Source organism: Perca fluviatilis, chromosome 10 (genome assembly GCF_010015445.1).
Source record: "Perca fluviatilis chromosome 10, GENO_Pfluv_1.0, whole genome shotgun sequence".
NCBI classification, from domain to species: domain Eukaryota; kingdom Metazoa; phylum Chordata; class Actinopteri; order Perciformes; family Percidae; genus Perca; species Perca fluviatilis.
In genome coordinates, this window is record NC_053121.1 from 3,128,115 (window position 1) to 3,199,749 (window position 71,635).

Below are 71,635 nucleotides of genomic sequence, written 5' to 3' on the forward strand. Positions count from 1 at the left end.
TGGTCCCCTAATACTGTATCTGAAGTCTCTTTTATATAGACCTTAGTGGTCCCCTAATACTGTATCTGAAGTCTCTTTTATATAGACCTTAGTGGTCCCTTAATACTGTATCTGAAGTCTCTTTTATATAGACCTTAGTGGTCTCCTAATACTTTATCTGAAGTCTCTTTTATATAGACCTTAGTGGTCTCCTAATACTTTATCTGAAGTCTCTTTTATATAGACCTTAGTGGTCCCCTAATACTGTATCTGAAGTCTCTTTTATATAGACCTTAGTGGTCCCCTAATACTGTATCTGAAGTCTCTTTTATATAGACCTTAGTGGTCCCCTAATACTGTATCTGCAGTCTCTTTCCTGAAATTCAGAATTACAGCCACTAGAGCCAGTCCCACAATGAGCTTTCCTTAGGATGTGCCATTTCTGTGTCTGTAGCTATTGAGGAGGAGAGAGGGGGGCCTTGACCAACTGCCACTTTGCTCATTTGAAAGCCATGATGTCTCTCTCTCTCTCATGGGTGGGCCAAATTCTCTGGGCGGGCAAAGCAGAGAAAGGGGAGGTAACCTTGCTCCTTATGATGTCATAAAGGGAAGATTCCTGATTGGCCCATCTGAGCTTTCATTTTCTCAAAGGCAGAGCAGGATACCCAGGGCTCGGTTTACACCTATCGCCATTTCTAGCCACTGGGGGACCATATTAATGTTAAAAAACCTCATAAAGGGAGATTTTCATGCCATGGGACCTTTACATTTCTGTGAGTGATTTTTATGTATGTGAGATATATGTGTGTATGTTGTGTTATGGTTGTCTAAGCTACTGGATGCCTAAAATTTCCCTCGGGATGAATGAAGTATCTATCTACCTACCTATCTATCTCTATCTATCTATCTATCTATCTATCTATCTATCTATCTATCTATCTATCTATCTATCCATCTGTCTGTCTGTCTGTCTGTCTATCTATCTATCTGTCTGTCTGTCTATTTTTATGCACATGGTAATGGAATTGGGTCAATGCCCACCCCGGCCACAGCCTGTTCAACCTGCTGCTATCAGAAGTATCCATTGCCGTACAGTAGCAGCAGACTACAGCGCAGCTTCTTTCCTCAGACTGGGAGACTACTCATCTCCACCTCATCCTCCACACTCCACATGACATGGGACTTTCTGCTATGCTGGTTTTGTACATTACCACTACCTATTGCACTATCCTCATTCCCACTGTAACAAAGTATTTCTATTTGCACTATAATATTGGCTCACTCATATTATACTGATAGCACATAGCCTATATATTTCTTGTAAAAAAAAATTATTAAGTTTTTTCTTTTTTCATCCTTTAGTGCTACTTTTATATGGTTTGTTCTATTTTATTCCCTACTTTATTGTTTATATTTTAGTCTAATTCAAATATTTGTATATATGTGTAACCTTGTGTGTGTGTGTGTGTGTGTGTGTGTGTGTGTGTGTGTGTGTGTGTGTGTGTGTGTGTGAGAGAGAGAGAGAGTGTGTACAGTATGTGCACACAGCCACCAAGACTGTGAGGGAGCAGTATGTCAGAAATTAACCTGTGTGTGTGTGTGTGTGTGTGTGTGTGTGTGTGTGTGTGTGTGTGTGTGTGTGTGTGTGTGTGTGTGTGTGTGTGTGTGTGTGTGTGTGTGTGTGTGTGTGTGTGTTTAGGATTGACCCATCTCCCAGAACAAATAATCTTTGGCTGAATGGAACCTGGGTCCCTGCAGTCTGACATAGGTTATCATGTAGCCTGGTCCAAAATACCTGGACCTCATCACAGGACCCTCTAAATTTGATCTAAATGTTGTATGTCTCTACCAGAATTATATTCCTAACAATGTAGAGAGGGCTTTGAAACAACTTTCAGACTGTCACTTAGGCAGATAACATTTTTAGAAAATATAAATTGTCTAGTTAAACGCATAAAGAAAATGTGGAAAATAATTCAATAAATCAAAACTTCCACTCATGACCTCCATATTTCTACAATCCTGACAGCAAACCAACTCACAATTGGTTTTCTTGCAAGACACAACAAGCATCTGCTGTCTGCTGTGACATTTCTGGTTTAGATGTGGTTGGTGTTAACCAGTGGCGATTTTAGACCCTTCATCTCAGCCCCCCTACAAATTATAATAATTAAAAACATATTATTTAATCAATTATAGTGCTTCAAGTTAGAGTTTGTGAACTTGTCTGTTAGTGATAGAGGACAAACCATTACAGATTCAAAGAAACAGGTTTAATGTAGGTACTGTGTCGCTGTCGTCAATGCTATGCACCTGTAATCCAGTCAAGGAAAGTTTTTATTTTCTATTTATTTATTGTTTACACCTCATTATCATTTCATTTGATTCTGGTAGTCCGTAAAGGGACTTCCGTAGTCTTTTCATATGTTTAATATTTTGCATTTATTGTATACTGTTGTAATAATAAATACATACAGTCATTGCTATCCTGTGAAATTACTTATTTAGCAGGGGTAGTTAACACTTTTGCAAGGCACTGTATCTGTGTCACGTTCTCATTAGGGGCTGAGCCCCCCCCTAAAGGTTGGATCCTAGAATCGCCCCTGGTGTTAACACCAACAAGACACAGCAACATAAATACAGAAGGACCTCCTATCAACCTTTTACAAATGTATTAAATATAGCTTTAATGCCTGACTGGAATTTAAAATGGAAAAAAATGCATGCTTTTTCGAAACTAAATTCGGGATTAAACAGAAACCTTTATATATTTAGTTTAACTGTTTTCCTTTTTCACCCTAACGTCTGTGTGTACCACTAAAACCTGTCCGGCGGAAGTTGTGTACGCGGCCTTATCACAAAAGAAATGGCGAGCGGTATCGGCAGTGAGTACTATATTTCCAAACTCTTTTTCGATTTTGTTCGTGATTTATAGCAAAACTAACAGCAACGTAAACAAACTCCAAACATTGCGGTTAATTTACTTTGGTTGTACCCATAGAAGTGTTACATTAAAGGTTGCACTCTAGCCGTCTAGCGTCGTCGCTTGATCAAATGTACACCGTGTAGCTGTGTGTGTCCCGTGAATGTGTCCCCCGTAATCAGCTTCGCTAAGCTAACGCTACTGTTTAAATGTTACCAAACTCTTAGCTAGTGTATGTTAGTGTCTGCAGAACTATGGCTTATAACTATTTTGATACTATATTAATGCTAATATGCAACATATTAGTTTAAGCCCCAGCACTTGAGAGAAACACGCGAAGTGCTACAATAAGTCTCAGAAGCATCATCTAAAACGACAGAAGCTAACGTTAGTAAACAATCTAGCTAGCTAACAGTAGCTAGCTAGCTAGCTAACTCTGATAAACCATAAAACCTCCAGGTGCGCGGCTGCGGGTGGCCGTCATATTTAGAAGGTTTAGCTACATCATTAATATATCTCCGAGCGTATAGTTTATTTGAGTTGTATATGGACAGGACCGTGAGGAACGTTAAACAAATTAACGTTACTCTTGACAAAAAACAAAACAGACTCATCCTGATGACAGCTAGCTAGTTAACGTAGAATGTGAAATGAGAGACAGATTAATTTGTCTGCTCTGACAGAAGACACTAACTCATAAAGATGTCTGTTTATCCGAGTTATGTGTTGTGCGCACATTTGGACTAGTATGTTATCATATATTGTTTAATGGCAGAATGAAACCCAACTGAGTGTTTGAAGGGCTCTAGCAAAAACCTCTGTTTTAACAAAATGGGCCAAATGTATTTGTCCTGGGATTGAGGTTTGCCGTTATCATGTTTGTGCCCTGAAATAAGGCATATCAGTTAGCTAGTTACAAGCCAGAGGCTGCCAAGGGGTCAGCCCTATGTTCTAAGATTTTTTTTTTTACACTGAAAATTAGGCCCTATGTTCCCACATTTCTAGGACATTTTCAAAATGAGGTCTTGTGTTCCTACATTTCCCTTCAATTTAAAGGTCCCATGACATGAACATTTCACTTTATGAGTTTTTTTTTAACATTAATATGCGTTCCCCCAGCCTGCCTATGGTCCCCCAGTGGCTAGAAATGGTGATAGGTGTAAACCGAGCCCTGGGTATCCTGCTCTGCCTTTGAGAAAATGAAAGCTCAGATGGATCGATCTGGAACCTTGCTCCTTATGAGGTCATAAGGTCAAGGCCACACCCCACCCTCCACCTTGCCCCCTCTCTCCTCCTCAATAGCTACAGACACAGAAATGGCACATCCTAAGGAAAGCTCATTGTGGGACTGGCTCTAGTGGCTGTAATTCTGCACCAAGGCTGAATTTTGGGAAAGAGACTTCAGATACAGTATTAGGGGACCACTAAGGCCTATATAAAAGAGACTTCAGATACAGTATTAGGGGGACCACTAAGGTCTATATAAAAGAGACTTCAGATACAGTATTAGGGGGACCGCAAAGGCCTATATAAAAGAGACTTCAGATACAGTATTAGGGGAACACTAAGGCCTATATAAAAGAGACTTCAGATACAGTATTAGGGGACCACTAAGGCCTATATAAAAGAGACTTCAGATACAGTATTAAGGGACCACTAAGGTCTAAATAAAAGAGACTTCAGATACAGTATAGGGGACCACTAAGGTCTATATAAAAGAGACTTCAGATACAGTATTAGGGGACCACTTAAGGTCTATATAAAAGAGACTTCAGATACAGTATTAGAGGACGACCACTAAGGCCTATATAAAGAGACTTCAGATACAGTATTAGGGGACCACTAAGGCCTATATAAAAGAGACTTCAGATACAGTATTAGGGGACCACTAAGGCCTATATTAAAGAGACTTCAGATACAGTATTAGGGGGCCACTAAGGCCTATATAAAAGAGACTTCAGATACAGTTTAAGGGACCACTAAGGTCTATATAAAAGAGACTTCAGATATAGTATTAGGGGACCACTAAGGTCTATATAAAAGAGACTTCAGATATGGTATTAGGGGACCACAAAGGCCTATATAAAAGAGACTTCAGATACAGTATTAGGGAACCTACGTAAGTGTCTATATAAAAGAGACTTCAGATACAGTATTAGGGGACCACTAAGGTCTATATAAAAGAGACTTCAGATATGGTATTAGGGGACCACTAAGGCCTATATAAAAGAGACTTCAGATACAGTATTAGGGGACCACTAAGGCCTATATAAAAGAGACTTCAGATACAGTATTAGGGGACCACTAAGGTCTATATAAAAGAGACTTCAGATATGGTATTAGGGGACCACTAAGGCCTATATAAAAGAGACTTCAGATACGGTATTAGGGGACCACTAAGGTCTATATAAAAGCATTCAAAGAGCACCATGTCATGGGACCTTTTAAGCCCAATCCTCCCACAACATTTTTTTAGGGTTAGGGGGATACAATCTGATACAAATTTATGAAAAAGGAAATGTGGGAACATAGGGCTTAATTTTGGAAAGATAATCTTAAAAATGTGGGAACATAGGCAAGGTCCCGCTGCCAAGAATAACTGCGCATGTTATGATTTCACTGTATTTTGTACTTTTTTCACAGAACACAAGCTACTGAATGTGGGGCCAACAGAGCCCTGGTCAGTCAGGGAGAAACTGTGCCTGGCCTCCTCTGTTATGAGGAGTGGTGACCAAAACTGGTAAGAAGAAAACCTACTCTACAATTTACTCAACTGTTTTTGTTATTTCTAAAAGGGGGCAGACACAGTTCATAAGATTTCTGCATTCATACATTTCACACATAGAAAGTCACCAAAGAGTATACTATCTCCATTATACTAAATAAATATAAAATCAAAGTATATAAAAAATATGCTTTTTACTCAAGCTTTTTACTGCAAACAAATCAAATCAGTCCAGTCAAGTATCTTTGACCTCTCAACAAACCTTTAAACAATTGTGATCTTCATTAAATGGGCGCTATGCAGTTTTGGCCATTTCTTCGCTGTTTTCTCACTTTTTGCTAGCAGGTTTCTCTATAGAGCCCCCCCCCTACAGCTTCAGAATAGATGTAACTGCTGACTCCTCGCTTGGTCAGTCTGCCATTTCCTCTTTCTCTGTTCCTTGACAATGCTTTCCTAGCTTTCTGCTTCTTTTTTGCCGGCTCAGCCCAGACGATAGTGTGAAAAACTCCATCGCTACCTTGTTCTTATAGCTAGTCGGGTTCCTGTATGTATGTGTGCAGTGCCGTGAAGCAATTTCTTACATCGCGAGACCTGATTTCACGCGATACTTCCTGACGCTGAGGCCGCCGGCTCGTTGGCCGAAAGTTGCGAGGGTGGTTTTTCCGCTCACAGGCGCTAGGGGGATGCGAGACTATCACCATTCAACCCGAAAAAAGTCATACAACCATTCCAATGACTCCGAAGCTGTTCAGTTAAGGTAAATTAAGCTAAAAAAAACTGCATAGTTCCCCTTTAACAAGAAAAGAGCATCAACCCATCCATTCACACTTGATTTAGTTCATGTAATTGGCAAACTGAACGTTTTTCTCTTTACAATTTAACATATTAGCTCACATACATTATCTGGTTATATCCAACTTTTAGGGCATGGTGCAAAAATGCTACAGTAGTATGTCCTGTTAAATCTGTTGGTCTTAATTCTCACCACTAGAGGTCAGACTTGGGCTATGTATAGTGTCTGAATGGTGACAGATAGGATCTTATTCAGTGGTGGTACATGCCCTTGACAATCAATAAGCAGTTTGTATGAGAAGACCAGTATCAACCTGTTTTTTATTTTATCAGCTGAACCCTTTCAAAAAATAATTGAAATAAAATTTATTTTGACAGCTGTTGAGGCATAATACTACAACGCGGTTTATATTTTTAATGAACCGTTCCAATGCTGTTTCACAATACCCTGGACTTAACTTTTACACATCTGAATTTATTCCTAACTTGAATGCATTTCTCTCTGAATTTCTCTCTGTTTTCCAGGGTGTCTGTAAGTAGAGCCATCAAGCCTTTCTCCGAGCCGGGCCGTCCACCTGACTGGTTCTCACAGAAGGTGAGAAAGCTACAAACCTCCAAAACATTTTCTCCAGTTGTCTTTTGAGCAGGTAACTCTGCCGAGCTCTGCAAAATGGGCCTCAGGATAACCGATATTCTCTCCGTTTCTCAGCACTGTGCCTCCCAATACTCTGAGCTGCTGGAGGCCACGGAAGCACCAAAGTCAGTATTGTAACACAGACGTAGACACGCGCCTGTGTGCAGAATTATAAGAAAGTGTCGTCACTTTGTCTGACGCGGATAACATATTTGTGAGTTGACTTAAAGTGTGCCCTCCTCTGCTCCAGGCGTAAGCGCGGTGAGAAGGGCGAGGTGGTCGAAACCATCGAAGATGTCATCGTTCGTAGGCTAACCACTGAGAGGATAGAGGAACTGAAGAAACTGCTGCGAGACACACAGGAGCAGTACAGGTACATAGACCCTTAAAAAGAAGATCGCTTAAAAGACGCTTGACTGCGAGGCATGACCGCTAATCCCCCTGTGCTTTCTGTCCCGACAGGAAGTTGAAGAAGGAGGTGGATCTGATCCAGACGGGTCACATGGACTCCCAGCTGAAGGAGCTGTGGGCAGAGATCACACTGTAGGACTCCTATATGTACTATATGCTGTAGCAAAAATAATAACCCAAACTGCAATTTAATTTCAGTTGGATTTGAACAACTTTGGTGGTCCTGATCTCCTGAAATTTGATTTTACACCATCTTGTCAAAATGAGAACCTGTACAACATTTAGTTCATGACAAGATTTCCGCAAAGAAAATTACCCTAACTTCCCATCCTCCTTAGCTGTAGGTGCGCTTAATGCTGCTGTAGCCTGTGAATATGCTACACATGATACATTTTAGTCTTGTACAGACAGCGGTTGTCTAGTAAATCCTCAGGCCAAAGTCTAAAATCACTTCCTTATTTAATAATGTAGTGCACTATATTTACCCTGTGCCATTTTATTTGCGTGTACATGTGTATAAACAGTACCAGTCAAAAGTTTGGACACGCTTTCTTATTGACTTGAATGGGAAAGCGTGTCCAAACCTTTGACTGGTACTGTGTATAATAGTTACCTCCAAAACTCCACCATGGAACCAAAAAGTAGTGTCCATTGTACAGAAGCCACTTTCTAACAACAGCGTTGCATTTTATAGATGTAAAAATCACCGCGTGTGACTCATCACCTGTCAGTGATGACACACAAAGATCGATGACAGAAATCTTCATTTACTGCTCACTATAGAGTGAGAACTACCGAGTGTCTAATTACATGGAGGCTAGTGAATGAGAGAACAAGGGGGGAGATTTTGGACACAGCCTAAAGGCTGATTTATGCTTCTGCGTCGAATCGACGGCGAACCCCCGCAGGAACCCTCCTCTGAGCCCTCCGCTGTAGCTTGACGTGCACCTCCAAAAATGTGTAACTTTGCGTCCAGGCGACACAGAGCGCAAGGACTGTGATTGGTCAACTGGTCCTGTGTGTTGATAGTCGGTGTTTCAAGCAGCCTACTGTGGGGAGTAGCAACATGCTAGTTCACTGACGTCAGCTTTTTTAATTCAGACATATTTTGGTTACAATGACGGGGTTATCCGTTTGTAAAGTGTCTATATGTCCGTAACGTTTTGAAATTAGCACTTCGCCGGCAAGCAGTACTTTGTGGGCAGTTGTGCTAAAGTTTGCTTGCTAACATAACATAACATAAACTGTCTGGCAGACACCTCGCAAATAACCTCCGACTTGTCACCCCCTAGCGTTTTGGCGGTGAAATGCACCACGATGCAAAGCAACCCCGACGCAGAACTCCGAAAAGGTCACAACGCCGTAGGAGCGACGGCGTGGAGGTGACGCAGAAGCGTAAAACAGCCTTTTAGTCTCTGTCGGCCATTGAGCAACCACCCTGGAGCAGCTACATGCTCAGTAACACCCAGCAGTTCTCATTACAGCGAATGGGAGAGGGTTCACCCAGTTCGCTACTGCAATTCACACCTTTCAGCCACAATCCATCGCCTTTCCTTTTTGCCCTTGTACCACCACCCTATATACCATCTTCTCAGGTTGTTAAACTGTGTGATTTTCTAACCTCAGAAAGAAGAAGCAGGCTGAGGAGGAAGCGGAACAGAAGAGGAGAGCCACAGAAACAGCGTACCAAGGTAGGCTCCGCCTGCACACTGGGAAGGCCCCCCTGTTGAGCACTGTCATTTCTCTGCAGGAAATCTGAATATCTTGGATTGTGTGGGTGTTTAATGTGAAATTCATACTTCTCTCTATGATAGGTGTTTCCACTGTGTCATACCCCCACATGAGCTGGCATGCTGTGATAGAGATTTTGAAATGGCATCATAAATAACGCAATACATTTCACTAGATTTCTGTCAATACGTTCTTTTGCGAAATTCATCCACTTTTCAAGCTGCAAGAGCTTTACAAAGAGAATATCTGCTATTTTGCCAAGATAAATGTTTCATAAACATCATAGTAATTTCAGTGTTGTACACTTTTATGACATTGTTAAAAACAAAAAACCCACTAATGTACACATTGCTCATAGTCTCAATGAATAACGACATCCTATGTATAACATTTGTGAAATTGTACTTTACATTTATGTTCCAGTGAGGGCTTTCATGCAATTCAATTTTATTTATAGTATCAAAATCATAACACAGGTTATCTCGAGACACTTTACAGATAGAGTAGGTCTAGACCACACTCTATAATTTACAAAGCCCCAACAATTACAAAAAGTCCCTCAAGAGCAAGCAGTGCGACAGTGGCGAGGAAAAACTCCCTCTTGGGAAGAAACCTGGGACAGACCCCGGCTCTTGGTAGGCGGTGTCTGACGAGCCGGTTGGGGATGTGATGAACAGTGGCGATAATAGTCACATTAATAATGGAACAGTGACTTCAAATGGTAGTCGTAACAAATGAATGCAACAAATCTACAACTTCTAGAAAACTTTGCCCTGCCCTCTTCTTGGAATATTTTTTGTATTACATGTTACTTGTAAGGGACTTATTAAGACACTTCTTTCTCTGATGTTCTTGGGTTGACTTGTGCGCTTTCACTAGGTGTCTTTGTCCTAAATTCTGTGCTGTTTTTTTTCTGATTCCATGAACAAAAACAGATTGATGTATTCTCTCTGTTATTCGCCCCCTCTCATCTTCTCTGTCCATCACAGCTCGTCAGGCGATGAAAAACACACCTAAGCGTCTGCCCAGTGTAACTGTACGTTCTCCCATGGGCGCCAGCCCCCCCACCATGGACTCTCAGGCTGACTCTTCGGTCTCCACACAGTCCATGGATACAGGAGGCATTGCCTCCGATGACACCACCACCCACTCAGTTGTAAGAACACGCTCGTGTAGAACAGCGTTTGGTCTATATACTCATTTAGCAGTGATGAGATGCCACAAGAATACCAATGTGTTTAATAAGGGTTTTAAGGGGTTTACCTTTTTTATCATGAAATCATTTCACGGAACATATTAGTACTCACTGTTACTGTACTTCAGGCACTGCACAGAAGTATAATTCAGGCTTCACTGTAGTAGATTTGGTGGCTGTCACATAAACTGAAATTCAACACCAACATCTCTGGTCAAATTAAAGTCTTGGTGTGTCTGTTTACAATATCTTAAGATTGAAATCAACACTGTAGACTCCACAAAAGTGCCTTTTGTGTATCTCCAAGTAGTTTATTTAATCTCATTATGAGACATTGGAAAAAGATCACCTCACATGATGGTGTTTTTGGCAGTCTCAGCTCCTGGAAGGAACTAGGTGAGATGTTGCAGCTCAACTGTGCCAACCCCTCTCACTGACTGTTTGCTGCCTCTGCCAGGCCCAGGGGGTCGGAGTGTTTCTACCGGCGACGGATGCTCCAGGCCCAGGGCCCAAAGATGGGGGCCTGGCCGCTCTAGTAGATGATTCACCACAGAAGAGGCTCCTCACCCAGAAGGCCACGCCGCCGCCCTCACCTCTCCTATCAGAACTGCTGAAAAAAGGCAACCTCATCTCAGCCAGCACCCGTGTGGTGAGAGCCAGCTTAGCTTACATCATGACATTCAGACCTGTGAGAATACCAGCAATTGGAAATGATATAAAATCATATAAAGCAACAAGCAAGACCTGTAAATGCCTCAAAGATATACACTATAAACACAAATTGATGGAATGTTACTAGAAAATAAGCTTGAAAGGTCTGCGCTGTACAAAAGGTAATCATGGAATATTCATTTCAAATGAATGAAGATAACGATGATTGGCTATGCAGCTTTTTAAGACTTATTGTTTTAGCTCACAGTCTTATGGATATTGCCACATTCTCAGAGTTTATATTGTTACATGTGAGTGAATGCACCATTCACTGATTTGGTGACTTTTTAAAGGCACTGACACACATAGGCGGCGATTTATGTTTTCCTCCATGGGTGCTCACGGGCGCACGCCCTTTAAAAAAAAAATGTTTGCGTTTCAGAATCTTAGGAAATGGACAGCGGCCGACACAAACACACACGCCTATTAACTCGATAATAAAGCCGTAAAGTAGGCTATCTTTCAACTCAGGACAGCGCCACTTCTCACAAATACAGATAGGATTGGAGATGAAAAGTTGAACTGACACGTAAACGCGATCAGCTTCGTGGGAAATTAAGAATCAATGCCACCGACATAACCAATCACACTATGACATTAGTGCGATTATTTAATTTTAAATTAATGTTGCCTACTGGCAGTCTGGCACACGTGGGTGCTCAGTATTTTCCGTGGGTGCTTGAGCTCCAGAACACCCTCGGTATCGCCGCCTATGCAGACACACCAACCCGATTATCGGCTGTCGGACAGTCTGGCGAGGTCGGTGATCTGACTTTTTGGACCAACTCGGGGAGACTGATCAGTCCGACTGGCTTCTCTCCCGTCGGTCGGTCGTCGGGTTGGTGTGTCAGAGCCTTAAAGCAGCAATGATTCACAGACCGCAGATCTTACTGCAACATTCTAATATTCTCTATTCTAATGTCAATGAATATTATTTTGAACTGTATAATTTTATCAAAATCATAGCAGTACTAGATTAAAACTCACTTTTTGACTGATGTCAGGTTGGGGAGGGAGACTCTACTGGAAGCCTCACCAATGGCATACAGACAGCCACCGCAGCCACTGCCTTACCACCTGGTCATGAGGTCATCACAGGTAAAATCACTTTGCATAACTGTTGTCGCATGCACACAAATACACACACTTGTTGTTTCCTACTACGAGTGCCATACCCGACTCATAGGAAGGACCCGGCCTTTTGTAGCTCAGTGCGTTTAGTAAGTAAATAAGTAAATAATTACTTACAACTTTGCAGTTTTTAATTGTGTGTGTGTGTGTGTGTGTGTGTGTGTGTGTGTGTGTGTGTGTGTGTGTGTGTGTGTGTGTGTGTGTGTGTGTGTGTGTGTGTGTGTGTGTGTGTGTGTGTGTGTGTGTGTGTGTGTGTGTGTGTGTAGAGGGTGAAGCAGAAGCTGCGGTGAAGGTAGAGCTCGGCGAGGAGACGGGGTTGGTGGAGGACCTTGTAGCTGTGTCTTACATGGGAGACGAATTGGACCTGGAGACAGTAGGAGACATCATCGCCATCATAGAGGAGAAGGTACATACTTGGCTTATTTATCACAGGCTCCACGTCAGTTTGTATCCTTCACCATCAAAGAGGCAAACATGACCAGGATCAGAGTTGGTTGGCTATTTTATTTATGTTAATTGGGGAATATGTTAGACAGAAAAGCTATTACTGCAGCAGTATGTGGAGGAGTAAGGGCTCCTGCACACTGACAGCGTGGCGTGAGCGTGGCGTGAGCGTGTCAGCTGCGTGGCGTGTCCGTTTTTATTTCGCCTCCCATGTTAACAGGTTAGAGGTTGCACACTGCCTGCGTAACACGCACGTCTCAGGCCTATTTTTCACGCGACACGCAAGCGTGATGGAAGCGTTTCCAGGCAAAATAGAATACGAAAAGATGTTTATGTCATTTTGACACAAATGCATTTTAATAAATGATATTTTGATGTTTGAAAGTCGAAAATATCGATTTTCAAATATTGCCCGTCAATACAGAAGGAAATATTCTGGAGCCTATTTTGCCGTCAATACTGCCGACGTTGTCTTTGGTGTAATCAAATCAGTATATATTTATGTTTATGGGAAACAAACGTGTGTCCAGACAAGGCTAGGAGCAGCACATTAGCAGCTAGCAGCAGACACGTTTCTGGTGTGCAAAGACAGAAAACGCCACGCAGCCGCCACGCAACAGAAACGCCACGCTCACGCCACGCTCACGCCACGCTCACGCCACGCAGGCAGTGTGTAGGAGGCCTAATGGATTCATGACAACAGTGCAAGAGTGAAACACATTTAAGCACCAGACTTTGTAGTTTTAGACTGGATACCAAAGAGAGAAATTTGCTGTTTTTTTAATACTCATTTTCAGTAGTGGAAGAAGTATTCAGATCCTTAAGTAAAAGTACTAATACCACACTGTAAAAATACTCGAGTAAAAGTCCTGCATTGAAAATGTTACTTGAGTAAAAGTATGTAAGTATCATCAGGAAAATTTACTTAAAGTATAAAAAGTAAATGTACATTCAGAAAAATCCTCACATTTTAGAAACTGGAAACAAACAGTCCTTTGTTCAGTTGGCTAATCTTTCAGCTGTACTTGTAGGCCTTTATATTGTTGGGTAGTTTAATTTTTAATAAAACATCTTATTTGTGTTTTGTGTGCAAACATCCTAATTTGTAAAGTAACAAGTAAAAAGTAGTGCAGTCAAACGATTAAAATATTGAATCGCTATTAATCGCATTAATGTCAGAGTTAACTCGCAATTGATTGCAAATTTTTATCTATTCTAAATGTCCCTTGATTTCTTTTTGTCCCATTATTGTTTCTCATTTTAATGCTCTTATCAACATGGAAAAGTGGATCGGCTTGCTTTGCGCTTTTGTCGCCTGGCTTTGAGGAGGGGGCTGAGAATTGGCATCAGCTGTGTGCTCGGCCATCAGCTGTGTGCTCGGCCATCAGCTGTGTGCTCGGCCATCAGCTGTGTGCTCGGCCATCAGCTGTGTGCTCGGCCATCAGCTGTGTGCTCGGCCATCAGCTGTGTGCTCGGCCATCAGCTGTGTGCTCGGCCATCAGCTGTGTGCTCGGCCATCAGCTGTGTGCTCGGCCATCAGCTGTGTGCTTGGTCATCAGCTGTGTGCTCGGCCATCAGCTGTGTGCTTGGTCATCAAGTGGTATTTCAGACTGGAATGCTGTGATGACACACACATCACTTTGGTCTTGTCAATGGAAACATTTGGCAACTTTTTAAAAGTAAACTTTCCATTCAGAATCTTATTGGGGTCCATTTCGGCGTCTCACACTTGCCATCCACTCAAAACGTAACGTTAGCCTACTGCTCTTTGGTCGGCTCGCGAGCCCAAACAAGCGTGTGCGGCGTGCCTGTTGTTTAGTTTCTGGTCTAGCTAGATCCGGTGTGGTGTTGTAGTTTTTCTAACGTTACTAGTTGTTGCAACAGAATGTGAAACTACAAAGTTTGCTATGCCAAAAAGAACGTTAATCTTGCGATTTAAAAAAAATTGACGCCGTTAAAATGGGTTTGCGTTAAAGCCGTTAATAACGCGTTTAACTGACACCACTAGTAAAAATTACAACATTTCTCTCTAAAATGGAGTAGAAGTAGAAAGTGGCACGAAAAGAATAGACTCAAGTAAAGTACAAGTACCTCAAATTTGTACTTAGTTTCATTCCACCACTGCTCATTTGTTTAATGATTACTCCCTTTTTGGAGGCCTTGAGGTGTTTGTTTTCCTTTTGTTCATGATGTAGAGAAGTATGAAATTTACTCAATCAATATTTCAGATGTCTTATCATGTACTCTGATTTGTTTTGTGCACACAAAAAAGCAAATGTTTGACTTGTGGCCAATTCCCAGTGCATCATTATGTAACATGGACAACATTTCCTGAATCAATAAGATCATATTGGCTGTGTACTGTATTAGTTCACCAACTTCTCTGTCTTCTTGTCCCTGTCCTTCCCTCCTTCTTCCCAGGTCGATGACTCAGTGGAGGCCTTGGATGCAGCAGCGGTGGAAGCAGCGCTCTCTCTGTGTGAAGAGGCCGTGTCAGAAGGACACACCCTCCCCGGCCCCTGGGACACCCAGGAGCTGAAGGCTTCAGACCCAGCACCCACGCTCCAGGACTCGGATCCCACACAGGAGCCTCGGGATGTGGCCGCAATGTCTGCCTTGGTTCCTCCCGGCATGGAGACCCAGAATCAACCGGAAATTAAAAGAGAACAACGGCTCAAGGGAAACTGTGAGGGGCCAGAGGCGACCGGAAGTGATGTCACCTCCGACGACGGTGCACCGGGAAGTGAGGTTACGGAGGAGGGGGGGGCGGTGGGGAAGGAGGCCACTGACGCGACGGTCAAGAGTGAAGGAGAGGAATGGAGCCAGCCGGAGCCCAACCCGCCCTGCCTAGGTGGGTGGTGTATGTATAGGGTGACACACTCCAACACACAAATACAAATATCATGCTTATATATTTCTAATCCCCTTCTCATTTCTGTACCACAGACTCTGAGGACAGCTCTGTGTCCGGGAAAGAGTCCAAGGTAACAGACTTCTGCACACGTACACACATGCATAACCTCTGTAAAAACAGTCATTTCACTTAATGTGTGTGTTCTTGAATCCAGGAGGTGAAGGAGGAGGAGGCAGGGAGTGAGGGCGACCCAGAAGAAGGGATGGAGCTGAAAGAGGAGTGTGGGGAGGGGGAGGGTCCCTATCTGTCAGAGGTGGAGCGGGCAGCTAGCGAGAGCGAGGACGGTTACGGCCCGCCCTCCCAGCGCTACACAGCCGATTCGCTTGCCAGCAGCCCGGCCTCTTCTTCCCAGCTGTAGGTGTCCACGTGTGTTCATGGTTGCAGACAGCACTGTGACGATTGTGTCATAATAACCATTTTTATCTACTGGGTGATATGTTGTGATATGATATGCATGTGTGAATCCAGGGCCATGTCCTAAGCTAACCCCTGTCCTTACTAGGGCTGTAAATCACACCTTTTATCACCACACAATATTCTATTGATTCTTTAGCCAACAATACAATAGTTACTGATATCACAAGGTCTTCCAGGATTCGATTTTGAGTCAATTCAGAGGCCTGTGAGGCAATACATACAAAAGCAACTAAAATATGATTTGACAATTTCACAACTCAGCTCTTCCAGACATTTAAATTAAAAACAAACTATATTTTTTTTTAAGATTATTTTTTAGGCCTTTATTTTGACAGGACAGCTGAAGACCTGAAAGGGGAGAGAGCGGGGGAATGACATGCAGCAAAGAGCCGCAGGGCGGAGTTGAACCCGCGGTCGCTGCATCGAGGAGTAAACTTCTATATATGGATCTACCAACTGAGCTACCGGGCACCCGCAAACTACTCTTTTTCATAAAATAAATAAATAAATATAAAGTGGGAATTTCTAAATCAAGGTGCATCTTAAAGATTAATAATTTTACTTTGAATCGATAATATTGGATCGTTAATGATTGAATAATGCGATATAGCGATCCGGATCGCTATATCGTTACACCCTTAGTCCTTACCGCAACAAAATATTTTAAGAGAAATGCTCCTTTAAAACTAGTTGAAGCTTCGCTGGCATTTGTCATGAGTATTCATGTCATGGCCTCTGAATCAGATTAGGGCTCCATTTCTCTGAGCTAAGCACTTTTTGGCTGCTGACATAAAAATCCCAACAATGTGTGCTTTTTTATTTTTTTTAATCTCTACTTGCCTCTCTGCCACTTGTGATTTCTCTTCTGCGTCTTGTTTTCCATTCCCTGTGCACTTCACAATCCTCTTTTCATTCTCGCTCTGTCTTCACTTCCTCTCGGTGTGCATCAGATCTACGTGTGGGGAGGACCAGGAGGCAGTGCAGGCCCAGAAGATCTGGAAGAAAGCCATTATGCTGGTGTGGAGAGCCGCAGCCAATCACAGGTGGAGCTTCTTGGGAGTGCCTCAACCTCAACAACCAATCAGTCTTTGTTGCCCCAAAATACTTTAGCAATATCTCGCAGTCAAAGTTTTTAAGAGCCTCAATTTTTAAGGTTATCACACAATTGTCCTGATTGTAATGAGCTGTGAGACTTTTTTTCTATTAATGTTACACTCCAACATTATAGTATTTAATCAGTCTGTTTTGTTCATTTGTTCAATGAATGTGTTAATATATTTATTAATATTAATATATTATTAATATAAGTGTAAAAGCCCACTGTGTGTAAATAGAATTGTAGAATGTGAACTCCCCATAAGAGTTAAAGGAAAGTCGATGTTTTACAGTTTCATCAATTCATGTTTCTCTCAGGTATGCCAGTGTCTTCCTGCAGCCTGTGTCAGATGACATCGCGCCTGGTTACCACAGCATCGTACACAGGTAAGAACACACACACACACGCACTCACTTGCTTTTTTGCACAATAAATAAGAAAAAAACAATAAGCACTTTCATCCACTTATGCTGCTATGCACTTTACGTAATGTGCAATGCTAATAAATTATTTTACTAAATGATGTCACTATTTTACTATTTACTCTAGTTTTTAATCTTTTCACCATTTTCACATTCTCTGATCTGATGTTCTTAGTTTAATGTTTGTTTTTATGTTTGCACCATAGAGTAGCACTTTTAATTCCGTTTAATGTACTTAACAGTGACAATAAAGTCAATTCAGAATTTTTTTAGTCAAATTACATCTTACGTGCACACCCACATTACATGCACAACATATATTTTCACAGAATCTGAAGTGCATTTAGTGAATTCATGCTGCACCAAAATTCTCCTTTGCAGCAAATAGGAATGAATCTTTGTTAACCAGTGTAATAACAGTAATAGTAAATAACGGTGATTGTTTGTGGTAAACGCACAGTTCAATAAACGCATCTCTGTCTCTCCCTTGTTACTCCCACCATCCTTCCTGCTCCAGACCCATGGACCTGTCGGCCATTAAGAAGAACATTGAGTCCGGCGTGATTCGTACAACGGCCGAGTTCCAGCGCGACATCATGCTGATGTTCCAGAACGCCGTCATGTACAACTCGTCGGACCACGACGTGTACCACATGGCGCTGGAGATGCAGCGCGATGTCCTGGAGCACGTCCAGCAGTTCCTGGCCACTCAGCTCATCATGCAGACCTCGGAGAGCGCCATCTCGGCCAAGAGCCTCCGCGGCAGGGAGGGAAACCGTAAGCCAGGAGAGCCGGCTGAGAAGGTGGGTCGGGGCGACTTGTTGGGGGTCAAATTAGAATCCCCTTTTAAAGGTGTGAAACAAAGCACTGTATAAAACTCCCACTCCAAAGATGTCACTGTTAATGTTCGAAACTCAACTCTTGAGTGTCAGAAATATCAACAGTGAGCCAGGAAGAAATGTTGGGATGTGGAGGAGCTACTTTATCAAAATCATGGAGTCAGTCTTTGAAGCCCTTACGCATCCACGGTCCACTCACTCAGGTGTTTTCACTGACTTTGTGGAAGTAAAGCTCTTTTCCAGAGTGTTTATTTAACACTTTGTATAGTATATGGAGTGATCTCAGAAAGCAGTAGCTCCGCTCTTCACACTTTAACCAGAGAAGAGGTCTAATCAGAATAACTGAAAACACCTGTGTGCAAGGCTTTAAAGGTGCCCTATGAGTTCCTGCATGGTTTCAGAGCAATTTCATTTTTGTATCAAATCATAGGCATCTGTCCTTGATCCGCTAGCTGCCTGCCCCCGGAATACACTGTGAAAATGCCCGGTCTCGGGACCGGGTAAACAGCCTGTGCCCCTAGTGTTTGCGTGATGTTTACGACCCCTGTGTTGTCTCCCGAGACCGGGCTTTTTCACGGTGTGTTCAGGGGGCAGGCAGCTAGCGGATCAAGGAGAGACACCTGCGATTTGAGACAAAAATGAAATTGCTCTGAAACAATGCAGGAACTCATAGTGCAACTTTAATTAATGTGATTATTTACAGGTGGGGAAAGCTCAGGGAACAGATCAAAGTGGATGACTTAACTTTTCCCATTGATATAGTTACAAAGGTTCTTGTATAGGAATAGTAAGGTTATGTCAAACTTTTGAACATGTTATTGTTTGCGTACCTTTAGAATTTAATGACATCTATTGTCCTACTACTGTAGGCTGACGTCATGTAAAATATGTATGTATGAAGATTCATAAATATACAGTATGTAAAGGAAAACATCGTCCAGTAACAACATTCCTGTTACCTAGCAGAATGTTGCTGTCCCTTGAACAGGTCAGTGATGGTTTGTGGAAAGAAATGAATGAATGGATATGTCACACAGTCTGCCAGTAGAGAACCGTGTTGCCATAGTTGTGGACTCAAGTCCCAGATTTGTTGAATTGACCGTACGGTCAGAGGGGGTTCTCATAATTTTACCAAAACATGTCTCAGCAGATACCTGACTAATGTTCTACATGTCATGATGACCAAAATGTATGTCCTTTTGAACTATTTCTAATAGATTAAAAGGACCATCATAAATGCAGGGCCTTTGGATTGACTTGGCTTTTGGGTTTCTTTCTGTATCACTATTTATAACAGATTGTATACTTGATCCTAAGACAGTTTTGATCACCATTGATAAAGAATGTGTGTTATTTCCTCCCATTAATATGAGACAATTTAGCTAATGTGAATAAATCTAACTTGACCATTTTTCCCTCTGTTCTGCAAAGAAGCTGACATTTTGACTGGACATTACATTAAACAATATACCTTTGTACATCACGTCTGTTGAATGAATGCTACTTTCATATATAAATTTAAAGAACCTCTATGCAACTTTTTGGAACTAAGTCTGTTCATTACTATAACAGAATTGTGCTTCACTAACTAGTTATTGTGTAGCCTGGCGTCACTCAGTGTAATGTAAGTGACTTTGCAGAGCCAGGGATGCAAGCTGACACTTGGCACTGATTACATGTAATATATTTGCATTCACATCAGCATCATACAAACTACACGGCACACTCGAGACATGTGGTCAACTCGGTGCCAGTTGTCTGTCTCGTCTCGGCTCGCTACGATGTGCTTCAGTGGAATCATTCCTGGTCTTGACTTCCCTGCTGATTCATGTCCTTCCTGTCGGCTGCTCCTCTCCTCACTAACTTCTGTCTGTCTGCATCTGCCTGTCACTGACTCAACTGTGTGTGTGTGTGTGTGTGTGTGTGCTCTTAACTGTGTGACTCGGGGTGGGAGGGTCTTGAGTCTGTGTCTATTAGGCAGTCCCTCCAGAAAAACGCGATTATGCGATCCCATAATTCAACACATAATCAGCAAAAGTCCGCATATTTATGTGGGGGCCGCATTTGTTCAAATACGCCGCACTTTCGCTGCATAAATTGCTGATTTCCGCGCAAAATATGCGGGGCTTGCATGATTTCATAATCCCCGCATTTTCGTTGCAAAAAAAAGTCACAGATATCTTAGCAGAAAGTTGAAAAATGTTGCGTTTACTTCACACAAGAGCAGCCATTTTCCCCTGTTGCCATGGGAACATTAGGAAGTGACGTAATTACGCGACGTGAACATCATTGAAAAGCAGGGTGTTGGGGGGGATCACTTTTTTTTTCTCTTTTTCATCAAACCGCAGTTTTTGCAAGTTCCCGCAATTTCATCACATAAAATTGCATAAATATCATATAGCATATTCTATTGCATTTTTTAAGAAAACGTGCCGCATAATCAAGGATTTTTGCCTGCAACAATCACAAAAAAACTCTGCATTTTTCTGGAAGGACTGATTAGGGTGATTAGACTGATTAGGGATTAGGGTTCCTGTTGGTCATGGCATTTTCAGAGTATCATAGGATGTAGAAATTTCAGTTCCAGGGCACCCGGGTGGCTCACTTGGTAGAGCCTGCGCCCATATATAGAGGTTTACTCCTCGATGCAGCAGCCGCAGGTTCAACTTCGACCTGTGGTCCCTTTGCTGCATGTCATTCCCCCTCTCTTTCCCTTCATATCTTCAGCTGTCCTAAACAAATAAAGGCCTAAAATGACCAGAAAATTATCCAAAAAGAAATGTCAGTTCCAGACACAGAATATCTGGGAATTTGCAACATTTTCTCCCGAAGTAAGAGGGAATTTTTAAAATGGAGAGTGTATTTGACAAAAGGCAAATGTAATAAAATGTTTTAATCTTTGGGGCGACCTCTAGCTCACCTGGTAGAGCATCCCCTCTCTTTTCTGCTCTTCTGATGAAAAGCCTTAAAAATCATTAAATGTTTAAATCTTTGTTTAGCGGTTTCTCTACAGCAAGCTGATGTTGAAACGAGACCGTCACATACTTAGAACGGTTACATAGCTGAACAATATAAAAAAAATCTGTAGTTCATGGAAGTGCTACGTGTGTGTGAATGGAATGGAATGGACACTCTTTCCTCGCCGTGTCGTCTTTGACGCAGACTTGTATGAAACTTGCTTTCTCACGCACATGTGTGTCTTTTCTCTCTCTCTTTCTCACTCCAATGTTTGTCCTCCTACAGGACAGTGTCCCAATGGCCTCTCCTGCTTTCCTTCTCTCTCTCTTTGTAAGTATTCAGGTTCTCCCTCAGATTTCACCAGAACCACCAGGCCATGCTCCGCACACGCTTGTCTCAACGCAAAACACACACACTGACATACACAACGGGACACACTCTGGACACATCTGTCTACACCTCTCATCTCTTTTCTTTCTCTTCACTTCTATTTTACTGGCATTAAAGGAAGCAAAACCGTTCTCTGAATATTGACAGAAGCCAACTCGCAAGCTTTTTTAGTACGACTAGACTGATAATCAGCCAAGCCGATTCATCGGCCAATATTAGCTTATTGCAGATATAAGTTGCTATCGCTGTATGTGTCAGCCGATTAAAACACTTTAAAAAAGTGTCACCGTTACATAGTTGTGTCCACCAGGAAGTACAGACAAGGGCATTTTTCTGATGTTTCGCTCACTGTGCATCATGGTCACAATTTAAAAAAAAGAAAAAAAAAGGGATCTTTTTCGGAGTGTTTTAGTGTTAATGTTAAAAGTTTTTATTTTTTTACATGGATGGTTCCCTGTACAACGTTTTTTATAAGTAAAATAAATGATTAGTTGACTTCTTTCATTGAATTTGGGTGTTTTATTCTATTTTGTAGCATTTGAGGAAAAAAATCATAACGTTGAAAAAAACAAACGTCAAAAGGTGCAGAAAAAATCAAAGACCTCTTAAAAAGTGACAAACGTTGAAAAAAAGTCACAAAAATATCGTAATATGTATATATTATGTATACATAATATGTATCTGAAGTCTCTTTTATATAGACCTTAGTGGTCCCCTAATACTGTATCTGAAGTCTCTTTATATAGACCTTAGTGGTCCCCTAATACTGTATCTGAAGTCTCTTTTATATAGACCTTAGTGGTCCTCTAATACTGTATCTGAAGTCTCTTTATATAGACCTTAGTGGTCCCCTAATACTGTATCTGAAGTCTCTTTTATATAGACCTTAGTGGTCCTCTAATACTGTATCTGAAGTCTCTTTTATATAGACCTTAGTGGTCCCCTAATACTGTATCTGAAGTCTCTTTTATATAGACCTTAGTGGTCCCCTAATACTGTATCTGAAGTCTCTTTATATAGACCTTAGTGGTCCCCTAATACTGTATCTGAAGTCTCTTTTATATAGACCTTAGTGGTCCCCTAATACTGTATCTGAAGTCTCTTTTATATAGACCTTAGTGGTCCCCTAATACTGTATCTGAAGTCTCTTTATATAGACCTTAGTGGTCCCCTAATACTGTATCTGAAGTCTCTTTTATATAGACCTTAGTGGTCCTCTAATACTGTATCTGAAGTCTCTTTTATATAGACCTTAGTGGTCCCCTAATACTGTATCTGAAGTCTCTTTTATAAGAGACCCTTAGTGGTCCCCTAATACTGTATCTGAAGTCTCTTTATATAGGCCTTAGTGGTCCCCTAATACTGTATCTGAAGTCTCTTTTATATAGACCTTAGTGGTCCCCTAATACTGTATCTGAAGTCTCTTTTATATAGACCTTAGTGGTCCCCTAATACTGTATCTGAAGTCTCTTTTATATAGGCCTTAGTGGTCCCCTAATACTGTATCTGAAGTCTCTTTTATATAGACCTTAGTGGTCCCCTAATACTGTATCTGAAGTCTCTTTTATATAGACCTTAGTGGTCCCCTAATACTGTATCTGAAGTCTCTTTCCTGAAATCCAGCCTGGGTGCAGAACTACAGCCACTAGAGCCAGTCCCACAATGAGCTTTCCTTAGGATGTGCCATTTCTGTGTCTGTAGCTATTGAGGAGGAGAGGGGGGGCAAGGTGGAGGGTGGGGGTTGACCAGCTGCCACTTTGCTCGTTTGAAAGCCATGATGGCTCTCTTTTCTCAAATTCTTTGGGCGGGCAAAGCAGAGAAAGGGGAGGTAATAAGAGAGAGAAGAGAGCTTTCATTTTCTCAAAGGCAGAGCAGGATACCCAGGGCTCGGTTTACACCTATCACCATTTCTAGCCACTGGGGGACCATAGGCAGGCTGGGGGAACACATATTAATGTAAAAAAAAAGTCAAAGTGAAATTTTCATGCCATGGGACCTTTTAAACTGCCGAATATCTATATCACTATTGGCCTCAAATAGCAACAGTCGGAAAAATGCAATTCCACCACATAGTAACCCTCACGAGGTGAGGCACAGAGTAGAGTGCAGATACTTTGGGAGTTAAAGCGCAGCACAGGTATATGCCAAATTCTTCTCTCATTGGTTGAACTGCAACTGAATCAAAGTTGAAATCCTTTTAATTTGGCCAAGTAAAGCGCCACCGCCCTCTGACTCTAATCTTCTTCATCAGTGCGCCGTGGGTGTGGTTTGATCATATTTTGCCAGACAGACCGACAGTTGCCTGGCAACAGAAGCGCCAACCCCACAACTTTCAACTTCAAATGTTGCACATGATGCGCCGTCTTTAACCTGAGACATGTCAGACTTTGTTTCTCACCGTTTCTTTGTTTTTCTTCTACGTGGCAAGGTCTCACTCCGACCAATAAAACGTTAGTATTAAATACTCAGTAGTGCTGACGAAAACCACTGGCCAACAATTAAAGGGCCTCTTTGTCTCTCACTCTTTCTATCTGACAGTTACACACACACACACACACACACACACACACACACACACACACACACACACTCACACACTAACACCTCTCTGAACACACTGTCTGTGTCCCCCTCATAAACTTTTTAAGTTTTCTTTCAGTTTTGACCCAATATCCTCACCATAAGCACACACACACACACACACACACACACACACACACACACACCCCCCCGGCTCCAGTAACCTTTCATCACCCAAGCTTTCGTCGACGTTCGGTTCATGACCCCGTGACGGTATCTTGTGTTTTTCTGTTTACGTGCGATTGTCCGTGTCTTGGCATGTTCTAATTTATTTTCTCCTTCTTTTGAAATCTTCCTCTTTTTTTTTTTTTTTTTTTTTTTTTTTGATCATCACCGGTCTGTTTTCTGTTCTTCATTTGGGGAGGAAGCCTTCCGAGGTGGACTGTGCAGTGTTTGTTGTTGTTGTTGCGGAGCTCAGTGGTGTGAGGGCCTCCCTCCACTCTGCCCAGCTGACCTTTTGAACCTTTACATCCTCGTGTGACATGTTGTTTTGTTTTTGGCTGTCTCTCTCTTTCTTTTTCCTCCCCGTCTCTCCTCGTCTGTCTCTCTGCTGCAGGACGGAGGCACCAGGGGGCGCCGTAGTGCCATGGAGGCCGATCTCAAAATGAAGAAATAGACTGAGGTATCAGAGAACGACATTTAGAGAGACAGAGTCACTCAGAGAAGGTGGAGATGGATGCTTTGGTTGTTTTCTGAAGAGGACTATGCTGTGTGTGTGTGTGTGTGTGTGTGCGTGTGCGTGTGCGTGTCCGCGCGCTTGTGTATGTCTGTCTTTGTATCTGAGAGAGCTTCACAGAGCTGTTTCTTCTTCAGTTCATACGATTGGTTTATGTGGGATTTCACTCCACTTTCCCCAAGTTATCTGGTTTATTTCTCCAGCAAAGGGTTCATCGTTTCCCTCTGCTGAGATGGAACAGCCAAGGACGTTGAGAGAAAAAACACACAAAAAATCCATTTTCACCAGCAAAAGTTTGTTTGGGATCAAATGGTGAACGAGCTCTACTCGCCATTTGATCACGTTGAATCGTGGATGCATTAATACTAGCTGACTGTGCCCGACCCGTGTGGGCTGAAATGACACAAGACGGCAACAACAACCAGGAGAAGTCCTAATGTACAGTTCCACAAATTCTAAGCTACTAGTACTGCATGCTGGTCTGACACCAGACGGCACCAAGACATTTATCAGTTGGATCACTGCTAAAACGTTACAGTGAGATGTATCACAAATCTTTACAGCTGGATTTTCTGCCTTTTTCAGTAATGGAACATTCTAAATTAAAATGCTCATATTATGCTCATTTTCAGGTTCATAATTGTATTTAGAGGTTATACCAGAATAGGTTTACATGGTGTAATTAAAAAAAAACACCATATATTTATTGTACTGCATATTGCTGCAGCTCCTCTTTTCACCCTGTGTGTTGAGCAGAGTATGAGGGCGTGCCATGCTAGCAGCTAGGCGAGCATTATAACGTGTGTTCCAAAGTGACCACGTTTGTCTCTGAAGTAAAGGCTGGACTACAACAGAGCTGTTTGGAGCAGTTGGTGAACAGTGTTTTCTGTTGGAGATGGGAAGTCCCTTTGGGGGGGACTTTGGGCTTTTTCACTTTGTAAACCTATAACGTGCACAAAAAAGATATATAACACTATAAAGGAAAGGGAAAAAGCCAAACAGCATAATATGAGCACTTTAAAACAATCCAATGACGTCACTTCTTTGTGTAGTCAGGAATCTAAATGCTCCAATCAGTTGGCCATTACTAACACCAGTGTTTGTTTTGGCCCATTAACTGCAAATGACATACTTAACATTTATGCTGACCTTTTTTCAAAGCAGATGTTTTGAAGTTTCACTATCTACCGTCCTGCAGACCTGATCAAATTGAGGAGACAACGTAATTCTTCTTTTTAAATCAACCTAATAACTTTCAAAACAGAAATTAAACTCACTCCATCTTGAGATGTGGAGTCGGTCATAGTAAGCAATTTGTTGCCGAATTTGTTAAAGTCGTTGCAAGTTTCAGTCTCTCTGCATTCAAGTTCATCTGAACATTGACACAGTATCCACATTTATTTTAAATTTTTATTTTACATATTTTTTTCAAAGTCCACAGTACAAGCTAATATATAACTATCAAGAAATTGCCATTTGCTAGCAGACTTTACAATCTCAGATGTTGGAGTGCCCTTAAAAGCACCAACAGAGTTTCCAAAACGGTAGAACAGTTTGTGCTTGGACCTGCTCCGCCATGTAATGACAATATAACTTTGACAACAAACAGTGCATCAACAAATTGTTCACTTGATGAATTATCTTAACCTCAAATTAATGTCGCAGCTTTTTTTATGCTGTAGTGTAATGAATGGAAACCAATAGCTGCCTTTTTGAAGGTAGACAATTTGGAAAACTAAACAATGTATTCTTTGTAAAATAGTTGGCTGTAATGTCAAATGTAGGCGTTTTGATGTGTGTTGATGGGCTGATACGTAGGGTGTGGAGTTTGTTGTTGCTGAAGTAGTATTGGTGCATCCCTATTCGTCACTTAGGGTGTAGCCAGTGTGCTATGTGGATAGCAAAAGAAATATGTTTGTGTAGTGTGTGTGTGTTAGATGGGAGTACAAAAACAGGTTTTGTACCCGTGAGCTGGATCATGTGGAGTTTTGTGTATGTATCATGTGTTATGTTGTACATTTGTTAAATAAAAAGATTATTTGATCTAAACCTAAGTCATATCAGAGAGTTTGATGCGCTGATCACTACATGGTCATTCATCTCATCATTTAAGGAGATTTTACTTAGAGGGATTTCTTTTGCGACATGATTTCTTGTGTAATCATTTTCCCTGACTTTAAAGGAACACGCCGCCCTATAATAGTTAGCAGAGGTTATGAATATGTATGCATGTGTGCTGGGAAAACAGCTGTTTACAGGATACACAACTATCTACAGCAGTGTTTCCCAAATGGGGGTATGCGTACCCCTGGGGGTACTTTGGAGTACTGCAGGGAAGTCTTGTGAGATTATTTAAAAAAAAGTTAATTCAAATGCTTATACACTAATAAATTGAGTTGATTATAAAAATTTGAAATGTACAATTTAGTTTCAGTTACAATAGGGTTGTTTAGTAAATCAGACACTGATGGAGCAGCATTGTATTATGCCTCTTCAGGCTTTTTTTTCCTACCTGGTCAGGGCGTACTTGAATGAAAAATTCAAAAGGGGTCCATTATTGAAAAAAGTTAGAGAAACTATATATAAAGAGTCAAGCACAGGACAAAGAAATAGTGTAAAAAAATAATGTATTTAACAATTGCATAAATAACAGTACAGCACACTTCAGGAGGTAGACCTGCCCAATCCTGGAAGGAATTTTTTTTGGTTTACAGTGAACACTTTAACATTCAACCAGTCTGTGCAAACCACTGACGTCATGTCAGCCACAGAGTGTAGAAAACAAGCAGTTAGGTCCCTGCGTTAGACATTCATACATGAATAAAGAACAATCAGCATTTTGTAGTTCCTTCCAGACCAAAAAATGTGCACGTAGCCTGACATTTCACACACACAGAGGTGAACAGTGAAACGGGGAGTTAACATTCTTAACCGCCCCCCCACCCCCCTCTAGTTGAAATCATGAACGACAGGGCTGGCTGAGGAGTAGAGCTTCCTCTTCACCAGCCGGTACTCTGGTCTCAACTTCAACACTTTGTTGCTATCGAAGATGTGCTTGATCGGCGGCCAGCCGTCGTCCTTGTCTGCCTTGAAGATCACGGACAGTTCAAATGTCGGGGTGACCCTTTGGTCTAGGAAGATGCTGCCCACGGACTTCAGGCCATCTTTGCCATCCACGTGGATGGTGATGGAGGCGCCCCGGAGCCCGCAGGGTTCATCGGCAGAGGAGCGCACCACGTCTTGGCCGACCTTGGCCAACATCTGGCGAGGCAGCAGCAGCATCTGGCAGTGGAGGGTGGAAGCTTTGGCCTCTGTCAGACAGCGCTCTATGCGCCGGGTCACATCCTGCTGCAGCAGCTGCTCTACGTGCTCCAAACCAGCGTCCATGTTGGAAACTGTAGAAAGAGACCAGGGAGGGAGGGTTGTTAAATTGTGTTGCATGTCACAGTCTGTCAGTACATTACTAGTACAAGTTTAAGGTCTATGCTGATATTGAATTTTAGCCATTTGACAGCCACCGACAGTCAAATGCAATTCCAGTGCATCGTATAGGATGCCATAATTTGACCCCGCACTGCACTAAAATACATAAATCATCAGAATAAATGCTTTAAATCAGCAGCTGAGGAGAAGAAGTGGAAACAGCACAGTGCTATCAGCTGATCCAAGATTACATCAGAAACATCCCCATCAGGAAGACCAGTTTATTTATGGGACTTCCTCCTAATGATATAGATATAGTTCCTATGTTACGTTCATGGTTCATTCAACGTTGGCGCATTAATATAAAATATATATAATTTTTTTTAATTTTGGGGGCTTTACCCCCTTCAATGGACAGGACAGGTAGTGGAGAAAGTGGGAAGACGTGCAAGAAATTGTAACAGGTCGGACTCGAACCCTGGACCTCTGCGTCGAGGTATAAACCCCCATGTATATATATGTGCGCCTGCTCTACCAACCGAGCCAACCCGGCCACAATATAGAAAAGCTTTATGACTCTGCCAATTAGAACGGAGACTGTTCTAACAACTTGTTGCCGTTTCATTAACAAAACTACGTTCAACTTTCAGAACTTTCTTTGTCTTTCCATTGCTGTGGACCCTCTTGGGAGTCTGACATCAAGTTTGAATTGAATTAAACTTACAAGAAGGCGAGTAGCTATCGCTCTCGTCGCAGCTCTCGACGCTGCCCCGCCGGGCGGAGCTCGTCTTTCGGCCCGGGGAGGTGAGCAGCTGGAGGAAATACTTCCCCATCATCTCTCCGACGACGCTGTGTTCGTCCGAGCACACGGCCGCTCCGGGTCCGGGTCCTAAGAGCAGAGCCGCGCTATAGACCATCCTGACTCTTGTTTGTCAAGCTCCGGTATCTCCTCCAAGCGTTCGGTCTGTGTCTTCTCCATGTATGTGACTAGAGTCGGGCTGAGCAAGTCTGAGCGACGAGCGCGAGCTTTTATACCGGAGGTGCACTCGGTTGCATCAGCTGAGCTCCCTCACGTCACGTGTGTTCTGAACTGACCGGTTCAATCGAGAAGTTTCCACTGTGGCTCACGCAACATGTCCGGGCGTTGCACCGAGGTGGGAAGACGGATAACAGACAGTTAGTGAATGTAAAATAAGACTAGTGAGATATCTAATATGACTCTAATAACTTTATACTTGTAGCTATTATTTACCCACCTAACGTTAGGCTATCTGAACTGACCGAAACCAATTCCTATTTTTCTATTGGCTGCCAACAACAAACTGAGTCGTTTTTAAAATCTGTATTTTTTATTTTACCTAAGTATGTTTTGCTTTAAAGCACAAACGTTGCTGAGTAAAAAAAATGTTTTGGCATCATTTTTAAAAAGGTTTTGTCACTTTTTTAATTTTAATATGCTGTTTTTTTTTTAAAGGTTTTAGTTGCTTTTAACAAATCGCAAAAGACTGAATAAATAAAATAAGTATAATAAGTCAAATAAATAAGATTTTAAGTACAGTATATAATAAGAAAGAGTCTCCCCTCCCCTGTTAAAAAGTAACTAGGTAGGTCTAACTTTTACTCCGAGTAACTTTGAAATGAGCTACTTTTTAATTTTACTTAATAGTAGATTTTTATACCGGTAATTCTACTTGTACCTACGTTGTGTAATGTTTTGAGTTGATTCCTAGCAAAAAACCCTTTGTTCTTTCACAAATATGTGCTCATTCATGTGTAATTACTGTGTAATATTATTTATGTAATAACTACTTTACATATTTAATGAAAAAAAGAATCCAAAACGTATAACTAGCTGATAAAATATGATTACATTCATGATTTCCAATTGAAAAAGCTATGTAATTTAGCGTTAGGATAATTAGGTCTATGGGAAAAATAGACTTGGTTTTCAATCGGTACACTCTCAGTTAATTGGAGAGTGGTGTCCTAGAGGTTAAAGAAGCGAGCTTGGGACTGGGAGTTCGCTGGTTCAATCTCCAAGCGCTCCGGTGGTTGTACTGGGCAGCTTCCAGGTATGAACGTGGAACTGTGTCAATGTTGTTGCAAATGAGAATTTTTTCTCAATCAACTTGCCTGGATAACTAAAGGATGATAAATACATAAAATGTATTCCAATGAATTGCTAGCATAAGTTAGTGAGGGCAAAAATATTACTTATAGGCCAGTAATGCATATTGTCTCTACTGTATGTGCTTTATAAAAGCACATTGAAAGAGAATCAGAAAAAAAAAAAAAAAAACGTTATGTATTCTGTTGTTAATATAATATCCATTATGGCCACACAAAAGAAATAATAATAAGTTAATCCTTGTGTTGTCCTTCCGGGTAAAAAAAATTAACTATTTTTTTTGACACTTCAACGTTTTTGGAGCATTTTTTTGACATTTTCGGCGCTTTTTTTCCACTACCACCAGTATACATTAACAACAACTTATTACCACTAGTTTTACGCTCATTTTTGGAATTTATGGTCAATAAACCTCATATAGCCTATATGAAATTATATCTAAATTTTGAGTTACAGAAGCAGAAAGTATGAATTATTTTGACTTATTATTTAAGATCAAAGGAACGTATGTTGATGGATAATCACAGACTGTCAAAGTGAAGTCAGAATAATTCTATAAAATATATATAATATATAATAATAATAATAAATAAAACACCAAAAATTCAATAAAAGTAGTAAACTGATCCTTAATTTGACTTGTGAAGAGCGTTTCATGGAACCGTCCGTGTTACTTCTGGGCAATGTGGTTGAAAGAAAACCTTTGAAAATGGGTCACATTTGCCCCGAAGACAACAGGAGGGTTAAAATAGTATGAATTATTAAGAATAAAGCTATTTAAGATATTTAAATAAAGCTAATTAAATATATGTCAAGTAAGACACGAGCGAATCCAGACACAGTAACCTACGGATGGTTCTACGTGCTGACTTCCCTCCAGGGGGAGGGATGATTCATGTGCTTGTTTTGAATTCCTCCGAGAGGGTGTTGTCCAGTCTCGAGGCATTCATGGAAAACAATGTGATCTCTTTAAATGTTAAAGGAACACGCCGACTTATTGGGAATTTACCTTATTCACCGTAACCTCCAGAGTTAGACAAGTCCATACATACCCTTCTCACCGTAAATAAACCGGGAACTATATTCTCATATATTACTTGGGCGGAGTGATATGCTCGCAGCAAGCCTGTCTGAGAATATAGTTCCCGGTTTGTTTACGGATAGAAGACAGCTGTGTCTCATGTTACGTTGTTTTTTGTACACGCTGTGACTCCACAAATCACAACATGTAAATAGGAACATGTTGGCGTTATTTTGTCACAATTGGGAGCAGTAGGCTAGTTGGAACCAGTTACCTGCAGGATCTGTGCTGGGCTAAGCTAATGCTGGATCCGTCAGACAGCGTTACAGCACGCACGGAGATGAGAAGGGTATGTATCGACTTGTCTTACTCTGGGGGTTACGGTGAATAAGCTAAATTCCCAATAAGTCGGCGTGTTCCTTTAAACCCAGACCGTCAGAAGTGCCCCGCCTGCTTTCTTTTATTTGACAAAAGGCTGAGGAAGATGAGCTTCTCTTACAGTCCTCCAAAACACAAAACCAAAGCCCCCTGACAACCATGGAAGGAATTATGGCTCTACTATAGCTGCATGTTTCTTATTGATCAGGTTTTTAGTTCATAAACAGGTACAATCCGACCTGCGGCCCCATCTCTCTCTCACCTTTCCTGTCTATCCACTGTCACTCTGAAATAAAGGGGAAAAAAGCGCCCCCGCCCAAAAAAAACATAGGCCTGCTGCCTCTTCAAAGGTATTTCTGACACTGGAGGCAATCTTCCACAGGTGGGAAGAACAGTTTTAAGCCCTAATCTGCCGTTACCGTAATGTTGAGTAACTACGACAAATTACACCGAAATTTACTTTAAAAGAACAGTGGATGAAATGAACAACAATGACTGTTATTTTATATACACTAAGGATGTTGACATTCAATAAAATAGTGCAGACCTTGATCTGTTACACATTGACACATTGTTATGGAAGTTTGCTGTATTCATAGGGAAACTAAAAGCCGTATTACATACATCAGACTTTGCCAAGTATTTCGTGCATGTACTAGTTCAACAAATTCTCTTCCTGGTTGGATTGTAAAAAATAAAGCCACATTGTTTTTATTGCTTCTTTATGTAATTTACCATCAAATCTCACCTTTGTGTCTGCTTTCAGTGTATGCACATACGATTGAGTGTGTGTGTGTGTGTGTGTGTGTGTGTGTGTGTGTGTGTGTGTGTGTGTGTGTGTGTGTGTGTGTGTGTGTGTGTGTGTGTGTGTGTGTGTGTGTGTGTGTGTGTGTGTGTGTGTGTGAGAGCACGTCAGGTCTAGACACGGTGACATGAGCCCTGCCTTACTCACAGGTGAGTAACATGGTCTGAAACACACACTGACACACCTGGCGGAGCATTGGAAATGTATCTACTAACACAGGACTATTTTCTTCTTCTCCATCTATTGTTTGGATCCACATTTGGTTAACAAAAGTTAATAAGAAATACTGGAGTTATCTTGGACCAAAAAACTCAAAAAAGTTACAGAAGTGTACAGATATCACACTGGTTTCAGCTGCCTTTTACTGACTCCCAATCAGTTTTAAAAAATAGATTTTAAGATGTTATTACCTTGAAGGAGCTGGTGTAGTCTTGAGATTTGTGTTTAATTTTATTTTATAAAGCGCTATTGTTACAGTGTATGAGATATGCATGAGGCCACGTAGTTTAAATGAGATCTTGTCCTAATATGGGACATCTGAGAACATAATTGTTGTGCAGATCATTTACGCTGTAGATTAATGGTGGGGAAGAGTGGAAACTTCAGTGAAAATAGTCATTAACATTCTCCTCAGTTTTGACTGTCAGGGTTAATATTAAAATCAGCTGAACAAGGTATTGTTTACCTCGGCATCACAATTCAGACAGCGCACGCATGCACGCACGCACGCACGTACACACACACACACATGTCCACTGAGGAGGAAGAGTTTTTTGCAGGTTAAGTACTCACGCCTGACTCACCTTCTAGGGAAATATCCCTGCTATGACATCACAGCTGCTGACCAATCAGGTTCAGATTACATTCTGTCGTCAGAAACGCTTACCACCAAGCTTACCACCAAGGAGGAAGTGTCTTTCTGTAGAACTGCAGGGGAACTTGTGGTGCCACTATATGCTCGCTACCCAACCAATGTTGCCTGTGGGTATACGTGTCTTTTTCTCTGGGCTTGTGTGAGAGTATCTGAATAATATTTAAGATATAACAAATCTGCCCTCTCCACATTGGTTAGTTCCAAATGAAAGGTGACTTTAATGGATGTTGTCCACCCTGACTTGAATAATCATTACAAACTCTGAGGGGTGGTCACCAGTTCAATGTTTTATGAAGTCATGGCTAACTAAGGGAACTATGAGTTATCCGTTTGTTAACATTGCATCAGCTGCTTCCCGCGGTGTAATGGTTTTGGTGGAGAACAGGTCAGACCTGACTAAAACTCACATGTCTGCAGTCCTGAGTGACTGTTTTTTTTTTTTTTTTTTTATCCTAATCTATCAATAAAAAAACAACAACACAAATTCATATCAGTATCCTGATGAGATAACTGCCTGGATTTATTGTTTACACAATCGTCCAGTATTTGTTGTAGGCTAAACCTATTTTTTTTTCTATCAATAGATCGATTGTTCACTCTATAAAATATCAAAAGTCATTATTACGTAGTACTCATTACAAGTTAAGATATTTAATTTTTTTTCTGGCAAATAGTCAATTTGCCGAGAGAATTAGCAATGGCTCCCTCAGGCGTCTCCTGATTGGTGAATGGCTTTAAACAAAGCCGTTTGCTTGCACTCCAAGCTGCTTAAATCCATCTGTTTCTGAAAGCAAAAGCATATGCTGTCCATTTGTTCAGATTGGGATATCAGAGGTGTTAAACTGGTGACTGTATAAAGTCCATCTGTGTGGCTTATCACAGCTTCTGTAGTCCGGAGCAAGGCACGTGACCTGTTGAATATTGAATATTTATTGGATTCTTATATAGTGCAGCACCTTTGTGACTTGGGTCATGGCCTGTGTGTGTGGATGGGAATCATCGTCAGTTCTGCCAAAACAGTGATATTCCTCCTTGCCAGATTATTTCATTTGGAGAGATTTATAGAGGTCTGGAAAGGTAGAGGAAGCCAGTATTTCTCAAGAAAGAGCAAACAGCAAGGGGAAACCAACAAAATGTAATGTTGAGAGCTTCATATTAACGTGTCAAGGCTACTTCAGGCACAGTGCAGCTGGGGTTAAAAGTGCTCCATTGTTTGAGTTCCATTTTGTCTGTAATTGGACATGTAACATTTGCATGTTATAAATCATTAATTTGGATCAGATGCGTCTGTCCTCCCTCGCACCTCTGCTGAAAACATCTGATGCAACCTCACCGAGCAGTTTCAACTGCAGCGCTGCTGTCGTGTGTGTGTGCGTGTGTGTGTGTGTGTGTGCGTGTAAGATGCAGATAAACAGGTGTGGTGTCATGTGTTCGTGTGTGTGTGTGTGTGTGTGTGTGTGTGTGTGTGTGTGTGTGTGTGTGTGTGTGTGTGTGTGTGTGTGTGTGTGTGTGTGTGTGTGTGTGTGCGTGCGTGCGTGCGTGTGAGATGCAGATAAACAGCGTGGTGTCAGGTGTCATGTGTTGTTGTGTGTGTGTGTGTGTGTGTGTGTGTGTGTGTGTGTGTGTGTGTGTGTGTGTGTGTGTGTGTGTGTGTGTGTGTGTGTGTGTGTGTGTGTGTGTGTGTGTGTGTGTGCGTGTGTGCGTGCGTGTGCGTGCGTGTGCGTGCGTGTGTGTGCGTGTGAGATGCAGATAAACTGGCGTGGTGCCAGGTGTCTTGTGACTGCTGTTGTTTACACAGTCATAAAACACCCCATGCACATCTTTCTCTTCCTCCTCGCTCTCTTAATCGGCGCTCTCTCTCCTGCCTTTAATCTCTCCGTGCTTTTCTGTCGTCTGGTCATTGGGGTTAAATTAAAAAGTGAACTGCAGTGAGCATTAAATAGCTAAATGCTGTCATAATGAGTCTGAGACTATTGCAAAACTGGTAGAGGCAACAGGACTAGTGGACACCTTTGCTCTGCTTTGGACTAATTTGAATTTGAATGAACCGGAGGAGATCACGTCCTGTTCTGTAAATGCGGAGGGAGGATGACAAACAACACCTTCAGGGTGTACTGTCGGTACAGTCTGTCCCGGGTGTTTCCACTGCACACACACACACTTTAAATCTCAAGGCCCAGTGGCCAGAGCCAGTCAGTACACATTGTGATAGTTTTCACTATTGCAATTGATGTTGATCACAATGACAATAATCAATTTGATTTGCCTCCTGTCACTGGTCAGGCAGCTCCTCAGAGTCTCTGGCAACTTTTACTCACCAAACCCGGATACATACAGAAAGTCAAATGAAACGGAACTCTTCCTCGAAGCAAATGTTTGCATTTATTTCACGTGTGTGTGTGTGTTCCCCGTTGCCTGAGCATGTATTTACAGTATGTTGTTAGAATAATTTCCATTACCAAATGATAGACAGGACCACTGAAGATATATCAAAGTTCATTTTTACTTGAGAACCCAACAAGGAGGCCTTCTCCGCACTACAAAACAGTACAGACAATGACCTAACGAAAAGCTCTCTACAGCTGCTTTTTATAATAAATGTAATAAATCGTGATACAGAGAAGATGTCGTAAATTGTTATCTTGTCAGAGTCGATGACGTCTCCCCTATCTGGTCTGGGAGGGCACGTATGCCCTCAGGAACACACCGTGCTCAGACAAGGACACGCAATGGCTCCCATGTTATCTTGGTTAACACATTCATAATAATATTATTCTATGCAAACAGTTCAATAATAACAAGAGGGGAAGTATGTATCATAATGTCCCTAACAATTGTTCATTGATAAGTGTTCTCGACAGGGTCCCTCAGAGGCTGAGGTTTCTCCAGGCTGAACATGAGCGTAGGCTCCCTGCTCATTTGCTCAGGGTGGTGCCAGTCACCATTCGCCAACGGGTGCGCCATCTCCTGGTGAGGAGGCGGGGTGAGGCAGAACTCCTCTTTCTCCTGCTGCTGCAGGTGGCGTAGGATAGCTTTGGACAGGAAGTGAGGGTCGTCCTCATGCTCATCTAGAGGAAAAGAAGAAAAAAGTAAATAAATCTCCAATTCCAGCTTCCTAAATGTGAGTATTTGACATTTTTTACAGACCAAAATTTGATTAATCGAGAAAATAATCGACAGATTAATCGACACTGAAAAGAAACGTTAGTTGCAGCCCTATTTCAGTGACACACCGTGCAGCAAAAGGCGGCTGTGCATCAAAAAACCTTTTTTTTTTTTTAACATAAATTTCAAAGGAATCCATAAATACACAAACCCTGATTGTCGAAACTCAAAGCTCAAATCCCACTTAAAAGCAGTAGCCCGTGCCTCATGCCGCGCAAGGTGTGCATAAAGTTTACACACAGACACACATACACTTGGCTCGCCTTCCTACCATTAAGCAGGATGAGTTTGTAGCGGTTGCGGCACTCCAGCGAGTGCTCCAGTATGTCCTGCAGCGTCCTGTAGAAGAGCAGGACCTGCTGTCTGCGCTCCGGCTCCCCGAAACCAGCGCTGCTCTCCTGGGACATGCTGTACAGCGTCAGCAGAGGCGTCGCATACTCCACCACACACTCATGGGCCTGTTCCACACACACACACACACACACACACACACACACACACACACACACACACACACACACACACTTAAATGCTTTTATTTGGATCTGAAAGGCATCGCAAGAAAGAAACAAGATCCAAATACTATAAAATAGTGACAGGTCTACATGGCTCACATACTTTTACTGGTCTTTCCATTTATAATACTCAACACACAAAGCATCTCCGTCTCCATATTTGCACACTCCCTATGATGGCTGAAACAGAGCAACATTTTGCAAGTCTTTTTGCCTCCTATTTTGCAGCCCCCCCCTCCAGCTGCATCCCCCTGACCACATTCTCATGGACATGACCTAAACTTCCAAATACCAGAGTTATTAGTTTACAGTTGTATCAGCCAGTTAGTGTAAGTGATTACCAGTTATTTATTTGCATAGTTTGATTAGTGCGGCAACTGTCCACATACAGATCAAAACCCAGCACGCCACAAACACACACACACACACCGGATTTCATAGCCTCATTTACAATTACAATGTCAGGAGTGTTTGGGATGTTTTTGAAGAAGTCACTGTCAGATGTGTTATGATGGAACCAGTTGAATTTTACAGTGCCGTGCTTCTCAGTCTTGCTTTCATGTCCGTAGTTTATCTTTTGCAAGTCCTTTGCAACCAGATCAACCAGACGGTCATGTCTGGCCACATACAGTCCTTTACGCACACACACACACAAACACACACACACACACACACACACACACACACACACACACACACACACACACACACACACACACACACACACACACACACACACACAGAGATAACAAACATTACATGAGCAACTAATCCTTTAAAGTGCTCATATTATTTTATATATATCATGTTTTTTGGATTTTCCCCTCTCCTTTATTGTGTTATATATCGTGTTCGTGCATGTTATAGGTTTACAAAGTGAAAAAGCCCAAAGTCCACCCCAAAGGTAACACACGTTATAATGCTCACCTAGCCGCTAGCGTGGCACGCCCTCATACTCTGCTTCTGACTGGCTAGTAGTCCTTATCTAGCTGATGTCAGGATACACATTCATACTCTGCTTCTGACTGGCTAGTAGTCCTTACCTAGGTACTGTCAGGGCACGCCCTCATACTCTGCTTCTGACTGGCTAGTAGTCCTTACCTAGGTACTGTCAGGGAACGCCCTCATACTCTGCTTCTGACTGGCTAGTAGTCCTTACCTAGCTGATGTCAGGGCACACACTCATACTCTGCTTCTGACTGGCTAGTAGTCCTTACCTAGCTACTGCACATGTGTGACTCCCAACAAAGATGGAACAGAAGTGCGATGCCTCACTCTATAGCTAAAACAGAGAGCTCAACACACAGGGTGAAAAGAGGAGCTGCAGCAATGTGCAGTACAACAAAAATATGGTGTTTTTTGAAACTTAAACCATGTAAACCTATTCTGATATAACCTCTAAATACAATGATGAACCTGAAAATGAGCAGAATATGAGCACTTTAAAAGCTTGTGGAGCTCTCGGCACCAGAAAAGTTTGATGACCATGTTTTACATGTAGATGGCGCTGTCACTGTGCTTTTCTAATGTAGCTCTCCACTAGTGAATTCTCAGGTTTAACCAGCAGGTGGCGCTCATGCTGTGCTATGGAAGGGAAACATGCTGGAGCTGATGCACTATACTCTATGTTGATTTTCTTTTTGGATCCCAAAGTACAAATGAACTGTGTTGAAAAGGCATCACAAGACTCAGTGCTTCTTTTATATTCTTAAAATAGAGAGGACAAAAGTCTTTTATGGTGTATTTTTTAGAGTGAAAATACAAACGTAAATTCTAATCAAGTTTAGTAGGCTTATGTAAAACCATAATCTGTTTCGATAGTTGTCAGATAAATGTAGTGAAGTAAAGCATAATATGTCATTTGAAATGTATTGAAGGAGGAGTACAAAAATAGAATTACTCAAGTAATGTACAAGTGCCTCAAAATTAAACTTAAGTACAGCACTGTTTACTGGAGTATAGTCAAACTTACTACTTAAGCTTATTCTGTGTGATGACAGCAACTGTAAAATAACACCATTCTGGTAATCACTTTGATAGAAATAGTGGCTATTTCTGGTCTCGTATGAAAACTCAGACTGCTTTCATGCATCCCAAACTTCCTTTCCCTCCACTAAACTACAGACGGGGGTTTTGAGTACAATCACTGTTAGATTTACAACATCAAACATATTGAATATGGAGCACATTGACGTGCTATCATGAAATATTGAAGAATATTTTATATATATTAGAAACAGCCTCTTGAGTCTGTCACTTTACTCTCTCTCTCTCTCTCTCTCTCTCTCTCTCTCTCTCATTTTAGCTGTGCAGTGCTTACAAATCTGATCAAAGGGGAAAATGTCAGCACACTAAAGCCCTATTCACACGGGACGAGTATTAACAGGGGACATCATGGAATTTACTTCTGTGTTTTTTGCCGCGCATTTGCACAGGATAAGATAAAACTCTTTATTTTTACTCTAATTTACCAACATTATGCCTCGCATATGATGTCAAGACTGTGTCAAAACTAGGGTTGGGTATCGTTTGGGTTTTTTCCAATACGCGGTGCTAAAACGATACTTTTAAAAAGATTAAAAAAAAATATGCAGGCCTATGTATTTAAAAAAGAAAAAAGGAGCACAAAACGACAGTTGGCGACATTTAAGAATGGCTTGTTTATTGCTAAGGCCATATGGTCAAAATGAAATGATTTATTAAAAATGTAATAACAATAACTTATAACAATAACTTATTTCACCAGTAAATTGCTGGTAAACAACAAAAAAACAACCACTAGATGTTTATAAAATACAATGTTTTATTACAAATTAGACTACCCAACAATATAACGGCCTACAAGTCCAGCTGAATGATTAGACCATTAAACACTAAAACACAAAAGTGGCGTTGCGTTCTCACTATTTATTCCGCGTTTAGACGAGAGTTTGGGGGGGGGGGAATCTGTGAAGGCGGCTAGGTGGCTCTGCCACACAACACCACCAAGTCCGCGCGCCTGCGTAGAACCTTCCTTCTACTTCTCTCCTTAGTAGCGCGAAACCAAAACTTGTCGAAGCGAACAACAAAAGCTTGTCTGGACAGACGAGGAGGTGGAGTTGCATGTTTGTCTGATGATGACCGGCACAGTTGACCGTGATAAGCCACAGCACAGCACCCACGGGAGCACCACCAATACCCTGAGCCTCGCGGCCCTTCAGCCGCTGCTTGAGAGCGAGAGGCAGCGGGCACAGGAGGCTGAAGCAGACCCTCCTCTGCCCGCTGCCCGCTGACTGCTGCCACTCACTCTCGCTTTCTTTTCATCCGCAACGTTGTTGCCTACTCTGGCTCAAATGAACAGCCTACATATGGTCATCGAACTATAACAACCTTATCCACATTGTCGATATCATTTAAATATTGAGCCATTGCATTGAAAATCTTTTAGATAACAGGAGCCTATAGACTACTTTCTGTAGCCTACTCACTTATACTACTAACAACAGACTACCTGGACGCCTTTTTCTCGTCTCTCTCCACACCGCTGTCTACAGACTTTGGCGTTTTTACCCTTTAGACGGTAACGTGACGGTGGAGCGTATTTAAGATTTCCACTCTGGAGGGTGGTTTCACTTTTTTTGCGTTTTTAAGACCCAAAAACGGCATCGTCCTATAAACGAAAGACACATCTGATAAAATATTTTTCAGTTTTCACCCGCCAGCGTCATCTTGTAAACAGGGCCTTAGTTGATTGACAGAACTGTTTGGATCGTTTCCAGTTTCTAAAATGTGAGGATTTTTCTGCTTTGAGTACTTTTACTTTCAGTACTTTAAAGATGCGGTAGCTTTTATAAGACTTAATAACTAACTTTCTGTCATATTTGCTGAAACTGACCCTATGTTCCAGTAGAACTACATGAAGCAGGTCATTTAAACAAAAAATCTGGCTCCTCTGGCTCCACCTACAGCCTGTCGTGTGATTTGCAAAGATCCACCGCTCCCTGTTCAGATGCACCAATCAGGGCCAGGGGGGGTGTCTAACTGCGTGTCAATCATTGCTCATACACACGCATTTAATCTCCCTTGTGGGGGGAGGGGCTTAGGAGACCGTTTTGGGCTTTAGCAGAAAGGGGGGAGGGACTGAGAAGTTGTTGATGTTCAAATGTTTTGGTCCTGGATCTTCCCAATCCTACCTACGGCACCTTTAAGTACTGTTTGCTGATAAATACATACTTTTACTTAAGTAACATTTTCAATGGTGGACTTTTACTTGTAACAGTATTTTTACTAATGGTATTAGTACTTTTACTTAAGTAAAGGATCTGAATACTTCTTCCCCCGCTTCCACAACCTCTGTGTTAAGCCAAATATGCTACAGTAGGTAATTTACGGGGGTTATTGTTTCTTGACAAATTAAAGACATGGCATATTTGCACAGGTTTATGATCACAGACGGCCTCCACAATGGTTATAAATGACTAAAGGTCCCCACCATTCCCGGGCAAATAGGGCTGAGGTCTTCACCTCACACAATTACAGCACAAGTAGCTCAGAACTGCAGCTTCTCTGATTGCATTATGTAATGTTGACAACATATTTTTGCTGTGCACCTGAGACATTTCTAATTTAATTAGTTTGCAATTCAATTATTTTAAGATGTAAGATCTGTAACTTAAAATAATAAAGATGTACACATCTGAGATGGACTGGAGACATGTCCGTGGTGTTTCCTTGCCTTTTTTGCCCAGTGCACGCTGGGATATTTTTCCGCCACCTTTGACTCTAAAAAGCACAGAGAAAGGATGGATGGATGGATGGCATGCAGCTAGTATTTCATGTGGGAAAGCACTTCAGTGAAGAGCTTTGATTTTCTGCCGGGCCGCACTGTAAATTCTCTGTATTCAGCTGAGTTTGAATCGGGTCGACTCACACTCATTTTCTGGTGTTTTTTATTTGTTTTTAAATGCAGACCTTATAGTTTGTGTAATATTGTAAATAATGTATGGGCTGTGTACCGCTTTGTGTGACCGCCATCTTCCAGATATCTTCTCACGCATCTTCCACGCATGGATAATCATTGTTATTTTTTTCTTTTTTCTTTACAGTGGAAATTAGTTTTTTTTAATCGGACTTGGGTCCAAAACTGGTTGATATCTTGGGCCCGATCATAGCTCTACTTCAGTGTATCTGTTCTTACTATCAAAATTCTGGTATGATCTAAATCCACCTGCGTTATAATCTGTAACTGTCGTTTTGCAGCCCAGCCTACCTTTCCATGCTCGTCCAATACACTGTAGACGCTGTGTTTGTAGACCCGCCCCCGGACTCCTGCCCTGTCTATCTCACTGTTGGGGAGGTTGTCATAGAAACAGATGTTGTCATCCTCTTCCTCCAGCTTGTGAGAAATGTTGGCATTGAGAGGTACAAGGATGAGGAGTTTCCTGGAGCCACGACCCCAGGAGGAGCTGCTGGCCTGATGGGTGGCACGAAATGCTGCGATGGAGCCCTCCAAACCTGATTGGACGCAAACACACACACACACATACTCTATGAACTGAGTTATCGCCAAAGTAATATACAGTATATCCATTTAAATTGATTATATTGTGCAAGCAAAGCCCACAATCTCATATTTAAATGATTGAGTGTATTTGGAAATATAAGGAGGTGTGTGTTTTGATGTTACTGACGCGGCAGCACCAGTCGCAGGTAGCCAAGGTAGAAGGACCAGGCCAGGCCGTGGGCCACGTTCATCTTCCTCCCCTCGCAGATGTCTGACACCTCCACCTCCGACGGACCCTGTACACCGACCACAGAAACAGCCAGAGGGATGTCACAACACCTCACCTATGCTCACGAGAAAGAAAAGGGCATCCCTGCCCCCCCATGCTGCCCTTTCCTATGTGGGACAACAATATTTTTAGATATAATTCAGTGCAACAGCAGGGGACAGAGACAGCTACACTCAAGCTTGAGCTGGATTGGAATCTATAATGCCGCCAGTCTATAAGGAGTCTGAGGGAACAGGGAGCTTTGTTTGGAATTAAGCAGCAATTCTTCGAGGACAGTGCTATGGTGATTCTTGCTGATGAAGACATACTTTTTTTCTAGCCTATTTTTACTCCAGAACTGCCACATCAATTACAATCAACTGATGCTCCAGGAAGCGTTCTTACATAGGGACTGCTCTGTCTGAAGTGTACTGCTCTTATGCTAAAAGAGGGGCTATCTTTCACTTCTACCATGGCGCTCTGAGGTGTAACAATATAATAAGCTCTCAGATGATGAACTTTCTGATAAAATCATTATCTATACCAACCGGAGTTGTGAAGAGAGAGAGAGAGAGAAAAAAAAAAAAAAAAAAAGAGAGAGAGAGAGAGAGAGAGAGAGAGAGAGAGAGAGAGAGAGAGAGAGAGAGAGAGAGAGAGAGAGAAATTCCCTCTGTGCTGTCTTCCAGTTGTGTAGGACAGAGGGTGCATTTCACTTTTACTTGTAAAGACATTGTTTTAGAGAATAGAATTGTCTTTTACAGAATATTTACAGTGAACTTGTTTATCTCATATAAAGTGAAATATATTTTAATATAGTTTCATTAGAGGTTATAGTTTTATCTTGCCACTGCTGGCAACAATGCATGTTAGTCAGTGGTGTAGTCCAATGTATTGTAGTGGGTATACTGTACTGTATATATACTGTATATTGGCCAGAATCTGCCTTTTGGGGGGGGGGGGGCATGTCATAGTGGGGGTCTGGGTGTCCTCCCCCAGGGACGTTTTGAGCATCAACAACTTCATTTCCTGTATTCGGATACACTTTTATGCACCAATTTACGGTGGAAATACCTTTATATAGCCTATGTGCAGAAGAAAAACACAGATGACAATTAAAAATATATCTAAATCATGTTGTTGCATGTCATTAGGCATTTTTAAGTGGGTGTATGGAAATCCTGGAACTTTCTTAGTGGGTATACTGCGTATACCTGCGTATCACGTAGACTACACCACTGGTGTTAGTGTCAGCTAGAATGTTGTTATCGCAAGTGTAACTTATATGCACTGTCCACGAATGATCAGTAGCTTTTAGCTGTGGAGCTCCCCTTACTGGTGACCATGGTTGTCAGCTCAGCTGTAGTCTGGTTTACCGGATGTGCAGGGCTGGGATAAACTAGCCTGACATCCGGCGCCTGATGTCCCTCCCCTTCCACTATTTATTTTACAAGGGCACCCTTGCTGCATCTGGGGCTTAGCGCTGTCCAGGATGGGTGTGATTGCTTTAAAGAAATAAAAACAAGCCAGAGCATTTTTTCCTCCTATCCCAGAATAGATCAATTGGTGGTGTTGCCAGACCATAACCCAGTGTTGGCACTGTGCTGTGGAGATGGGTCTGGCAATGCGAGACTATCTCTGATGTGATGCACAGTACTTTACTTCCCTGTTAAAAGCCAGAAAAAGAAACTCTCAAGAGGTGATAACATGATGTCCCAAATAGTTGGCTGCTGTGCTAGCCTATAACCCTTATAAACAGTGCGCCTGTGTGCCTGGGTTTGTACTGTACTGAACAGAACAGCTGCCAGAAAAAGATGGAACCTACTGCTGAACTGAAGACAGTCAAAATCAACGTTATAAATGGTGATGCGTTCCCTTACTGATGTATGTACGTAGCTTAGAAAAAACCCTGACTACAAATCTTTGGACCGAACTACACAAAACACCATTTCAGTCAGTAAAGTTAGATTTGGAATGTGCAAATAATGGAATGTTTGGAATATGTGTGTGTGCAGATAAACAGGAAGACACCCACTGCAGGGTCTAATGATAGGTCAAAACATCATCTTTGACTGCGCATCCCATGTCTGACGCTCAACACTGGTCACAAATTACAGCTTCTTCTGTCTGCCACTTAAATTACACCCAGGGCCCAGCTCACGGCCACAACCTACACTCAACAAACCTTCCAACTCACTGGCTGCCCCATGTTGACTGGCTGTATCCATTATTCACTCCCCTGGTCACTTCCCACTGTAACCAGTTTAAGGTGTTGTAGCCAGAGAAACGTCTACATGCCAATTGAAATGGCTGTTCCACAGGTTATATAGCCATTGCTTACTATGAATTACCAAAGCATTCTATATATATATATACACACACACATACATATATATATATATATATATATATGCTGGTTCAGTATGCCTTCAATTTTGAATAAATCCCCAACAGTGTCACCATCACACCTCCTCCTCCATGCTTCACGGTGGGAACCAGGCATGTAGAATCCATCCGTTCACCTTTTCTGCGTCGCACAAAGACACGGCGGTTGGAACCAAAGATCTCAAATTTGGACTCATCAGACCAAGGCACAGATTTCCACTGGTCTAAATGTCCATTCCTTGTGTTTCTTGGCCCAAACAAATCTCTTCTGCTTGTTGCCTCTCCTTAGCAGTGGTTTCCTAGCAGCTACTTGACCATGAAGGGCTGATTCGCGCAGTCTCCTCTTAACAGTTGTTCTAGAGATGTGTCTGCTGCTAGAACTCTGTGTGGCATTCATCTGGTCTCTAATCTGAACTGCTGTTAACTTGTGATTTCGGAGGCTGGTGACTCGGATGAACTTATCCTCAGCAGCAGAGGTGACTCTTGGTCTTCCTTTCCTGGGGCGGTCCTCATGTGAGCCAGTTTCATTGTAGCGCTTGATGGTTTTTGCGACTGCACTTGGGGACACATTCAGAGTTTTCGCAATTTTCCAGACTGACTGATCTTCATTTGTTAAAGTAATGATGGCCACTCGTTTCTCTTTACTTCGCTGATTGGTTCTTGCCATAATATGAATTCTAACAGTTGTCCAATAGGGCTGTCGGCTGTGTATCAACCTGACTTCTGCACAACACAACTGATGGTCCCAACCCCATTAATAAGGGAAAAACTTCCACTAATTAACCCTGACAAAACACACTTGTGAAGTGAAAAACATTTCAGGTGACTACCTCATGAAGCTCATTGAGAGAACACCAAGGGTTTGCAGAGTTATCAAAAAAGCAAAGGGTGGCTACTTTGAGGAATCTAAAATATAAGACATGTTTTCAGTTATTTCACACTTTTTTGTTAAGTACATAATTCCATGTGTTCATTCATAGTTTTGATGCCTTCAGTGAGAATCTGCAATGTAAATAGTCATGAAAATAAAGAAACACATTGAATGAGAAGGTGTGTCCAAACTTTTGGCCTGTACTGTATATATATATATATATATATATATATATAAATGTAAGGTTAATGCCCGACGAGGTGTCCGTTGTCAAGTATTAATGGACGACAGCGAGGCGTGAACCGTCCGACACGCAGACCATGGTATATGGTATATATATACATACACATATACATACATATACATATCAGGTATGGACCTCACCAAGACTCCCAGGCTTTTGAACAGCGCGTAAAGGACCGAGGCCAGGAAGAGGAGTTTCCAGCATTGGCCTTTGTGTGGCAGAGGATGTCCGGCCAGGTAGAGCAGAATGCCTGCCAGACCCGCAGCCAGCAGGGTCTTTCCCCCCAACCCACAGGCTGGCAGCACATGGCTCAGCAGTCCTCTGCCTCGATACCTGTAAAAACAGAGAGGATATTGCCCTGGAACTGTGTGTGTACCGTGTCACTGTTGCACTGGTGGATGCTCAGTATAGCATATTGACGTCAAATTATTTCTGTAGACATAGTGTTACAGTGACCAATGTTAACATCTAGGCAGTGTACAGTGGGGTTTTAAAAGTTTTTTTTTTTTACTCAAAACAGCTGCCTAGTGCAGCTGGAAACGAGAGCACCATGAGTGACACCTTTAACATTACAGTCATGTGATGCATTGTTAATACAAACATATTGATTAGAGCAGCTTTAAGCATTGCAAGGAAAGGCACACTCAAACCTGAGTACTACTTAAATCAGACCAGACAGCAAAGGTTAAACTCATTGACTGTATAATAGAAGTGAATGTAGCTTCTGAAAAGTGAAGCCAATGCATTTCATCTAATGGCCAGCAGGGGGCGACTCCACTGGTTGCAATAAGAAGTCAGTTTGTAAAGACGTTTATGAGAAAATGACCCTTCTTCTCACTTGATTTATTACCTCAGTAAACATTTTCATAAAGAGGTTATCTTCTCAATCGCTAGATTCAAGTCTTCTTCAACACAGCATGATGTTCATTTTGGTAATTATGCTCCCATTTGTTTAAAAAAGAGATGATAAAGCAGCGGATGCTTTACGGCGTGGCTACCTTGTGATTGACCAGTCGTTAATATGGGGACCTGTCCATAGAGAGCCGAAGTCCCGCCCCTTCCGGTGGATCTCATGGGACCTTAATTCGGAAAAAATATGAACGGTAGTGAACAGGGAGAGGCAAATTATTTTTTGATCCCGTTTAAATTGAGCCATGGATTACAAATATGATGTTCGTCAATTTAAAAAATAATTTTTCAACCGAAGAAAGTCTCAGTTAGCCGTAGGTTTGTCGTATGACCACTTAGTTTAGTGTGAAACCGCTCAGTGAACTACATCTCCCGTCTCACACAATCTACCTCACCTAGCTTGATGCTGAACTTGCTCGCTAGCTAGCTAGCTTAGCTCTGTTCCACAACACATGTAACATTATCTTAACTGCTGGGTTTTACCCAGTGAAGTGTTTTCAGCAGATAAGCAAAAGAAAAAGTAAGATCCTCCGCTCATTAGAGTAACGTTACATCCCCGGTACCATACACAGAGACATCGTAACTTCAGCCAGACGATATCCATGAGACACTGAAGTGTGTAGTCTTTCTAAGTACATATTTTCACAATCTTATACTTCAACAGTTTAACAATAAACTGAGACTTTCTTTGATTGAAAAATTATCTTTTAAATTGACGAACATCATATTTGTAATCCATAGCTCAATTCAAACGCGATCAAAAAATAATTATTATCTCTCCATTGACTCTCGTTCATATTTTTTTTCGAAAGATAGGTCCGATTGGCCGGAAATAGAAGGGCGTGACTTCGGCTCTCTACCAGGATAGTACTGTGTACATTCAAGTAGCCGTGAACTTGTTTGTCCGTGTTTTCACCTCTGGCTCCAAAAAACCAAGAGGGCGAAAGCCAAAAAGCCAAACTTGAGGCTTCAAAACGGTAGTCCACAAACCCATTGGTGATGTCACAGTGGCTACGTCCACCTCTTGATACAGTCTATGAATACAATTCTAAATTTTGCCCTTTTTTTTCTTATTCTTTTCTTAATCTAAATACAAAAACACTCTCAGTTGCGGTCTTACCTCATACTCTAACTGATTGTACCACACACAACCACACCTTGTCTCTCACCTCGTATTTGAATGGTAAATCATCTCCTCTGCGAGAAGACATAGGCCGTGCAGCAGAGGTCCAAGGGTCAGGATGAGTATTACCATGGCAACCCATCCAAATAACCTTTCAGGAGACAGAACCACTGTGCCTCCTATTGTCACGGCAGCCAGTGCCGCAGCACACACCTTAGGCAAAGTCCCACGAGGCCGAGGAATGAGAGTATCGTGATCTTTGAGGGACTGCATCTGTCAAAGGACAGTCACCCAGTGTCAGGGAGCGCTTTCAGTTAAATGTTTCTATCTCTCCGTGCGTAGGGCTAGTTCACCCAGAAAACTGTTCAAAGAAGTCTCTAAACTAGGTGAGAAATATGGCTGTGTTTGATATTTCCTGTAAACTTAATTTTGGACATTTGAGGTTCTCACCTAACAACAGCAAAACCGTACATAAAAGTCACCACAACCCCAAAAGACATAGCCTTGTATGAGTTTGTATCTAGCGACCTAATATGTTCACTACACTCAGTAAATATAAAGAAATCAAGTTACAAGTGTGGGATTAGGATTGTTAGGGGGAGGTAGCCTACTGAACCTGATGAGGGCGTACTCACACTTGGCCCAGTTGCCTTGAACTGTTCCCGAGCACAATTGAGCCCCCCGCCCTGGTCTGCACTCACACTGCAATAAAACAATCAGGGCCAGAGCACGCTTACGTCATTACGTTGTGGGACTCGGCGACTGCAATTCCCGTTCACCTGTATGGTAAGAACCAGACCCGGGTACGTTTAGCGGTCACACCGTGCCCGAGTCCAACTGAACCGTGCCCGGGGTGCACGGTACACGGCCGGGCACGGCATGGAGTGATCACACTAGTCAAACGAACCGGACTTTGGGGTCAACGTGCTCAGGCACAGTTTAACTGGGCCACATTTAGAGATCACAGAAGTGTGAGTACACCCCTTCAAACTGTACATTTATTCTGAAGTGCACAGTCTCTAGTCTCTGTGGGCTAAACTTGTCCATGTTTCACACCTGGCTCAGTAACAGCGAGTCACAGCATTTTGTTTTTTTCCATGATCTCATAATAGACACACAGATGCTGTAACATCAATAACAGGGGTGTGGCTATGAACAGAAGAGAAATAAAAGTCTGAATGAGTATGACTGTGCAGTCGTACACATGTGTACAGCCTAGTGTGTGTGTGTGTGTGTGTGTGTGTGTGTGTGTGTGTGTGTGTGTGTGTGTGTGTGTGTGTGTGTGTGTGTGTGTGTGTGTGTGTGTTTTTGAGAGAGAGAGAGATAATGTTGCTTTCTCTCTAAATGTCAAAGCCCCAAATTTGGCTGTGCTTACAGTACATTCTTTGGATACAATTTATTTAAAAGCTGTATTCACTGCATATGTGTTTTCTGCCCATCAATAGTAAGAGTAAATATCTATAAATAAAAATGATAGTAATAGTAAATACTAAAATTATGAGAAAATGAATTGTTTTAATATATTAAAAAAATTACATCACATTTACACTTAAAAAATCAACATTAGATTACATTTACATTTACACTTACATTTACAGCTGAGTACCTAAGCCCTATGACCACAATGCAATGGAGACAAGATGAGGTAAATGTACTGTACACTCATTGGCATCTATATTTGAAATAGATGAGACAGTTTTATATGGCCTGAGCTCTGTCAGTGATGATGCCTATTTGCGGTGTGCACAGGATGGAAAAAGTCTAATGTAGCAGGGCACAGTTAGTCCATCTGCTTCAAAAGTACATTTTAAAACTAGACACGAGAAAGAAAAGTGTACGGAGGGACTCACCTTGGTGTTGCTGTGATCCAAAATAGAGAGATTTCCTTTGTCCTCTGTTTTCCTCTCCCTTTATCTCCGCCCCTTTAGACACCATCCAACACTTTCACTTTCGATTGCAGTTTGATTTACACACAGAACATCACGGTAACGAAAGGGAGTGGGCAGATATTATTATATATTATTATTATATGACCACAGATCTTTTTACTCAAGTGTCAAGTTGGCTTCCGGTTAAACCATTGTCAATTATTTCACAATAGAATGGTTGCCAATATGTTGCAGTGTTCATTTTGCGCCCCATTTTGTTAAATCAAAAGTGAAAAAGTGCAATAAACAGACAGAGATGAGTAAAACCAACATAAAGTATGTGGGCCAACATGAGCATCCGGACAGCTCCACTGTTCTTTGTCAAAGACTCTATAAGTCTTTGGAACCCTATTAAAGGGATGAAACATCTTTGTTCTGAAATTATATTCCCTGATTTGTTGTTATAATCAGGGCTTTAAATTGACACTCGCCAACCCACCAAATGCGGGTAAAAATTGACTTTGGCATGTAACATTTTGAAGTTACTAGCCAATTTGGCTGATGGTGATGAATGAAGCGAAGCGTCTGTTTGAATTGTCCGACTGCAGAAATGTTTCCAGATTGGTCTGTTGTGCGCCAAGAAATGTGGGCGGTTTTGTGTGTCTTTGGCTCGGAAACGTAATCTTTATCTGGCATCGCTGCTTGTAGCACTAATGCTACATTTCCCATGAACACTTTGTCGTGTACAGAGTCTTAAAAAATAAACCAATCACAATCGTCTGGCTCTGCAAAATAGTATATAGGATATGTATATTTCTTAGGTGCGTGGGGTTATGCTAGGGGATTGTCATGTTTAAAGCTCAGTGTTTAGAAAATTCTACCTGCTATTACAGTCTATGGGCTACAGTGAGACTGGTAATTAACCATTTTTATATACTGTATATGATGTACTATTTAGTTACCCATCTTGCTCTGTATAGAAGCATTTATTCAGGTGTTTCCTGTCTCCCATCTGTAAATGTTACACAATATTTGTCATGTTTCACCTTCGGGAAACTACATACATAATGAAAGAGAACGTCACTCCCTCTCACCACTGACATTTCCCGTAATTCATCTAATTACTCTTCCATGTGGTATGTTTTGCATCAATCCTGTAAAACCAGTAGCTGTAACTACCTCCCACTGCTTGAAGAAGACTGCAAAAGTCACTTACTGCAGTGTAACTGTAAAGCAGGTCCAGTCAGTTTGACTGGCTTTGATAAGGCATCCCTTGCTATCTCCAGGGCGGATCTTTTGTATTGTTATTTGTATAGTATAATATAATATTGTAATATGTATATAATATAAAATGTATATAATATTTCCTTTATTTGGCAAGTACATTTACAAATACAAGGAAAGTTTCCTCTGCATTTAAAGGTCCCATGACATGGTGCTCTTTGGATGCTTTTATATAGGCGTTAGTGGTCCCGTAATACTGTATTACATGTCATTTAGCTGACGCTTTTATCCAAAGCAACTTACAATTACTATATATATATATATATATATATATATATATATATATATATATATATATATATGTCAGACGTCACACGCCTCTGGAGCAACTAGGGTTAAGTGTCTTGCTCAGGGACACATTGGATTGCATGTGTCATATCCACTGCGCCATCACCACCACTGTATCTGAAGTCTCTTTTATATAGGCCTTAGTGGTCCCCTAATACTGTATCTGAAGTCTCTTTTATATAGGCCTTAGTGGTCCCCTAATACTGTATCTGAAGTCTCTTTTATATAGGCCTTAGTGGTCCCCTAATACTGTATCTGAAGTCTCTTTTATATAGGCCTTAGTGGTCCCCTAATACTGTATCTGAAGTCTCTTTTATATAGACCTTAGTGGTCCCCTAATACTGTATCTGAAGTCTCTTTACATAGACCTTAGTGGTCCCCTAATACTGTATCTGAAGTCTCTTTATATAGACCTTAGTGGTAGTGTAGCTATTGAGTAGGAGAGATGGGGGGCAAGGTGGAGGGTGGTGGTGTTGCCTTGACCAACTGCCACTTTGCTCATTTGAAAGCCATGATGTCTCTCTCTCATGGGTGGGCCAAATTCTCTGGGCGGGCAAAGCAGAGAAAGGGGAGGTAACCTTTCCCCTTATGACCTTATAAGGAGAAGATTCCTGATTGGCCAATCTGAGCTTTCATTTTCTCAAAGGCAGAGCAGGATACCCAGGGCTCGGTTTACACCTATCACCATTTCTAGCCACTGGGGGACCATAGGCAGGCTGGGGGAACTCATATTAATGTTAAAAAACCTCAAAGTGAAATTTTCATGCCATGGGACCATCCTAACTAATGAGGCGCAGTGGTCAGCAATAGTGTGGCGCCCAGGGACCAACTCCAGTTGTAATGCCTACGTCAAGGCAAGAGCAGGAGTTACCTAGCATGCATGTCTTTAAGGTGGTAGGAAACCGGCGCACCCAGAGGAAACCCACGCAAACAGAGAACATGCAAACTCCACACACAGACCGGGGATAAAACCCAGGATTCAGTGCCTATTTCCTGTGAGGCAGCACTGAGCCACCATTGCGCCAACATCTGCTGTGTGTGTGTGTGTGTGTGTGTGTGTGTGTGTGTGTGTGTGTGTGTGTGTGTGTGTGTGTGTGTGTGTGTGTGAGCTTTTTAAACTATATTCGTGGAGTCCAAAAACCGGGAGTCCAGTATACTTGTGGGGTCCCGACAGCTTAGTGGGGCCAAAATGTTGGACCCCACAAGTTTAAAAGACTTAGTTTTAGGATTAGGGATAGAATTAGGTTATAGGGTGAGGGTAAGGGTTAAGGTTAGGCATTTAGTTGTGATGGTTAAGGTTAGGGTAAGGGGCTAGGGAATGCATTATGTCAATGACGGGTCCCCACAAAGATAGTGCCACAAACCTGTGTGTGTGTGTGTTGTGTGTGTGTGTGTGTGTGTGTCCATACGACACACAAACGAAAATGAAATAAAGGTTCGGTATCCATACCAAAGGTTCATGCATATTTTATTCAAGAGTAAAAAAGTGGATCGTCCCATGGGGCATGCTTACAGTGTTAGTGACTGGGGAGTCAAAACAGAGAGAAAGAGAGAGAGAGAGAGAGAGAGAGAGAGAGAGAGAGAGAGAAAGAACCGTGGCACAATTTCTATGGCACAGGGTCTCCCAGGGGGGTTCACCTCTCCCAAAGAAGCACAACAAGATCAACCGAGGAGCAACGCAACATGAAGAGCAACCAGCAGAGAGAGAGAGAGAGAGCTTAAATATTAAGAATGTCCATAATAAATAGAATCATAATCATAGAACCATAAATATCATCAAATAACAAGAGGAATCATCAAGAATTATGATCAGAGAGAGTACACTTTTTTCCTTTAAATTGCAACAAACCAGCTCTTCTGTTAAAATGTGTCTTGCTGCTTTTCGCTCGAAACAGCACAAATTTTAACCATGCAATCATGCTTTTGGCTGCCTGAATGCCTGTGCCTCTGTATATAGTATGGTCAGTCATTAATGCTAGTTTAATATTTGTTTTTATCGTTATTCATATTTGTCGTTAAAAACAACTCCTGTACACCGACAAAGAAGAGAGGAGAGAACGCGGACTTGACACTTTGAATAGAAGTGCACTGTCATTCTGTACAGCATCGAAAGAAACCCAAAAACACAGGTCGCGAAAAAGCCTGAAAAAAACTGAATAGAACAAAAAAAATAATAATTAAATTAACATAATGTACAAAATAAATTCTTCATTATTCCTCAGTTCATTTATAATAGCCAGAAAAAGAAAAGAAAAAAACTCTACCATAGTGAAACACAGAGCACAAATATAATCTTCACATTATTATCAAAGAACTTAACTCTGCATGCACTGATGCGTTAATATAAATGCTTTACAAAGAACCTTTTCTTGTTGTTTTGGCTGCTTCCTTAACCAGAAGAGGCCGTTTCCTCTGTGAAATGTTATTTCCTGCTTTTTAGGCCGGAGATTCCCGGCTATCACTGCTGTTTGACAGCAGACAGCAACACAGGGAAGAAAGCAGGATGTAGAAAGAGAATGAATAGAGTATGACTTCACATTTAAACTCCCACTGGCTCCCCTCACATACATAAAGCATTCTACGTCCGCTATACTGCATCTTGCATCTTGTGACAGTATGCATCACATTTGCAATAAAACCTTTATACCTTATTTACATGTGGGGAGAAACACTCACTTCACATCTGATCCAGGCCCGAGAGCTTACTGGCCTGGGACCAGAAGTTGTTTTTTTGGGGGGGGGCGACCTCCACTTGACTTCAAGTGGAGAATGGGTACAGTGTAATGCTACAAAAGCAAACGGGAATCTCCTCCCGAGAAGAAAAAGGACAGCGAGGGCTCAGATTAGACTGCAGCTGAGATTATCTCCACACATCTCTTGGCAACAGATACCACACCACACATCAAACATTTTCTCGCTGTTGCCTGGCTGATGGCGAGTTCAGCTCGTGTTTGCAAATGAAAACACACTTTCAAATATAACCGCACGGACATTTATATGTCGAACCATGTGCACGCACGCAGGCAGGCATATCCACAACTCCATCAAATCAACCTATCGCTATCAAAGTTTGCTTCCACTTCCTGTTTTAGGATGCAAACAGGAAAGATAAGCATACATATCTTTAAGGCCCCCCCCTCCCCTCCTGACACAACACACACCACCGACACAGCCACGTCATGCTGACACTGTCACTGGTGATCCCCAACATACACGGTGAACAGCAGCTCCTCCTGTTTTGCATGAGGAGTGTTTTTGTAGTTTCTTTCCGGCTGTTGTGCAAGTACATGGGAGTTGTAGTTCTCTATATAGGGCCGATCAGTTCAGTGTAGAGGATCAGCCTTTGGTGGTAAAGTCTGGGTACGCTCATGCCTTTACATACAGCTTACGGGGCAATGGGGTAGGTAATCGTGTGCGTGTGTGCGATGCTGTATGTAGCCTATTCAGTGTGTGTGTGTATGTGTGTGTGAGTGTGTGTGTGTGTGTGTGTGTGTGTGTATTTTACGTGTGTTTATATGCTTATGTACACGTATCTATAAATATGGTACCATATCAGAGTTGTTGTAACTGCGGGTATGTGTCTGGGCACGTAGGCGTGTATGTCCATCACTGTATATTGCTGTTGCTGTCGGCCCCATTGGGCTCTCCCATGTTCATGCGGCCCATTGACAGGCCCACGCTGTTGACGCCGTCGCGTCGCGGAGGCATCCTCTCGTTGATCCGATCCAGACCTTTAGCCTCCTCGAAACTGCTGATCCGATGCTGCGGAGAGAAGCCTCGGATGGCTGCGGACACAGGCACACACACACGCACGCACGCACGCACGCACGCAGGCACGCACGCACGCAGGCAGGCACACACAGGCACACACAGGCACACACACACACACACACGCACGCACGCACGCAGGCAGGCACACACAGGCACACACAAGACACAAAAACATACATACAAGCAGACAGAGTTAATATTTAACAAGACATTAAAGTAGAATCTTGTGTATCCAAACCCCATGGGAACTTTGAAGGAAATATACAGAGCACTGAAATGGATTGAAGATTCCAAACCAAATTTTATTAATTTATGAACGTGCACACCTTTTCAAAGCATTCAATCTGGGTGAATTTACCTTTACCTTTAAATAAATGCTTTGCTTTGAGCACACCAGCGAGGGCATTTCAATAGTTTGGACCCTGATTGTGATCCTTTAGCAGAGGAGCATTTTGGGTTTGGATGAACAAGGTTGTGTCATTTATGCTACAGAAAATATCTACACACATCCAACAGGCGTTGATCTATTGTCTGAAATGCTGAGCTAGGAGGACTTTGACCTCGTGGCTCACGGTGAACGTGACATTGATCCTAGATCAGTAGTCTGAGACTCGTGGTGGATAAGACATTATGAGACACAGAGTATGGAACACAGCACAGCTGCACAGAAGCGGTCGTTCATAAGTCACGTTCATAAAGCACGTTTCGCCCCCTGTGAAGAGGTTTTGACAGTCAGCCGTTTGTTTTGGAGGTTACCACCTTCCCATTACATTTTGTAAACTATAAGTAAAAAAGAAAAGGACAAAAGTCCAGCGTCCTGTTTTCCACGTGTCAGGTTGATTCTTTGAACTTAATGTGTAAGGCTACGTTCAGACTGCAGGCAAAAGTGGCCCAAATCAGAGGTCAAGTGACCAGGTCAGACTTCTTCAGAAGTAATGTGAACACTCAAATCTTGCCCAGATCAGATTTTTTTCAAATCAGATTTAGACCCCTTCCATAATGTGGTCCTGAATCAGACCCAGGTCAGATTTTTTGTTTTCAATGCGGCCGCAGTGTGAACAACCAAGGCGGATTTGATGCGACTTTTACGTCAATCTACATCGCCATTTGTCACAATTATGCTCCGGCGGGAGTCAGCCCTCGACACAGACAGTAACATTAAAAACTGGACTAGGCCTACACAGTGGAGAACAGTGATGGAGCAAGTCAATGGAGGGAGAGGGAGGTGTTCGACCTAATTAGTGTATGGGGAGATACTTCAATCAAAACTAGAAGGATCGTACCGTAACCACTGCGTTTTAAAAAAAATAGACACACAGAACTCTGTAGTGAATTTGCAGCCATAACCCAAAATAGCCAATTTGGCTCTCTTTCTCTTCATTCTTCTCCTCCTCAGCACCTGTTCACTAATGCCTTTACTGCCATTACACAAAATTTTTGAAATAAAAGCGAAAATGCTGACTTCCTCCATAACCTCCCTAACTTTAGTACAACAGCGTGCTGCGTCTGATGTCATTGGTATTGGTCTTTTGCGCATGCGGTTCAGTTCGAAACCGCAAACAGTTCACACTGGAATCCACATTTTAAAAGGTAATGTGAAAGGACAAAAAAATTGGATCTGAGCAACAAAAAAAAAAATCCAAATTAAGCATTAAGACTTGCGGTGTGAACGTAGCTTAAGTTAGTCATATTTGTAGTTTGGTTAGATTTTTAGCAAATTTGTCTTTTTATTTTTTATTTAATGAGCTTTGTCTCAACTCCTCTTCCTCAGCGAGTTTAATGAATAACGTGCTGGTGCACTCAAACAATTTCTTAAAGGGGCACTCCGCCGATTCTACACATGCAGGTCAGTTTATGATGTCATCAAGGTTATCCTGGTATGGGCACTACAAATGTTTAAAGGGACAGTTCAACAATTTGGGAAATACACTTATTTGCAGAGAGTTAGATAAGTCTCTTATAATGTATGGTTAAGGTGAAGCAAGCGCCGGCATGCCGTTAGCTTAGCTTAGCCTCAAGACTGGAAACAGGGACACGGCTAGCTTGGCCTAAAGTCCACCTACAAGCACCTCTGAAACTCACAAATTAATACATTGTATCATGTTTTGGTTGATCCATAAAAAAGTTGTGGTTTTCCCACGTCACATGATGGAACTTTTTCTTGGCACAGTGGTTTCCCATAAAACCACAACCCTCCATCTTTACATGTGTTTGACAGCTCTTTTTGGAGCCGGACCCAGACTAGGGCTTTAAAGTCAGGACATGCCCGGCTCTATTGCTTTAGTCTCTTTTGAGTACCCCAATTTATGGAAGGCCAATAACAAATCGCAGGGGTGCCTCTTTAAATTAGACTCAAAGTGGACCACATAAAAGCAGACACAGAAGAATTAGTACCACTTCAAATTGCGTTTGTCATCCGAATTAATTTCACCGAAATGAATAAAAGATGAAGCTTTGAAACGAGTGGTCTCTGGTGCTCCCGTGCTGATGAGGACTCTGAGCAGAGATCGCTGCCGCTACTGTCACGTTACCTTTGCACACATGCAGCTACTCACAAATATCCTACTGCACTACACAGCAGACACCTAACACCCAGCTGCAAATAACATTACGCAACCGAAAAACATAACACAAGAGCTACCCCATAATTCATTTTGCTTAAACAAATTATGGACTGTAGTTCAGGACAGTACAAAAGGTACAAACACAAGAGACTGTGCATGACGAGTAATAACAAAGCTTGTCTACACAGTATACGTATATTACACTCAACACAAATACCATGATCATAACCTGTTCAGTATCAAGGAAGAACCTGGCAGACCTGTTCTGGCTTTAGTCATCACGGGAAGTGTGTGTGCGGTATGTGTTGGATCTGAATAGGATGTTAATACATGTTTGCGTTGGGAGAGAAGGTTCAGTGGTGTTTCCCAAGAGAAGGAAAGAGAAATGTGTGTTGATGTATTTTTGTGTCGTGTTTTTTAATGTGGTGGCTTCAGCGTGCAACACTTTTAGGCTTTGTTGTGAGCGCTGATGTGGTTAGAAGAGCTCAGTGCATCGTGGGTAAAGAAAATCTATGACCTTATGAACATGGGTGGCTGAGAGCGCAGTCATGCTGCACACACTCGCCCATGTGCGCACACACACAATACACACACACACACACACACACACAGTGAAATGAGTGGGATTTTACCTTCATCGTCCTTAACTGTCTCGATGGCTTCAATGGCCTCAATGGTAGCTGAAGGATGGGCAAAGAGAAAAGGAGAAGAGAAAAAAAAAAGGACAGAAAGAGAGAGAAGATGACAAGAGTCCGAGAGAGAAAAGATGAAGTACAAAGAAAGAGGAAAGAGGAAAAAGAGAAGAAAGGAAGTGAAGGCTGAAACATGCTTCTGTGCAGTTGCGCGCAAATGTAAATGCAATCATGTCACAAGGGTGACCGGGCCTCACAAAGGGGCCTTCAAATCTCAGTTAAATGTTAAAAATAACGCTGGCTACTCGGATTGGTCCAACACCAAAGAAATAACAAAAACATTTTTAGAAAGTACACAGAAAATAAAACAGATCAAAGTGTAACCTGCATTGAGATATATTGATAAAAACATTTGTATGATAAGGGACGGCATGATGGCATTGGGGCTAAGGCTATGTTTACTCCTTGAGTCCAGGGGCATAGCTAAAATTTCTGGACGCTGTATATAGGCATTCTTTATGGGCCCCATCCCGCATCCACGGCTGTTCATTATATTATCTTTGTGGGCGTTTTCCCCATGTTTGGCCTTGTAGTCTGGATGGGCACAAACAAAGACCTTTGGAAACAATGCACGTCAGTTTTATTGGTTAGATAGGCGTTCATCAGGGGCGGTTCTGGGGGGGCAACGGTGGCCAGTGCCCCCGTAATATTAAGTCTCGATCCCCCTCTGGCTCGCCTAACTGGGGCAAATATTTTCATACATTTTTAACCCTACCGTTATCCCCAAAGAGGGGATATTGTTCATGTGCAGTGATAAATAAAATGTAGGTTAATACTGAATGAGTATTCTTGTGTTTATTGTTATATTGTTAGTCTTTTGTAGAACCAAATCTATGGAGGGTTGGGGGGTATGTAACACTTAATATATTTGGTACTCCTAAAATCACATGTGGCCCCAGCCTGGCCCCTCCATTTGAAATGGCCTTGAACCGCCACTGGCTTATAATCTTTCAGTAGCAGTTCCACCTCGTCATCGGTCCAAGCAAATACATCCCTGGCCTTACTTTTTCGCCATGATTTTTAACCGCAGAGCGAATGGTCATTCATGTGCGTTTCTCCCTCCCCACATTCCCTGTCTGCCTCTCGACTTATCATCATGAATTGATAGCAAAAATGCCCCTCCTCTAAAAAAAAAATAACATTCTGGGTTTGGTAAATGCAACATAGTCCCCTGTTGTACACATTTAAGTTATGTTCAATTGTGATAGCAGAAAAGATACGTGATAAAGTGGGCACGCGTGACTCAGAGACATGTTTCAGGTTTTAGTCATGTGAGGCCCTCAGAGCAGCAGTGAGACCATGACAGGTTCAGATGGCACCTGGTGTTAGCAGTAGCTGGTGTTAGCTCACACATACACTTTGGCTGTCTGTCCTTTCTCTCATTCTCTAACTCTCCTTCTATGTCACATAAGCTCTCTCTTATACACACACACACACACACACACACACACACACACACACACACACACACACACACACACACACACACACACACACACACACACACACACACACACACACACACACAACCAGCAGGCTGTTAGTATCCTCAGCGGCAGTGAGGTGAGGTGGAGAGAGTGAGCGAGTCTGAGGGATGAAAGGAGAAGAGCAGAGAAGGATCCAGAAGATGGTCCAAGGCAGATATTTAAACTGTGTCTGTGTGTACTTGGGTGTGTCTTAGTTGTGTTTCCATTTGTGTGTCCAGGGTTACGTTTGAGAGTGTGTTTTGTGTCTGTGTCTGTGAGTGTGTGTGTGTGTGTGTGTGTGTGTGTGTGTGTGTGTGTGTGTGTGTGTGTGTGTGTGTGTGTTAAACACTCACCGCTCTGCAAGGTCTGTTTGCCCCCAGACAGCACTCCGCTGGGCAGCATGCCCGTAGGGGTCAGTCCCTTCAGAGTCAACACATTCTCACTCTCCTCCCTGAGAGACAGACAGAGACAGTGTGTGTGTGTGTGTGTGTGTGTGTGTGTGTGTGTGTGTGTGTGTGTGTGTGTGTGTGTGTGTGAGTGTGTGTGTGTGTGTGTGTGTTTGTGTGTGTGTGTGTGGATAAAAAGAGAAACATCACAGATAATTAAACACTTCCCCTTAATGTGCACCTGCAAACACACAAAAACATGCTTGTGGATTGAAATACTGAATGTTGAAAGTGACGATCTGGTGACTTCTTTTTTTTTTTTTTTTCTTTATAGACCACAGGTGGGCCGTCAGGGCCAGCAGGGCCTTCTCTGCTGACCAAGAGATTGTCAGAATCAGAAAATTATATGTATGTATATATATATATATATATATATATATATATATATAGATTTCATATGTATTTTACAAAGTCCGTTCCTACGAGTCAATTACCATAATTTCACTGCTACTCTCTCTCTCGGTTGTGCGGCCTCCAGTGCATTTCATAAATTTGAGTTTTTATCCAATCAGATTTCCCCTCTGTGCTGTCTCTGGGGTGGGGTGGGGGGGGATCTACTCTGAGGGTTGAGAATTTGGAGTGAATCCCTCTGCTGTTTAGGCAAATAGGGACAATGTTGTTGGGACAATGTTGTTGATTGTCATATTCTTTAGCCAATCAAATTTTGAGTTTGCCCTGTTGGGCGTATTCTTTGACAGGCCAGAACCTTCGGCATTTTTTGGACCAGTTAGTATGGTGACCGAGAAGCAAAACTAGCTAGCATCACATAACCATAGCAGTAACGTTAGTTCAAGTTTGTTTCGAGTTTTAGATGTAAAGTTAATGAAAGAAAGGTGGATGTACTTTTCTCTTCAAATGATGAGCAGCTTTTGGTAAGGTTAATGGATTTTTCTGCATTTTAGTAAAATGATTTTACTAGCTATTACTGCTTGCTTTAGAAAGTTGCTGCCGGTGTTAAAGATATGAGCAGTGCGTGGCCGCGGTGCCCGTGTGTGTGCGTGGCGGCGTGTGTGTTGTTGAGCCCCAGCAGCTCGGCTGGAATTTGCGTGGAAGCCTGTTGATCACTGATTGTCTTATTTGTGTTTTTGTTTGCTTTGTGGTTGTCGTATGAGTAAATGTGACCGGTTGTTGTGTTCTTTAATTACATAAATTTTGACTATATGTGATGCAGCATCCTGCCATACTGAACTAAAGTGATGGCTTCAGTCACCGTGTATTCATGTCTCTGCAATAGTGTATTGAAACTCTATAGGTGTTGAGCCTTGTGTTAAATCACTTTATTTCACACGATAATGTCCTAGTTTCGTGGTGAGGTTATTCAAAGGTGGTTTAATTGCTGTAGGATAGTACTGAAGGCCCAGGTGTAAAGGGCGTTTTATGGTTGTGCGTCGAATCGACGGCGTACCCCGTAGCCTGTCGTGCACCTCTCAAAAAATGTAACTACACGTCGCAGCGACTCACGCCACCCAGCCGTTGCTTGGTAGCGTTGCATTTCCCCCGACTCGTTTCCTGGTTCTCCTTCTCCATAAACAACATGAAATCAAGGAGAGGGTTAACTTCTCCTGCTCCAGATTTCCCACCGTGGTCAGAAAGAACAGAGGAGACACTTTGTTTCTCTCACTATGACCCTAGAGTCGGTATCCGCTCCGAAGCTAATCACCATCACTCTCTCACTTCTCCCTCACTTTACACACTCCCCCCCCACACACACATGCCGGCTCGACGCACACACCAGCGCACAAGTATAAACATCAGACCACTTACGTAGGCTACGGCGAGAGCTCTGCGTGGAGCCTCCGCAGAACCATAAAAAGGCCTTAAAGGTCCCATGGCATGAACATTTCACTTTATGAGGTTTTTAACATTAATATGAGTTCCCCCAGCCTGCCTATGGTCCCCCAGCCCTGGGTATCCTGCTCTGCCTTTGAGAAAATGAAAGCCCAGATTGGCCGATCTGGAATCTTCTCCTTATGAGGTCATAAGGAGCAAGGTTACCTCCGCTTTCTCTGCTTTGCCCGCCCAGAGAATTTGGCCCGCCCATGAGAGAGAGAGAGACATCATGGCTTTCAAATGAGCAAAGTGGCAGTTGGTCAAGGCCACACCCCCACCCTCCACCTTGCCCCCCCCCCTCTCTCCTCCTCAATAGCTACAGACACAGAAATGGCACATCCTAAGGAAAGCTCATTGTGGGACTGGCTCTAGTGGCTGTAATTCTGCACCAAGGATGAATTTCGGGAAAGAGACTTCAGATACAGTATTAGGGGACCACTAAGGTCTATATAAAAGAGACTTCAGATACAGTATTAGGGGACCACTAAGGCCTATATAAAAGAGACTTCAGATACAGTATTAGGGGACCACTAAGGTCTATATAAAAGAGACTTCAGATACAGTATTAGGGGACCACTAAGGTCTATATAAAAGAGACTTCAGATACAGTATTAGGGGACCACTAAGGTCTATATAAAAGAGACTTCAGATACAGTATTAGGGGACCACTAAGACCTATATAAAAGAGACTTCAGATACAGTATTAGGGGACCACTAAGACCTATATAAAATCATCCAAAAAGCAGCATGTCATGGGACCTTTAACACGGCCTGCAACTATAGGCAGATAGGAAAGGGGATGACACGCAGCAAAGAGACAGGTCGAATTTGAACCAGGGGCACTGCCAAGGACTCAGCCTACATGTGGCGCACATTTGACCGGGTGAACTAGATGTTGCCCCACCATCGGGTGATTTCTAAATACATTTCTGCAAAGGTTAAAGGAAATACAGCACTTATAGGCATATGCACACACACACACACACACACACACACACACACACACACACACACACACACACACACACACACACACACACACACACACACAGTATGTACAACCAGAACTCACCGTAGAACAGAGAACATTTTAGCCATCTTCCCAATGGCTCGTATCTTGTTTTTGATCACCTCTTTCCTGGCTGCTGCTGCACTGGCTGGGAAAGAGTCAAACACAAACTTTCTTGTAATATATATATTTTTTTTAAACTCAAAATATATTTGTAATTACAGAGATGTGTTTCAGTTTTTTTCTTTTTTTTTTTATTAACACTAACATTTGATTTGATTTTATTAGGATCCCCATTAGCTGATACAGAACATCAGCTACTCTTCCTGGGGTCCACACAAAACATAAAACAACAGATAAGACGTTTTCAGACCAAACAACCAAAAGAACCAAACCACATAGGCTCGAATGGCATCGCTTTAATGTCAGTGTCCAATGTCTCGTACCATCGAAGATCTCCTCTCCGTCGTTCATGAGTTCGTCGTCTGAGCAGATGCTCAGGACGTTGACCAGCATCTCAGTCACTGCAGGACACACAGACAGAGAGACACACACACACTCAATCAGGGACATACAGTAGTTGCACACTGGTGGCCTAAGGGTTAAAGGAACACACCGATTTATTGGGACTTATTATTCCCCGTATCCCCCAGAGTTAGATAAGTCCATACACACCCTTCTCATCTCCGCGTGTGTCGTAGTCGGAGTGATTAGCACAACACCTGAAAAGCACCGTTGTTACTATCTGCTCCTCACCACGGGGCTTCTCAGCAAATCACTCCGCCCAAGTAGCAGAAGTAGCAGTGCTTCACCTTTCTGAGAATATAGTTCCCAGTATGTATACGGTTAGAAGATGGCTGTGTCTCATGTGACCTTGTTATTTGTACACGCTGTGACTATACAAATCACAGCATGTAAATAGGAAAATGTTGGCGTTATTTTGCCACTTATTGGGAGCAGTAGGCTAGATGGAGCCGGTTACCTCCAGGATCTGTGCTAAGCTAGGCTAGCGGTGGGTGCGTCAGACGAGAAGGGTATGTATGGACTTATCTAACTCTGGGGGATTCGGTGAATAAGCTTAAGTCCCAATAAGTCGCCGTGTTCCTTTAAGACGGCAACTGTGACCCGCAACACCCCCTAAGGTTCGCGCCCAGCTGGGGACGCTTGTTGCGTGTCATTCCATAGCTCTCTCTCTCTCTCTCTCCCCTCATTTCCTGTCATCTCTCTACTGCTGCTTCAAATCTGACTAAAGTCTGGTTACCCATGAGTCCCTAATCCTGTAAGTAGGGGTTATACACCTTTTAAGCTGATATAATTGCTATTTTTAGAGAATATTATGTAGTGGCACTAGAACCATGTGAAGTACATAAAACATATCTTCCTTTAAAACTAAGAAATGTATGGAGATGACCCCTTACTGTTTTTACTTTAACTGGGTTCGCTGATTGCTGAGATCCAGCAGAGACATAGACATGCCTGCGATTTCATCACTGTACAGATATCGTCAAAGCTAGAATTCAAGAATGTTAACTTCAGCAGCCCAGACTGAACTCTAACACCATTCACATCTTTGTCAGAAGAATACTGTTGCACACTTGTGGCCCCTCTGTGTTATTTTGACAGAGGGGCCCATTAGCTACAGTTGCCAGAATCGTATTATGAAAATAATTTGCAGTGATTTTACAAAGATGATTTCAATTTTTGCACTAAGACTTCTTTTACTTGATGTGCGAACTGATCCAAGACAGCTGTTACTTTGTAGAACTTTTTACGAAATGTACATACAGTATGTATCTAAATGAAAATGCTGGTGATCTGTCTGAGCTGGAGCACAAAGTCCACCGAACTCCAATTAGTTCAGATTTAAATCAGGTTTTGAATCAGTGATAGCATCAATTAGCATGAAGGAGTGTATTTTTTTAATCAGACCAGTTTAATATGCAACTTAATTTTTTTCTTTTTTTACACTTTTAGTAGTAGGGGGTCTCTGCTCCATCTCTCTTTCAGTTTAGGGGTCCTTGTTTTAAAAAAACGTTGAAGACCCCTGGTCTAAAGGATAGCCTATGGGAGTGCATGTGATAGGCCTACCCTTTTCTCCCACGAAAGGCAGCGACCAGGTGAAGACGTCCATGAAGTTGGGCAGCCAGTAGGGGTGAGGAGAGCAGTTGAACTGACGGATGTTCATTACATTGTTCTCATACTTTAGCACCGCCGCTGGACACACACACACACACACACACACACACACACACACACACACACACACACACACACACATACACACTCACATTATAGCCTTTTCGGTCAGATAGTAGACAATAATATTCCCCAAATATTATTTATCAAACATCATGTTAACCATACAGTTATACTAATGTTCATCTACATCTATCAAGTTCCTCTACAAATGTTAGAAGTGTTCCTGTTCAGTCTTGGATGAATAATAACACACTGTTGAGTCTAAAATAATTTCACTGCAGTGCTCAAGATACGAGCCATTGGGCTAAAATGTTCTCTGTTCTACGGTGAGTTCTGGTTGTACATACTGTGTGTGTGTGTGTGTGTGTGTGTGTGTGTGTGTGTGTGTGTGTGTGTGTGTGTCAGACCTTTGTTGTTGTAGACATCCAGGTAGTTTGGAGCAGAGAAGATTGTGATGAGGGAGGGGAAACCTGTAGTCTGACTCTTCCTGTACATACGATACCTGAAAGAAGAGAGACAAAACAAACCGCCCACGTTAAAGCTACTCAAATAAAAATACATGTTGTGGATAAAAAAAAACTAAGGACTTGCTTCTGAGGCCTTTAAAGAGACAGAGAGTGGTTGAAGCTGAGACAGTCACGCATTTAAAAACAAATGAAAAAGGAATCTGTGTGGGGGTGAAATGACAGGGTAGTGTAAGAGTGGCATTGAGCAGGGTACCAGTGTTTGAGTGAAGCTGCCAACATTTTGAATTAGGCCCAGATTTAGTGACTTAAGGCCCATTCAGACCAAAGAAAGCGATCCAGCGATTTGCAGCAGGGTTGTGGGAGTGTCACTTAAATGTGTCACGTCCTGTTGTGTGCTTCAACCCCCCCAATGTAGCACAAGTAGACTTTATATTTCACAATTACTGTTTTCCGTCAGATCGTTTATAGATCTCGACCAGGGGCGGACTGGCACAAAAATTCCATCCCTTACCGGCCCAATTTTAGACGAGGACATCATTTCCTTTATAATTGCAAAAACCTGGCTCACGTGAGAATATGGCACCAGCAGCATGAGGCGCACTTACAGGCTTTCACAATGAAATATACACACACTGGAGCAATTCATAAAACCTTCAAATAAACTACCATGGCACCATTTTAGAATAGAATGGAAATGCTTGCATATTTAAAACATATTATTACATACTTAAACACCCAAAACACTAAAGTATAAAGACATAGTTATCACAGTACAAAGGCTGACCCAAATGCACGACTCGGACAGGGAATCACAGGTAAGGATATTTTATTGTTCTCAGAACAAAGCATGCAACTGTACAAAAAGTGGTAGGCAGTAATCGTTGTCAGGAGTGAGGCAAAAGTCAAAAAACACTGGAGAATACACAAGGGAAATAAGGCTGGAGAGAGTGACACGAAGTACAACTACAATCTGGCAGAGGTTGACACTGGGAGAATATATGCAGTAGGAACTGGGGATGATGATAACTAACAGGTGATGCGCATTAGGGATGGGAAGGTAATCACACAGGCTGGGAAAAACAGACAAAGAGGGGAAGACAAGTGAACTGTAATGACAACATACAATACATTTCAAAATAAAACAGGAAGTCCAAGAACACAAAATAAGAGCGGAGCAGGAACGTACGTATATTTTTTGTCAAAGTAGTGTGCTCTGCTAGTCTGACAAGCCAGACCCACATCAAGATGTTGGGTCTGGGAATTGACAGGGCTCAATCCGAGGGGCGGGATAAACAGTTGTCTTTCAAATTCCTTCTGCACGCAATAGGATAGCGCTACAACCAGGCAGAGCAACGAAGAAGGTAGCGGAGCTAGTTGATAGATTAAACTTTTGCCGAACACATCTTCCTTTTTTAAGAATGACTTCAGTGCCGTTCTTTGTTCTTTTCTCAAAGAAAAGCTGAACTCCAAGTCTTCCAGAAGACCGCTGTTCGCCATCAGCAGCAGCCATAAGCCCGCCCACCGACTCTATACACCATATGATTGGCCTGACTAGAGTTTGGTTTTTCCAGCTCGCAAGCCAACGAAGAGTGCCTAGACCCCCCCCCTGGCTGCAAATTAAATTTGCTGCCGCTAGGGTGCATCTAGATTTCTAGGCTAGTGCTACGCTAGTGTTGCTGCATTGTTTACTTTTTTTCCAGCGGCCCAAATCGGCCCAAGAGTGCATCGGCCCTTCTGGCATTTGCCAGAACTGCCAGATTGCCAGTCCGCCTATGATCTCGACATTACCGCCTGCACATGAAGGCATCTTCATTTCATATTTAACCCTCACAGTGTTTGAAAACTTTCCTGTGGCAGCGATAGAGGCAGTGATGTTTCCTGTATACTGTATACGGGACTCTCACAACGCCTTGAAACGGACTGACAAGTCTGATCGCCAGTTACATAATCGGCCAACGCAGGGTGACGTAGGGTGGCGTTTCTCCAAAAGTTGAATCTGTCTATCCGCTGATGGCCGCTCCATTTTTTTTCCCCGGCTCCCCCCTGTGTCCCCCACTGCCGCAGCCTACATGCATGACCGTCTGAGGACCACCTGAGTGTATGTGAACGCAGCCAAAGTCACAATAAGAAACAAGTGTGGGTGCAATTAGTTTTATGCATGCAAAGAGATTAGACATGATAATGAACACAAGCACACATATTTCCTTTGTACCCACAAACCACAGCAGAATTTGTTGGCTGATTTTCCTGTTAGAATGATTATAATATTGTCTGTTATTATAGTGTTCCAGTGTCCTGTGTAGCTTTGTTAATATGATGTTATTCTCTCTTGGAACCTGTGTATGACTAAAATGCTGAACCAAAAATTGCTATCAATGTCATCAGCACAAAGCTGGTTCATGTTTTGGTCTTCACTTACAGCAGGCCAACGTACACTGCGTCTGACCACGAGCCAATCAAATCAAGGAAAAGTAATGGCTTCTGTATCAAACAGGCTCCTGATTGGCTGCCTGTTACACCGCTCAACCACAATGGCAGGGACTTTACATTTCTCCCCGTGACCAAGCATGTAGAATACTAAAGTTTATAGTATATTGTTTTTGCAGTTAATGCTCAATAAATCAACATATTTAACCGTGTAATATAATATAATAATACAATAGTGCTCTGTTGTTTGTCAATCAAACTTTAACTTTTAATTCAACTTCACAAAGAGAAAGCAAAACCTTCCAGGAAAGTATTTTTTTTTCTTTCTGAGGTGTCCCTGGAGCAGTTTCACCACCATCCACAATTATTAAAAGAATTCCCCAGCAGTGACCAGATTCCTCATTTCCCTTGTGCATTGTATTGTAGGAGAAGTGTCTTTTAGTATGCATATATATATACTTGAAACCAGCTTGAAATATTTCATTGTATGACGTGACTTCTCTTGATTCTCTATTGTCTAAAAGTGTCAGCAGTTTTAACACACACACTATTCCATCTACACATTAGGTACTATTTAGAACTACTAAAAGTATGCTTTCTTTTGACCAGCCCTTATGCAACGATTACCCAGACTGCCCAGCTGCATGACAGTAAAAATATTGTTAATGGGTTCACCAAACAGCACAAGCCACAGCAACTGCACAACTCATAATGCAGCAATTAAGGCAGCACTATTAGATTTAGAGGATTTACACCAAGATAATAGATGGAATGGATTTGTGGGTCAGAAAATTGTGTTTGGCTCCCACTGCTTTATTTAGACTAGTGGTGCAAACGTGGCTCTTTGCCTTCCACCATTCTGTTTAGCTGACCTGAATGTTGTTCAAGCTGTTGGTGCTCTCTGTCAGGCAAACTCTAACAATGCTAATAACACAGTTTAAGGGTGACAGAAGGGCAATTGTGGAACCTCTTTCCCCGTAATGTGCCTGACAAAGAAAAAAAAACAGTTTGGACTGTGAAATGTCAAGGTAAGCCGTTAAATTAAATGGTGCTCTTTTTTTAAGCCAAGAGAAGGACAGAGCTGCGACAGTAGGTCAGCTTACCCAGCATCCTGTGCTTCATGCGCTCTGATGATTGACAGCAGGTTGTTGGTCTGTAGGAACTCGCACACTGCTGGGTAACTGGGGGACAGACACACACACACACACACACACACACACACACAAAGAGAGAGAGAACAAGTTAATGTATCAATCAGTGAAGCAATGGAAAGAAACAGACAGGGGAATAAATATCCACAAAGCTCCAGTAAAAACCCACTTTACATAGCAAACATGTCATGGCGTATTACATCAAGTCTGTAAACCACAGAACAGATGGACATATTTAAATTGTAGCACTGAGATATGATTGGGCCTCTTGTTTTTTAATGTCATGTCTAACTGAGATCAGCAGGGGGAAGCGATGAGCACAAGGCAGGCCTGAGCAGGGCTTATGGCCTCCTCAGTGCTGTGGGGGCTCAGTATTTACTAGTTGGTCGATTGATGCTGTGCCTGCTAAACATAGAAAATCACTGTGTGACTCCACAGGTCATAACACAGAGTTCTACACACTCTACACGCGAGGAACGCGGCTACGACCGCAACAGCGCTCAACCTGTCTTTTTACAATTTCAGCTCCTCTTATCCCTCTATTTTTATTTCTTTATTTCCATCTTTCATCTTCTACCCCACCACCACCACCACCACACACACTCATCTAATGTTGCTCTCCCTCTTTCTCTCACTGTATCTTAATATCACTCCATATCTGGCAGGAGTAGCCAGTCGTCATAGCAACAGAACCGTGCAGTCTCCCTTGGGATTGTGGGATATCGTTTCATGCTGAAACGGAACTCTCTGTGTGTGTGTCTGTCAATGTGCTGTGTTTGTGTGTTTGCTCGTACACTGTGTGTGTGTGTGTGTGTGTGTGTGTGTGTGTGTGTGTGTGTGTGTGTGTGTGTGTGTGTGTGTGGTGTGTGTAAACTCGCCAAGATTTTCTGTCTCTTGTACAAATCCCAGTGATTGTTATTGGATCTCGGATGTGGTGTAACCGTGCAGAAAGCATACATCTTTATCTTTTCTCATCACCAACATCCCAAACCAATAGACCGAAGTCCACCAAACTTATTAGATTCCAGAGTTGTAGATGAAAACATCACATCTTGCTAACGCTGGGCGCTCACAAGGCGCCCAGATCATTAAAACACATCGAATGAGCAGGCCAGGATCACATTTGAGGTTCAGTCTTATTTCTGGCTGTATGTTTCAGCTGCTAATTTCAAAGAATATTGTTCCGCATGTTTTTTTAAACTCTGAATATTGCATTGATTCTGCCTTGTTGGGATATCAGGTTAGTTCATATCTCTGAGCTCCATAAGCACTGGGATCTACTACATAAACGACTATGCTCACTCACATTCAGGGTGATTTTCTTCTCAAATAAATCAGGAATCTTACGTAATATTTGGGTTGGTCCTTGTGAGGAGTAATTTTGTCCTGTACCTGTAGAAATAGGAGCAGCCTCTGACTGTGTTGTGGCCAAAGTACTCCTGGGTCTTCTCGTTACCAAAGTCTTCCAGGGGGTCGGCCCACAGCAGGTCGCACATGGGCCCAAAAGCTGGGGGCTCCTTGAACCGGTCCAACTAGGACATACAAAGAACACACACAGAAATACACAAAAATATAAGCTTACAGAAATACACAAATGCTCAGTTACACATCGAAATA

At 42.2% G+C, this 71,635-nt stretch overlaps 4 protein-coding genes across 8 annotated transcripts in view; 1 reads left to right on the forward strand and 3 right to left on the reverse strand.

Moving 5' to 3' along the window:
- The first annotated feature begins 2,787 nt into the window (after positions 1-2,787).
- Positions 2,788-25,659, forward strand: brd8b (bromodomain containing 8b). 3 transcript variants are annotated; one of them, XM_039813842.1, is made up of 19 exons: positions 2,788-2,864; positions 5,546-5,642; positions 6,945-7,014; positions 7,129-7,178; positions 7,304-7,426; positions 7,516-7,596; positions 9,091-9,155; positions 10,185-10,351; positions 10,848-11,039; positions 12,106-12,199; positions 12,499-12,638; positions 15,098-15,527; positions 15,623-15,660; positions 15,745-15,944; positions 16,958-17,050; positions 17,421-17,489; positions 18,043-18,328; positions 21,608-21,652; positions 24,849-25,659. In XM_039813842.1, the coding sequence occupies exons 1-19, from the start codon at positions 2,846-2,848 to the stop codon at positions 24,906-24,908; spliced, it is 2,319 nt and encodes a 772-aa protein (XP_039669776.1). In that variant the 5' UTR covers positions 2,788-2,845; the 3' UTR covers positions 24,909-25,659. The 3 variants fall into 3 exon arrangements, with proteins under 3 accessions (XP_039669776.1, XP_039669777.1, XP_039669775.1); XM_039813843.1 differs by lacking the exon at positions 21,608-21,652 and having other exon boundaries at positions 24,849-25,658; XM_039813841.1 differs by lacking the exon at positions 24,849-25,659 and having other exon boundaries at positions 21,608-22,125.
- Positions 25,660-27,578: 1,919 nt separating this feature from the next.
- LOC120567109 (DNA damage-inducible transcript 4-like protein) lies at positions 27,579-29,413 on the reverse strand. Its single transcript, XM_039813925.1, has 2 exons — positions 29,116-29,413; positions 27,579-28,363 (listed from the first exon to the last, which is right to left on the reverse strand). The coding sequence occupies exons 1-2, from the start codon at positions 29,306-29,308 to the stop codon at positions 27,918-27,920; spliced, it is 639 nt and encodes a 212-aa protein (XP_039669859.1). The 5' UTR covers positions 29,309-29,413; the 3' UTR covers positions 27,579-27,917.
- A 6,668-nt stretch (positions 29,414-36,081) lies between these two features.
- sting1 (stimulator of interferon response cGAMP interactor 1) lies at positions 36,082-50,453 on the reverse strand. Its single transcript, XM_039813926.1, has 7 exons — positions 50,407-50,453; positions 48,603-48,829; positions 46,665-46,857; positions 42,947-43,055; positions 42,526-42,770; positions 37,034-37,220; positions 36,082-36,665 (listed from the first exon to the last, which is right to left on the reverse strand). Exons 2-7 carry the CDS (start codon positions 48,827-48,829, stop codon positions 36,436-36,438), a joined length of 1,191 nt encoding a protein of 396 aa, XP_039669860.1. The 5' UTR covers positions 50,407-50,453; the 3' UTR covers positions 36,082-36,435.
- A 2,994-nt stretch (positions 50,454-53,447) lies between these two features.
- ppp3cb (protein phosphatase 3, catalytic subunit, beta isozyme) overlaps positions 53,448-71,635 on the reverse strand; it is a 45,448-nt gene continuing 27,260 nt past the window's right edge. For 2 of the 3 annotated variants that reach the window (XM_039813725.1, XM_039813726.1), the window contains exons 6-14: positions 71,411-71,550; positions 69,971-70,048; positions 66,381-66,475; positions 65,863-65,988; positions 64,221-64,298; positions 63,838-63,922; positions 60,843-60,940; positions 58,964-59,011; positions 53,448-55,781 (exon numbers count right to left, since the gene is read on the reverse strand). In XM_039813725.1, coding sequence (XP_039669659.1) covers positions 55,603-55,781; positions 58,964-59,011; positions 60,843-60,940; positions 63,838-63,922; positions 64,221-64,298; positions 65,863-65,988; positions 66,381-66,475; positions 69,971-70,048; positions 71,411-71,550 — 927 coding nt within the window. In that variant the 3' untranslated portion in view covers positions 53,448-55,602. The remainder of the gene's footprint in view (positions 55,782-58,963; positions 59,012-60,842; positions 60,941-63,837; positions 63,923-64,220; positions 64,299-65,862; positions 65,989-66,380; positions 66,476-69,970; positions 70,049-71,410; positions 71,551-71,635) is intronic. The other variant, XM_039813727.1, reaches the window with a different exon arrangement.

Bases quoted from the DNA above. Each gene is read 5' to 3' on its own strand.
- brd8b (XM_039813841.1), top strand. The intron at 15,528-15,622 runs GTGGGTGGTGTA...TCTGTACCACAG, and splicing joins GCCCAACCCGCCCTGCCTAG to ACTCTGAGGACAGCTCTGTG. The intron at 18,329-21,607 runs GTGGGTCGGGGC...GTCCTCCTACAG, and splicing joins CAGGAGAGCCGGCTGAGAAG to GACAGTGTCCCAATGGCCTC.
- LOC120567109 (XM_039813925.1), bottom strand. From the start codon at position 29,308: ATGGTCTATAGCGCGGCTCTGCTCTTAGGACCCGGACCCGGAGCGGCC. The intron at 28,364-29,115 runs GTAAGTTTAATT...CTCTTTCTACAG, and splicing joins CGATAGCTACTCGCCTTCTT to TTTCCAACATGGACGCTGGT.
- sting1 (XM_039813926.1), bottom strand. From the start codon at position 48,829: ATGCAGTCCCTCAAAGATCACGATACTCTCATTCCTCGGCCTCGTGGG. The intron at 42,771-42,946 runs GTCAGTAACATC...GCGTCCAATCAG, and splicing joins CCTGCGACTGGTGCTGCCGC to GTTTGGAGGGCTCCATCGCA. The intron at 37,221-42,525 runs GTAGGCTGGGCT...TGTGTGGAACAG, and splicing joins TATTGGACGAGCATGGAAAG to GCCCATGAGTGTGTGGTGGA.